At 29.6% G+C, this 72,089-nt stretch overlaps 1 protein-coding gene across 3 annotated transcripts; it reads right to left on the bottom strand.

Moving 5' to 3' along the window:
• Positions 1–23,190: 23,190 nt before the first annotated feature.
• Positions 23,191–29,942, bottom strand: LOC107854201 (uncharacterized protein At5g49945). Of its 3 annotated transcripts, none has more exons than XM_047396770.1 (3): positions 29,731–29,942; positions 29,042–29,652; positions 23,191–23,756 (listed from the first exon to the last, which is right to left on the bottom strand). In XM_047396770.1, the coding sequence occupies exons 2-3, from the start codon at positions 29,390–29,392 to the stop codon at positions 23,751–23,753; spliced, it is 357 nt and encodes a 118-aa protein (XP_047252726.1). In that variant the 5' UTR covers positions 29,393–29,652; positions 29,731–29,942; the 3' UTR covers positions 23,191–23,750. The 3 variants fall into 3 exon arrangements, with proteins under 3 accessions (XP_047252726.1, XP_016554692.1, XP_016554691.1); XM_016699206.2 differs by lacking the exon at positions 23,191–23,756 and adding an exon at positions 27,029–27,422 and having other exon boundaries at positions 29,731–29,935; XM_016699205.2 differs by lacking the exon at positions 23,191–23,756 and adding an exon at positions 27,029–27,422 and having other exon boundaries at positions 29,042–29,935.
• Positions 29,943–72,089: the final 42,147 nt, after the last annotated feature.

Genomic DNA, 72,089 nt, shown 5'->3' with positions numbered 1-72,089 from the left:
TTAAAATCTTTATTTTGTATTTCGATCCTTCGTTTAGAAAATAGTAAAAAAAAAAAAAAAGGGTTTCCTAAGGTTAAATTATTGAAAATAATTATTTTTAAAAAAATCTGACATTCTCATTGAGTTTAAAACGTCAAAATTAGTCTGGTATCATATATGATTTGTCTCTATGGGGTCCCGATTAAATTTCGAGGGTCCGTTAGGAGCTTGATAGGTTTGAATCAAAATCAGCATTTACTAATATCTAGTGCAATCGCTTAAGCGGTCAAATTTTGCTGAAGCGACAACCACGTTAGTGTCCTAAGATCACTTAAGCGGTAGCCGCTTTAGCGATCAGGCATCACTTTAGCGGTAGCCACTTAAGCAGCAAACGCTCTATATATAATCCCCCTTTCTCGATTTTCACTAGTTTTGGATATCCAAGCTCTGGAAAAGTAATTTTTGAAGATTTCTTAATTGCGTTTCATATGGGTAATCTTCAAACTCATATCCCCATTAATATTCATTAATTACATCTTTGAAAATACTTTTTAATCATGATTATGAAATAAAATTTTGAGGTTTTTACCGGTAAAGCTTAAAATGATTTTTCTTCTATTTGGACCTTGTTTTAACCCATTTTCACATATGTTTTCAACTGTAGACTCCTATAACCTTGAAAATTGTATTTCTAAAATTAAATTTCAGTTTTACTCCTTTCATTTTTGAACTCATTTTTCAAATTCTTTTTGGATCCGGCTTCAATATGGACAATATGGGTATCATTAGCTTTCTTTTAATGTATAGATATGATATTTGAATGTTATAGTTGATTCGAGGTCATCCGTAAGGGAAAAGCTCTGTATTTAAGCACTTTAGGCCAATATTTCATACGTTTGATATAGGTTATGGCTTAACTTCTTTCAGATTAAGCGAGTGGTTAATACATAAGTAAAGCATGTTATGAGTCGGCAAAAGTAACTATGAAATTTATATTTCGAGGATTTTATTACTTTTGTGTGCCTGTGTGGGGTCTTATTTCCTATTGTTGTTGACTTGAGATATTTGATATTTTGTGTTGCTCGTGTGGGGATTTTATTTGACATCATTGGTCTTATCTATGTATTTAAATGCCTTAAGTTTAGATATAATGCCCATGCAAGGGCTTGAATTGTTATTTTAGGCCTTTTTTAGCATGGATTGCCTTTATGATGATAGAAATGCCAGAGTTAGGGGTTGACATGATATTAATGGTCTCTTACTTGCATATTTATTTCTATGGTGCCTAATTAGAGTTGATAATCATGAATTGTGAACATATTGAGTTGATTTCTGAGCTCACTTATATATGTGTTAGATAGATTGGATATCTTTATACTGATTTGATTATGAGCATTACATCCTCATTCCAACATATACATTCATGATACACTGGAACCATTGAGTAACACTATTTTTGAAAGAAAATGGGATATTTTTATAAAAATCCTCTTCGTGAACACGAGTCAAAGATGTTGGTTGAGATTTTATGATATGAGTTACAGTATATGAGTTACGAACCCCTCATGGATTTTATCTTAGGAGTTGTGAGCTTGGTAGGTGTATAAAGAAAGTTATTCTATGACTTTCACTATTCCATTCCATCAGCATTGCATTGCATATGCATCTTTGTGGTTCCTTAGTTTCTTTGACGTGTGTTTACTTTCCGCATACTTTTCATATATATTTGTGTTGTTTTCTTTTAGTATTTTATTAAAATTGTTAGTGCAGATGGTGTGTGCTATTAAAACTGTTAGTAGAGATGGTGTGAGCTAGCGTTTGTGACTTCTGTATTTGTAAGTGACGTGCTCATAGTTTTTTTGTGTGCTATTAAAACTATTAGTAGAGATGGTATGAGCTAGCGTTTGTGACTTCTCTATTTGCAAGTGACGTGCTCATAGTTTTCTTTACTTATATTATTTTCTGTTTTGCTCAGTAAGTCTATGATACCTGCTGAGTACGTGGATCGTACTCCTCATACTATGCCTTTTTGGTGTAGATCCTAGCATGAGTACGACACACAGAGGTTAAGATCATGTTGTTGATTGATGATATTCAAGGTACCGATTGCTCTATGTCTTCAGAGTCGACCCAGACCTCTTCTTTATATTCGGATGTCTTTATTTTCATTTTCTGAGACAGATCATGCACTTAAAATTCAGTTTGTATTATTACATTCTCTACACTTATGACATCAAATTTTGGGATGATTTGGGTACCTTGTTCAGATTTCTGTCCTTTGCTTATATCTAAGTGTGACTTAACTTCATTCTATAATTCTCGTTTTATTTTTTCCTTATTTATTCGTATTTTTATAATTTGGAGGTGATTGACTTACTTATCAAGGTTAGGCCGTGATAAGTGTCATCATGGCCTTGTTTTAAATCATGACAATGTCTAGCTTGAACCAAATATAGCATGGCCTTCTAATTAAAAGAGACATTTGACTCTTAATTTTAAAAATGGGGACCCAAGTTTAAACTAGGTTGAGATAAGCATATAGTACGCCTCCTAACAATGGCCAAATTTGCTACGGCATACTCCAACTTTACAGGGGTTCTATTACCCCCTGAACTAAATTTTAGCTTATTTTTGTCAATTTCTTTAGCTAGTTGAGCACATGACAGTCCTTCACGCGCCTCAGGTGTTTAATATCATGCAAGGTACCATATAAGCACAAAAGAATAACAAAAATACGCTAAAATTGAGTTCAGGGGGTAATAGGGCCTCATGAAGTTAGAGTGTGTCGTAGCAACTTTGGTCATAGTTCAAGGGAGTACTGGATACTTATCTCAATAATTTATTTAGCTTCAACATCACCTGACCAACAAAAATTGACTACTGGTGATGTAATTAATCTATATCTATAATATATTAAAAAAAGTGAAGACCCTTAGAAAAGTGATTTGAATTTTTTACCCTTTATTAATATACTCTCCTTTAGACACAATCATCTTTTTACTATTTTTTAAAATTTTAATTATACATAAATACTAATAATATATATTTTTGAAAAAACAAAAAACCACTATTATTAAAAGAGTCCTAATTATAGTACCTTATATTTGGCAAATAAATACAATCATAGAAGTAAAATAAAATTGCTTTATTAGTCTAGGACTGTAAAACTTATTTGAAATAGAATTCAATATATACACTAAATAACAAATTTGTCCTATTTTTGGACAGTTGCTTTAATTTTGGGGGGGAAACGTCTAAAAATGTCTAAGAAAAATGAAAAAGAAATTCTCCTTCATTAACAAAGTGAGAAATTTTCCTTAGAAATCTTTTCGTACGTTTCTACTAACTTCTATGATATAATAATAATAATATAATAATAATAATAATAATAATAAATATAATATAATATAATATATATATATATATATATATAATAATAATAATAATAATAATAATAATAATTTATATCTATAGCTATAGCTATAATCTATAATATATTAAGACCCTTAGAAAAGTGAATTGAACTTTTTGCCCTTTATTAAATGTCCTTGCTTTAGATAAAATCATCTTTTTCACTATTTCTTCCTAATATTTAAGAGTTGAAAATTAATTAAATATATTTATGGTAAAAACTTTGCCTTATTAGAAGACATGAGAATTTCTATATCTTTTTCTAATTTAAGAGTTGAAAATTAATTAAATATATTTATGGTAAAACCTTTCCTTATTAGAAGTCATCAAAATTAATGATAAGTGATACTTTTTCAATTAGTTTAAGAATTCTAAATCAACAAAATTTGATTTTTAGAAGATTTCAAAAATCTAAAAATAAATACAAAACTATTGGAATAAGAAAAAATTAAGAAGTTCTGGATTTTTAAATGTTTTAAGTACGTAATAGAATGTAATCAATAAATTTGTAAAAATTTGACTTTAAAAATAAGGAAAGATTTTAAATATATATATACAAAATAATCATAACACAAATATAATTCAAATTGATTTGTCTCTCTTAGCTTGTAGCAACAAGGGAAAGTGGTACACAAAGCCAAAAGTGATGATCCATCAACCACTTGAAATTGAAAAACATATATGTGCGTATATGTTTATATTTACATTATTACATTAAAGTGTGAAAGATTTTTTAAAAGTGATTTGAATTTTACACTTCATTAAAAATCTCCGCAATAGATAAAATCATTTAATTTTAAATAATTAAACGTTACACATGCGAGGCACGTGCGATGAATGAGATATGATAGCTTCTTTATGATCTAACATTCTTGTCAATACATTATCTTTATTTTGCTCCGGATTGTAATCTCTAGTGAAAAATATAGCTCCTTGAGCAAAAGCTCCTGTCATGATGAATCCTGTGATATATATTGGTGGTGGGTATATAATGCAGCTTGACTAGTGAAGTCCTGTGCTATGAATGCATAAGCAGGTAAAGAGTACATGTGTTGAGCTACCAAAGAAGTAATAACCCCTAAAGAAGCTAGAGCAAGGCCTAATTGAAAATGAAGCAAATTGTTGAATATATTAAAAGTGTGAAGATCCTTATAAAAGTGATTTGAACTCTTTACCCTTCACTAAAAATCTCCGCAATAGATAAAATTATTTTTTTCACTTATTTTGAAAAGAAATTCTAAAATATAATGTAAGAGGAAAAAATATATTTTCAAAATAAAGAAGTCCTAAAATATATGTTAAAAATCATTTTATTTGTATTAATTCTTAATTTAGTCAAAAAAATTGTTTGGGTAAAATTTTCAACCTCCTTACGTGAGTTAAAAGATAAAAACTAACATAAATAATTTGTTTAGTATAAAAAACACTACCATAATTGATTTTTATTTTTGTTACACTAGGTAAAAATTATACATATATACTAATCTGTATTAAACCCTAATGTTAATATATTTTAAAAAGATTCAAAAGAAATTCTCCTTCATTAACAAAGTGGGAAATTTTCCGTAGAAATCTTTTCGTACGTTTCTACTAATTTATAAGTCCTTTTTTGGTTATAACAAATGACTTTTCTATATAATAGAAGGAGTGGTTTCAACATATCACTTATTTGATATTAAATTAAAAAATAAGGATGTTAAGGTCTTTAAAGAAAATTGTAAGCTCTTATTGAAAAAAAATTGTGCTTCTTTTTGTGGACCTTTCAAAAATTTTAAAACAAAATTCACTCTTTTCTCATTAATTACAAAAAATGCCATTCAAAATTTTACATACACGTCATCACATGTGGCTTTTAGCCTTGCATTCATTTCCACAGGTGGGCCCTCATCTATCATCTATTTTTCATAAAAATTGTATTTCTCATTGTATTTAGGATGAATTTGGGTACCTACATGCTACTTTTATTTAGGTTATATAACATAAAATTATTTCAAATATGTTATGTTTAAATGAATTTATTAATAAGATAATAATTTATTATAATACTTAATATGCTAAATATAATTAAATACATTTTATTCCTTATTTACATTTCATATCAAACATATAATTTGCTTTCTTCCTTATTTGTTGCATAAAATACAAGTTTGCCTGATTTAATTTTTTTATGTATAATTAATAAATTTAATTTAATAAAATAAATTTTTAATAAATATTTTTTTTAGATTTGTGCCAAGTCAATATATACCAACAAAAAGAAATTAAAGAAAAATACCTAACAAGATTTTACTTATATAAGGTTAAACATAATTTGTTACTAAATAATAATGATAATTAGTTATTTTTATATATGCAAATCATATTATCGTATTGGATTAAGCATACTATTCGTACGAGTTAATGATTTTTTTAATTAAAACTTTGAACATTAATTACTTGTTGGATTGTAGTTATTTCAACCACCTCAAACTCAAACCAGAAGTTTTAATATTTTATTTTTAAAAAACTTAATATACAAAACGTATTTTACTCATATCACTTATTTGATTCATTTGGTATTTTCTCGATTTATCTAAAACCTCCTGAATTATCATTTTAACTAAATAAACCCAATAATTAGTGTTCCTTTGATTTTTAAAATATCACCAACATTCCTATATCACCATTGATTAATTATTATTATAATTCATTCATATATTTAAAAATTAATAATATTTAATTAAAAATAAAATAAACAGTTATGACATGTCTGCTTTAATCGTAATTTTACTATATAACCTCTAATTAATTATTATAAATCATTTATATATTGAACAGTTAATAATATCCAATCCGTAATTTTACTATACCACCTCCAATTAATTATTATAAGTCATTTATGCATTAAAAAATTAGTACACCCTCCATTTCAAAAAGCATGACCTACTTTTCTTTTTAGTCTGTTTAAAAAAAATGACCCCCTTCTTTTTTTGACAATACTTTAATTTCAACTTTCCACGTGACATGTTTAAAACCATAAGATTAAAGCGCATTTTGGTACACATTTGATTCAACTTTAATTTAAGGCCAAATGATTCAAAAGTCTTCTTTATTTTCTTAAACTTTGTAAGGAATAATATTTAATTAAAAATATAAAATAAACATCTATGACATATCTGTTTTTGCTGCTTCAATCGTGATTTTATTATATCATCCTTAAGTAATTATTACAAGTCATTTATATATTAAAAATTAATAATATTTAATCAAAAAAGTAAAATACACATTAATGACATGTCTGCTTCAGTTTCTTCCACCATAGTTTTACTAAATATCACTCCTAATTAATTATTATAAGTCATTTAAGTATTCACAAATTAATAATATTTAATAAAAAGGTAAAACAGATATAAAAATGATAAATTAACTCTTGATGTTTTAAATTAATTTGACATCTTATATGAGATCCACTTAAATTTTTTTACAGGTATTTTTATAGTAATTTTGCTATGTCATTTCTGATTAATCGTTGTAAGTCATTTAAGACATTTATGCGTCGCTACTCAATCGTGATTTTATTATATCACCCCTGATTAATTATTATGGTCATATAAGTATTGTGCCACTTAAATTTAAATAAAAGAAATATTATAAAGCATCATAACTAAAAATTTAAATTATTTAAAAAATATAATTGGCTATCAACTACACAAAACTCTGGACAAAGAGAGTAACATATATTATTCATAAAAATTATTATAAATTACAATAGTTAACAACTTAAAATATCTAAAAATAATTTAATTGTTATATATTTTTAAAAACTATTTAAAAATACGATAAATCACAATAATCAACAACTTAAAAAATTTTAAAATATAAAATATTTGATTGACTTTCGAAATTATATTAGTCACTTAGATTGGAACAGAAGAAAGTATTATAAATCACAATAATTAAAAAATTAAATTATTTTTAAAATATAATTGACTATCGATTTCACAAAATTTTGGACAAGAAAAGTAATGTATATTATTTGAAAATTAAATAAAAAATATTATAAATTTCAATAGTTAACAACTCAAATCATCTAACTACATATTAAAAGTATGATTGATTATCTAAATTATATTTGTTTCACCTAAATTGAGACAAATATAACATATATTGAACCCGTGTTAAATCTTGGATGAATCTTAGAATGTATATGCAATCCTTTTAAAAAAAAAAATCTTTATTTAAATACATCAAGATTGAAAAGACAAGTTCTAATACAACACATCAAATAGTGTATAAGAAATAATATTAGCATAAATACTATCAGCATTACTAATACAAGCATTATTAATGCTAACATTACTAATACATTCTATTCAAAATTATTTTTATACACTCTAACAAATGACTCTTACGTTTCAATGAAAGGAAAATATAAAAAAGTAAAGTTCGATAAAACATTTATAGAAGTATGTTTATCGTGTTCTCAAAGTGAAATAACTTAAATTAATACGACAGATTGTAACTTGTAGTTTTTTTTATAATTTTCAAAACATTTAAAATTTAAATTTAAAATATTAATTTGATTTATCTTTAAAGAACAAGTTAACAAATAAAAGAAAAGGAGAAATGAAAGCAAATGATGTTTATGTCGGTTTAGTAGGGAATACATTGCAATTTTGGGTTATTAATTGTGACCACATGTGATATAATATGCAATGACTAGATAATCTTTTATCCTTTTCAACAATTATTCTCTATTTTGTACAATGGATGTCAAGTCTTATGTATCAATTTTAATCTCATATTTTATACTTAATGTATCAAATTTCAGTTATATGATTAAAGATCTGAACTTCAAAATGCATTGAATTTTGTTATTTATATGAGTAAGTCATACATAATTATCTTCTGAAATAATTTGGCTCCTTGAAAAATAACTATCAAGTAGTTAATATATTTTGTGTATTCATGTTTTATAATTCATATTAACATCAATCTAACTTATCGTACATAATCAAAATATCTTAATGTTGGGCTTGTGCTGACACGGGTCATGCAATTCTACTATTAGTTAATATAAGTCAAATAGGAGTCCAAAATTTAATCCTTCTTTAATTTTCCAAAACATATGGAAAGAAATTATTAAAACTCCTAAAATACATGAATGCCTGTATCTAGCCCCTTGAAATTACTTCCGTCCCTTTTATACTTTTTTTTTTCTATGCATAGTTTTTTAAAAAAAATTGTTGTTTTTGGTTGTTTTTTATTTTTTGGATTTAGAATTCGATCTCTTAACGTCAAAAAAAATTATTGCTGTTATTTGATTTATTTTGTATTGATTTTGTAGGTATTTTGCAGACAGGTAACAGTAATAATATATACGGAATTGATGAACAAAATTTTGAAGACAACATAGTTAATGCTACGTACCAAGTAAAAGACACAGAAGGATTTCAACTATCTCACCACAATCCATATCAATTTGCTATTTATGTGTTTGTTTTCTCTTGAAATAATTTTCTCTTCTTTTAGCCTAGAATCTATTGTCAATTTTTTTCTATTAAAGATTCACTTACTTAAAAACTTGGTGTTCAGATTAGCATTTTGTGCTTTACTATAATCCTTTATATTATTCTTAATTTGTTTTAAGTAGTTGCTAATATTACTATGTTCAAATTAATGTAGTTGTTATATTTTTTATATTTAAAATTTTAAATTAACTGAAATAAATATCTCTATTTAAATTTTAGTTTTAAATAATCAAAGGCTAAACGTGCGAGGCATTTGAGGAATATTTTGTGTAAAGGTTAGTTTTAATTGCATTGTTTTGATATCTTTATTATCATATTATTTTATTTTAATTTACAGGTAGTCGATGAATATCGGTCGACTTTGAAAGAAAAATTTAGGTAAAGGTTAGGTTTAATTGTATTGTTTTAATATTTGTATTAGTATACTATTTTTGTGGTAGTATACATGTCGTAGATTGTAGTTTACAGGTCGTAGATGAATGTCGACCAGCTTTGAAAAAAATTTGTGTGTAAAGGTTAGGTTTAATTGTATTATTTTGATATTTTTTTTTCATATTGTTTTGTTATAGTTTACAGGTGGTAGATAAATGTCGACTGACTTTGAAAAAATTTTTAGGTAAAGATTAGATTTAATTGTATTGTTTTGATATCGTTGATTTGAATTTATTTATTTTTGTGTAAAGATTAGGTTTAGATGTATTGTTTTGATATTTCTATTATCATATTATTTTGTTGTAGTTTACAGGTGGTAGATGAATGTATGTCGGCTTTGAGGAAATTTTTGTGTAAAGGTTAGACTTAGTTTTATTGTTTTCATATCTCTATTATTGTGTTGTTTTGTTGTAGTTTACAAGTGGTAGATGAATGTCGATCGTTTTGAGAATTATTTTGGTAAAGGTTAGGTTTAATTAAATAAATTCTCCTTCTTTATATATTCAAAAATGTTGAATTTAATTATTATACTCATCTTTATCAATTTAAACAAATATCCAATTTAGTGTAACATTTGAATTCATTATAGTGAGATACATCTAAACTAGTATAGAATACACGTAGTGCCACACAATAATTTCTTTTTATGAATTTTTTTATTTAAATAAATCTTATTTTATTCAAATCAATAAAAGACCTAAGTTTATAGTTAAAATTGCTAATAGAAAATCAAAATAACTAGTTATATAAACAGGTCAAGACTAAATCCAATAAATATTTTCTTTTTACGTACATGTTTAAAAGGTACGTATCCATTTCAAAAATTGAGTTGAATGGAATTTTTTTTATTAGTCTATTATTATATGCAAACAACTTTAATAAAGATAAAGTGACAGGCAAATAAAGGAAATCGACTCATCTAATGCAAACATTCTAAAAATAGATTTTTTTAGAATCATTATAGAAATAAGAATATGATTACGCTCCTTTTTGCGCTGGTGATGGACGTGTTGACGCGGAGTATTCAAGGTGAGGTGTCGTGGTGTATAACGTTGATTAAGTCTCTAAACGTATTGGAGCAGGTTAGATGAAATGGAGGCTCTACTCGGGAGTGTTGTGTGATAAGAAGGTGCCCCTTAAGCTTAAAGGCAAATTCTACAGAGTGGCAGTCCGTCCGGCCATACTATATGGAGCGGAGTGTTATCCAGTCAAGAACTCTCATATTCAAAGATTGAAGGTGGCGGAAATGAGAATGTTGCTTTGGATGTGTGGCCTTACTAGAGGGAAAAAGTTAGGAATAAGGTTATCCGAGAGAAGGTGAAAGTTGCCTCGGTGGAGGACAAAATGCGAGAAGGAAGGTTGAGATGGTTTGGGCATGTGATAAGGAGGGGCACGGATACCCCAGTTCGGAGGTGTGAGAGGCTAGCTTTGGATGGCTTCAGGAGGAGTAGAGGTAGGCAAAAGAAATATTGGAGGGAGGTGATTAGGCATAACATGGAGCTGCTTCAAATTACTAAGGACATGACCCTAGACAGGAAAGTGTGGAGGGTGCGGATTAGGGTAGACGGCTAGTGTGAGTGTGTAGGTTATGGCTAGGTGTTAGGAGAGTTTGGGTGTGGTGGGTGTATTAGGTCTGTGAGTGCAGATTACTATTACATGGGTATCTGTTTTCTGTTCCCCTATTCCGTATTGTTCGTATTCCTCTTATTTCTTATTTCTCTGATACTTAGGGTTATTATTTCTTATCTCTTATCTCTGTTATGCTATACATCCTGTTTCATGTCTCATTATGATCTTGGTATATTATTCTCTATCTTGAGCCGAGGGTCTATCGGAAACAACCTCTCTACTTCCTCGGAGGTAGTGGTATGAACTGCGTACATTTTACCCTCCCCAGACCTCACTTCGTGGGAATATACTAGGTCTGTTGTTGTTGTTGTTGATTATGCCGATTCATTTTATTAACTAAATAACTCTTGAATAAACGATTAAATTAATAAAAATTGCATCGTCTAACTTCATTAAAAAAAAAAATTTAATTTTTTATTGAACCAAGATAGAAATTATCATCGAATTTGATCATTTCTAGGCCCTATTAAATTGTATGGAATCCATTTTTTATTTAAGTGCATAATTTAGATGTTTTTTTTTTCTTTAATTCAATAATCAATTAAATTGAATCAAATAAAATAAATGAAAGGAAATATTTTCTTAGATTTTGAAATCGGAATGAGAAATGACTTAATTAAAGCTAAGAATCTAAGAGGCGTTTAGCTATGAAAAATATTTTCTTTTTTATTGGAGTTGAATTCTGAAAAATGTGTTTGGCTATAAAAACAAGTAAACTCATTGAGCTTAATTGTTGGCCTCTTAAATTATAGTTGAGTTTGTTATGACATACCTAAACTTTATAGAGGTCCTATTATCCTTCTAAACTATTTTAAAGTATAATAATACATCTTTAAGTTCTGATGAGGCACATAGAGTATGTTCACTCTCTTGAAAGCAAGTGAGAGATGAAAAATAAGATAAAAATTTGATCAATAATGGACGCATGTCCATTTTCAATTGGACATTTTACAATTAGTTAGTACACATAAAAAAAAATTAAAAAATAAAACTTATATATATTTTATTATTTTATTTTCTTTATTTTTGAAAATTATTTCCCTTCTCATTTTTAAACTTTTATTTTTTTTGTTTCTATTTCATTAATTTCTTATCTTTTAAATTTTAACTAAGTTGAAAAATTACGTTATTTTTTAATAAAAAAGAAAGTTAAAAAATTTCCTTTATTTTAATATTTTTTTATTTGATTTGCTTTAATTTTTTTGGTATCCGTAGGATGATAGCTTATTTTAAATACAAAGCATTGAAATTAAATCTGAAATCAAATTCAAAGAAAAGGAAAGGAAAGTTTAAAAAATAAATAAATAATAAAAATAATAAGAAGATAAAAAAATTTAAAAATTATGTTCTTTTTGAGAAAAATTTAAATACAAAAAAATAAGAAGGAAAGCGAAAATTAAAAAAAAAATGTGTGTGTATTTGAGAAAATTATTACAAGAAAAAAATAAGATGGCAAGAAAAAATAAAAAAATTATGTGTCTTCGTGAGAATATTAAATACTCCCTCCGTCCCATTTTACCCGTTCCAAATTGGCTAAGTTGATGTCCCATTTTACTTATCAAGATAAGACAAACTTTTCTTTTCATATTTTACCATTTGCATTAATTACCTTTTTTAAAAAATTAAAATGTAAACATCATTTAATAGAGGTACTTTGATAAACTAGCCATATTATTTATTATTTTTCTTAATTATTGTGTCATCCCAATTTAGGACAAGTAAAATGGGACGGAGAGAGTACAAGGCAAAGAGAAATAAAAGATTACATGCATTTGAGAAAGTTTTAAATACAAGGCAAAGAAAAAAAAAATACATATATTGACTTATTTTAAATATAAGACCAAGACATACGAATAAATAACTAAATAAATTTTTATACACGTGGTTGCATGTGCATAGCACCACAACTAATTGAATTGAGTTGTGGTGCCACGACAGCACTGAAGGACGTATTTATTACATTTTAAAAAATAATTTAGAAAGGTAATAGAATCCCGTAAAATTTAGATGTATCATAACAACTTCGATTATAATTTGAAAGGGAAATAATATCTTATCTCAAACTTATTTTCTTTCAATTTACTAACAAAAATTTAAAAACTACTTTAATTAATATTTATAACCACACATAACTCCATCTCCAATATAATTTTCATGCCCTAACGCCTACCATGAATGACACAAAAGTTTAGTTGTCAGAAAGCTGAAAGTTTCATCTGTACAAGATCATGAAGATTTCCACTCAAAAATTAGTTTACTTTGAAAACAAGTTATACTAGAATAAGTTGTGATGGAATTATTTTGAGATTATTTTTTATCGAGTGTTTGGTTTGTTGTATTCAAAGTAATATAGATGGTATAATTTCTAAGAATAAATTAATTGATTACCAAAATATCCTCTATCTTATTTAACTTTATATATATATATATATATATATATATATATATTTCTTTTTAAGCTTTAAATATTCATTCTTAAATTTTTTTTATCATTTTTTAGAGAAATTAAAATATATAAATAAACATAATTTATATATTTTACAAACCATTTTGAATGGTAAACTGTTCAAAATTTATTTATTTATTTATGAATATATTATACGTTAATTAAACATAATTTATGTGTGTGTGAGAATGTATTACGTTGTATATTATGTTATATATAATTAAACATAATTAACATAATTTAACATAATATATTATAATTAAATATATTAATATAATATATATAATTAAACATAATTAACGTATATATATTCATAATATTATACGTTATATATTACGTAATTACATTATATATTACGTAATATATTATATTTATAATTAGTGAATATATTATACGTTAATTAAACATAATTTATTATTTATGAATATAATATATATATATATATATATATATATATATGTGTATGTATTACAACCAAACGTATAATATTATGAATATATATACGTTAATTATGTTTAATTATATATATATTATGTTAATATATTTAATTATAATAAATTATGTTAAATTATGTTAATTATGTTTAATTATATATAATTTAATTATATATAACAATCCCAAGAGGGTATTTTTTTCCTTGTATAATTTTATGCCAAAGAAAAATAATTCTGGGATTGTTATCCCACCATTTGGGTGGATAACCTATCCCGGGATTAATTATTAGTCCCGAGATAAGTTATCCCAAATATTTACAACCAAACGACGGATAAAAAGTTTTATCCCGGGATTATTTGTAAACCAAATGGCTCCGGGGTCGTTTGGTTTGAAAACAAGTTATATCAGGATTAGTTATGCTGGGATAAGTTGTGATGAGATAAGTTATACTGGGATTAGTTATGCTAGGATTATTTTTTATTGAGTGTTTGGTTTGTTGTATTCAAAGTAATATGCATGGTATAATTTCTAGGAATAAATTGATTGATTACCAAAATACCCTCCATCTTATTTAACTTTTTTTATATATATATTTCTTTTTAAGTTTTAAATATTTATTCTTAAAAAATTTTATTATTTCTTAGAGAAATTAAAATATACAAATAAACATAATTTATATATTTATCTAGTCGTAGCAGTGGATTCCCTCAAAATAAGAAATTAAGGGGAACCTAAAATGTTCCCCCCACTAAGCTACATAAGCAACTAGTTAATATATTTTCCAATTTTAGTAAACGTTAGTGATTATTCCATGATTTTTAAATTGCTGGTGATAACATAAAAATCTAGGTTAAAGGCACACAAGATTATGCTAAAATGTATCACTAGTCATATGTTTTGCCCGATTAACCTATATTTATCACAATTCTATGTCGCTGAAACTGGTTGCTTAAAGCTTTAAATACCTGCGAAATTTACCAAAACAATTAAATATGGCTCGGCTCGGCTACAATATAATATTTTTATTTGTATAGGAATTTAATAGGTTGCATTTGGTTTTTTTTTTTTTTTTTTAACATTATCAAATAATTCCTATTCAATATGATCAATTATAAAGTCATAATGACATCTAATATGATGAAAAAGCTAACAATCAGTTCGATTAATTTTCAGGGTGAAAAATAACCTTTTTTCCAAGCTTGATAAAGGTTGATTAGTAGATTGTTTGACCAAGTTTTTGAGAGATAATATAAGGGGTTGTTTGGTTTGTGGGATAAAAATAAGTAATTTTGGGATCAAATTTTAGTGTCTCATAATTTCTGTTTCGGTGTACAACTTAGAATAACTTATCGCAGGACTATTAATTAGTACCGGGATAAGATATTCCTTCCTTTTGGTGGTATAGTAATACCAAAATTAGTTATTTTTGAATAAAGTAATTAATATGACAAAAGTACCCCACAAATATTTTTTATAATCACTTTTCATATCCATGCATATTCACAAGACTTTTAATATCATTTGTAATAGTATTCACAACCTCCACTACTCGTTAATTTATGATAAATCTTCATATATTCTATTAAAAAAATTACACTATATAAATATATTTTTTATTTATGAATATATTATACGTTGCATTTATTTGACTAATTATTATGTTTATTTATACATTTTGATTTCTCTTAAGAATAATAAAAAATGTTGACTCCATTGTTAAATTACATCTTTAAATTAAATAATTTTTAATCACTTGAAAATTGATATTGTAATCAATTAAAATGAAGATAATTTTAATATTTTATAATATATGAGTGATTTGTATTTAAATGAAGTGACAGTTGAAAGTTTTATTTCAAACTAAAGAAAATGTAAGATTTATTTCTAACACATGAGATAATCATGAAAAGACACACAAGAAAATTTTAAATTAATAAGATGAAAATTTTATTTTTTTAATATACAAGACATAATTATTGGAATACACACACAAGAAAATTAAGTTAAATAAGCTGAAAGTTTTATTTTTAAGAATGAAGAACTAAAGCTTAAAAAGAAATTATATATAAAAAGTTAAATAAGGTGGAGGGTATTTTTTAAAATCAATGAACTTATTTTTAGAAATTATACAATGCATATTATTTTGAATACAACAAACAAAACACTCAATAAAACATAATCTCAGCATAATTAATCTCAGTATAACTTATCCCATCATAACTAATTTCAGCATAACTTGTATTCAAACCAAACGAACCTAAATGTTTGTTTCTTTTGGTTTTTTGGCCAAAGCTTTTGGAAGTATAGCAAAAGCTCTAGAATTACGAAAATAATTTTATTTTTAAATTATTTTTTGAAAAATACTTTTTGAAAAAGCTACACTTCAATTTTTTTTTAATATTATTTAACCAAACACTAATTATCGTGTAGTGCTACAAAATTTATTGACCAAAAACAATTGCTTCTCAATAAACTACGGGTGATATGGCCCGGGTTAGCTACGGGTGCAATGTAAATAACATTTTTAGATTAATTATTGTTAATTTTGTGTGGTATTGATATAGTTTTGATAGTTAACTAAATTTCTTATATATTTTTTAAAAATATTTTAAACTTTTAATTACTGTGAATTATAGTATTTTTTTCTTTTGTTCCAATTAATGTGGCAGTAATAAAATTTAGAGAGTCAACTAAATTTTTTTACGTCTTTTTTATTTTATATTGCTAATTATTTGATTTATAATACTTTTACGTAATTCTCAAGTATATAACAAATTAAAAAGAAAAGTATAATAAACAAGCATAGAAGAAAATATCTAAACAGGCAACACAAGCAAACATGTCGATCCGTTATCTGCTTATCATATAATAAATCACAATGTCAATTTAAGTGACACAATGCTTAGATAGCCATAATAATTAATTAGATGTGATATAGTAAAATCACTATTGAAGCAGCGAAGCAAGCATGTCTTAAATGACTTACAACAACTAATTAGAAGTGATATAGCAAAATTACTATAAAAATATCTGTGAAAAAATTAAGTGAGCCTTATATAAGACGTCAAGTTAATTTAAAACATCAAGAGTTAATTTATTATTTTAGGTCTATATTACCTTATTTATTAAATATTATTAGTTTTTTAATATTAGATGAATTATAAAAATTGATTAGGAGAGATATTTAGTAAAAAGTGATATAGAAAAGTTAGTATGAAAAATATTTGTGAAAAAAATTTAAGTGAGATTCATATAAAATGTCAAATTAATTTAAACAATCAAGAGTTAATTTTTATTTTATGTCTATATTGGCTTTTTATTAAATATTATTAAATTTTTAATACTTAAATGACTTATAATAATTAATCAGGGAAGATATTTAGTAAAAAGTGATAAGCAAAGTTACTTATAAAAAATATTTGTGAAAAAAATTTAAGTTGGTCTTATATAAGATGTCAATTTAATTTAAAATAATAAGAAATAATTTATCATTTTATATACATTTTAAGTTTTTTTAAATAAATTTTTTAATACTTAAATGACTTATAAAAATTAATTAGGAGTAATATTTAATAAAATTTTAATTGAAGCAGCTAAAGCAGACATATCATAAATGTCTATTTTAATTTTTGTATTAAATATTATTAAATTTTTAATATATATAAATGACTTATAATAATTAATTAGGAGTGATATTGTAAAATGACAAACCAAGTAGTCTGTTGAAGCAGACATATAACCCAATGAGACATTATCAGCTTGTATAGTAGATGAATAAAATACCCTCCGTATGAATACATAAAAAATATTATTACTTGATAATATTTTTCAAGCAGCCAAATTATCTCACAAGATAATTATGAATAACTTTTTACTCATATAAATATCAAAATTCAATGAATTTTGAAGTTTAGATCTTTAATCATATGATTGAGATTTACTACATTAAGTGCAAATATGAGATTAAAATTAATACATAAGACTTGACTGACACATGTTGTATAAAATAGAGAATCTATAATATATTAAAAGTGTGAAGATCCTTAGAAAAGTGATTTAAACTTTTTGCCCTTCATTAAAACGTCCTATAATAGATAAAATCGTGTTTTCACTTCTTTTTAATTATTATATTATTAAATTAAGAACTACTAAAATATATGGAAAGAACCCTGATCAAAGAAATATATAGAAAGAAATTAGAATCCTAAATTGCATAAAATATATGAATCCTAAAATATATGGGAAGAAATTAACAGTCCTAAAATATATGTAAAAGATCACATCTTATTTTAATTAAATATATAGACTTGATATATACGTTCCAACCCCATGGATCCAAATTATTTTTTACGCCCCCCCCCCCCCCCCACTTTTTTTTCAAATTTGAGCTTTTTTTTTTTGGGGGGGGGGGGGGGGGGTTAAGCTTTTGTTTGCTGCCTTTTTTAAAAAAAAATTGCCTTCAAAATAAGTTTATATTCTTTTGTTATTGGTTTAAATTAGGCTTATTAAAATTGAAGATCATTTGACTTTTAAAATGATTTTTTTCATAATTTTAAATTATTTGTATTTATCTCCGTAAAAAAGCATTATTGATTGATTTTTAATATATTTGTTCAAATGAAGAAAGAGATATGTGAAGTATGTGAACGAGACTGCATGCCGATTACGAGTGAATTTAAGGTGTATATATATATATATATATAGTAATTGTATTTCTTATTCATGTTAGCTTTATTTCTTATTAAGGCATAAATCAAGTTAATACTCTTTTGTCAGAATCATACTTACGTAAAAGAACTAATAAGAGAAAATAAAGTAATAATTATGATTTGTCATGATAACAAACAAATCATAGTATTAAACAAGTATTAAACAAAGTCATTAGTTGGGTAGAAGATAAAACAAAATGGGGATTAGAATTTTCATGAATTAGCAACTCAAATTTATAATCGATTTCAATCTTCCGTCAGGTTCTTAGATATGGACGCTAGGAATAATTTGCATCGCTCGATTTATGTTTTAGCATCAAAACTCTGAAAAAATTTGTTATTTTAAAGTATAATATTAAATAATTAATATTTCAATATATCTTTTTTTAAAAAAAAAATGTGTTCATATATTTGTTTCACAATTTTTAATTATTAGTCTTGGATGAGAAGATGTATGGCATGGAATATAATTTTACTTGCCTTGACGTGGGCGGTATAGAAAGAGAGAAATGAGAGATCTTTTGAAGGACGAGCTTTTTCTCTATTAAGAAATTAGCCTTACATTACTTTAAATGGATCCGATTCATAATAGTATAATTTTTTAAGACGGATCAAGTACATTGTTCAATAGATAGTAATTTATTCTTTTATATACACTTATTATTATCATCATTCACACGTGCAAAACATGTACACTTGACTAGTAATTATTGAAAAAGATAAAGAGTTATCTAGTAATTGTATATTACATAACATGTGGGTTGCAATTAATAACCCAAAATTGCATTATATACCCTACTAAGCCGACATAAATATCTTTTACTTTCATTTCTCCTTCTCTTTTATTTGTCAACTTGTTCTCTAAAGTTAAATAAATTAATATTTTAAATTTAACTTTTAAGTGTTTCAAAAATTATATAAAAAGAAAACTATAAGTTATCATCTTTCGTAATAATTTAAGTTATTTGATTTTGAGAACGGGATAAAACATATTTCTGTAAATGTTTTATCGAACTTTGCTTTTGTATATGTTCCCTCCATTAAAACGTAAGAGTCGTTTGTTAGAGTGTATAGAAACAATTTTGAATAGAATGTGTTAGTAATGTTTGCATTAATGCTTGTATTAGTAATACTGGTATTATTTATGCTAACATTATTTCTTATACACATTTTGATATGTTGTATTAGAACTTGCCTTTTCAATCTTGATATATTTAAACAAAACTTTAAAAATAAAGGATTGCATATACATTCTAAGATTTATCCGGAATCTAATACAGGTTCAATATATGTTATTTTTTGTCTCAATTTATGTGACACAAATAGAATTTAGATAATCAATAATACTTTTAATATATATTTAGATAATTTAACACTACTGGAAATTACCCCTATAGTGACGGTTGTAAAACCATTGCAATAGACAACAAAATCATTGTCATAGTTCTACCGCCATCGGTTCAGTAAGCGTCTTATATGTGGGTGTTGCGATAGGTCTATGGCAATGGTTTATGCGATGGTTGGCTGAAACCGTCGTCATACGTGAAGTTATAGCAACGGTTACCTTTTGACTTATTGAGATGCCTCTTTTCATCTATTACAATGGTCACTAACCGTTGCAAAAGATTCTATCACAATGATATTAAACTGTTGCAATAACATCTATTGTGCCGGTTTTGTTATTCTGTTGCAACGATTTTTGAGTACCTATTACAACTATTTCATTAAACTATTGCAATGATTTTATTGGTCTTTCACAACGATTTTTGACTACCTATTGCAATGGTTTATTGATCTATTGCAACGATTATTGCCACATGTTATTAAATTGAAACGATTTATATAAAATAATCACTTGTATTAATGTAAATTTTTATTTACATACATAATAAATTACAACACAATATGTACACATCATAAATTAGAAAGTATACATGAATACTATCTGCATACAAAATAATGTTTGGGGACCAAACACTCCTTATGGACAACAAAGAGCACTAATCATAAGCACAATAAAGTAAACTTCCTACTTACTGCTTTAACACATTATGAATAGAAGATGTGGTCAATCTAAAACAAATGATGCTTCAGAGGAGTTTTACCAGACTTTTACATTACAAGGCTTTTGAAGATCCACGACTTAGTCATCTTTGCAATCTTTTGCAAATGCTGCTGAACCTCCATTTTGTTCACCATTGTCATTTGAAGCTCCCTTTAACTGTGGAAATACAACATCATCAGCTAAAAGGCATATTTCATTCTGGCAAAGAATTCAAAAATAAATATTAACACCTACAACTTTGTTAACTTGAACAATATGAAAAAACTTATTAGTTTCATTATTGGTGACAAGTAATAGAAATTTGTTAGGTAGCATTATGGTGCTTATATAATAAATTAATATTCAAGAAGGCATCAAGCAGTCACAGTAGCAATACCTGCTGAGGACTTTCTTTTGATTTCCAATCCAATAGCATCTCCTTCATCAGTATTGATTTCCAAAACAGGAGTCACATTTTGAAGTTTTGCTGAAGAAAGAGGGAACAACATTAGAAGTGGGAACAATACAATAGGGGGCAACATTAGAAGTGGGAACAATACATCGTCCAATTCCATGAAAGCCCAAGGAAGATACAACAGGGGATCAAATTTAAGAGATAAATGATAGAATAAAAGTTACATGGTTATTAGAAGCCCTAACATATTTTCCAGTAGTTTAGTATTATGAAACAAAAGAGAATTGGAAATAGTCCAATGTCTCATTCCGTCTCCACTAGGAAACAAAAAACGGTCAAAATACACTCCTGCAGAATATAACAATTCAGGGCGAGAAAGGTTGTACAATGTGCAAGTATAATTTGGTAAGTTAACCAATATGATTATCACCAGTCAGCTAAAGTTGTGAATTATGGAACTTTAATAAAATTAGGACAAACATCCAGTCGCATGCAAATAAATGCACAATATTAAGGAATTATCATATTACCATGTCATAAGAACCTATGGCTATCAAGTGGGCCGGGCCGGACCAACCCGGAACCGGCCCGTGCTATTTAACCGGGTTGAGGGCCGGTTTGGGTCCGGGTTGGGGTCTAAGTGGGCCGGGCCGGTCTGGGCCCAACAGTAAAAAAATCAAAAACCACCCTAACCCGACCCACTTAACCCAACCCGGTCAAACCCGATTAAAAAATCGGTCAAAAATATAAAAAAAAAACTTTTTTTCAATATACATTATATATACCCACCTATATACATTATAAATACGTTAAAAATATATATACACTATATATATAGTATATACTACATTAGAATTTAAAAAATATATACACATATACACAATTACACATATATACGCACCATCCAAATATATATGTACTACTTTAAACTTTAAAGTTTAAATAAAATATACTACAATATATATATATATATATATATATATATATATATATATAATTATATATATATATATATATATATACACATGTATACGTTAAATATACACGTTTATAGAAGATCTATTCACATATATACACTCTAATCTATGTATATGTAATACTTTAAATGAAATATACTATAATATATATACATTACAATATATATTTGTATAGTTATATACTAATTTATAAAACATATACACATGTATACGTTAAATATACACGTCTATAGAAGATCTATTCACATATATACACTCTATTCTATGTATATGTAATACTTTAAATGAGATATACTACAATATATATACATTACAATATATATTTGTATCTATACTAATTTATAAAATATATACACATATATACATTAAATATACACGTCTATAGAAGATCTATTCACATACATACACTCTATTCTATGTATATGTAATACTTTAAATGAATATACTACAATATATATACATTGCAATATATATTCGTATAGTTATATATTAATTTATAAAATATATACACATGTATACGTTAAACATACACGTCTATAGAAGATCTATTCACATATATACACTCTATTCTATGTATATGTAATACTTTAAATGAAATATATTATAATATATATACATTACAATATATATTTGTATAGTTATATATTAATTTATAAAATATATACACATGTATACGTTAAATATACACGTCTATAGATGATCTATTCACATATATACACTCTATTCTATGTATACGCACCATTCAATGCATATATACTACTACTTATAAAATATACTACATTATATATACATTACAATATATATAGATATACTTATATACTAATTTATAAAGCATATACACATGTATACGTTAAATATACACTTCTATAGAAGATATATACACGTGTATACGCACCATTCAATGTATATATACTACTACTTATAAAATATACTACATTATATATACATTACAATATATATAGATATACCTATATACTAATTTATAAAACATATACACATGTATACGTTAAATATACACTTCTATAGAAGATATATGCACAAATATACAAAATATATGCTACTTAATATAATAAATTAATAATATTTGGTAGTAAATTAATAATATATTAGAAGTAAGTTTTTAATTTAAAGTAGAAAACTAGAAATTCAATTTTAAATTTTAAATTGTTAAATGAAAAAAAAAAAAGCAAGGACTAAGGAGTGAATGAATTTGGGGAATTTTATTGATTGCAAAATGTTCCAAAATTTATAATTTACATGAATTAAAAATCTATAAATTATGCATCATTTTTTTCAACTCATTCATGTTAATATTAATGGGAACTTGCATAGGATAGTCGAAGTCAACGAGGGCAAAACCATGCATTGGACTTGATTCTGCTGAGTTCTCCCGTGAAGTCATAATTTCTTCAAGTTTCAGCTCGTCGCTCGGCTCCGATTCCATTCCTTGGTTTCTTCTTTCCGCTCTAATCCAATCTCTGAGGCAAACTAGAACATTCATTGCATTGTTTCCCAATGAGTGTCGGTTGTCTCTAAGCTGCTGTCGTCCAAGCTGCTGTCGTCCCTGACTAAAGGCGCTCTCTGATGCAACGGTTGACATTGGAACATTCAAGATATCTCTAACTAATCTTGAAAGCATAGGATATTGTGTTTCATTACTCCTCCACCAATCCAACGTGTTGATCCGTCGTCTGCGATCCTCTGGTGCCGTCCGAAGATAATATTTCAGCTCTTCCCGATAAGTTGATGTGTAACTTCTCTTATCAACACTGTTCCAACAATTTAAATCATAAAACGAATCAGAAAAACCACTATGTGTCAGCCTTTTAGAAGATGATGGCTCCTCGAGAGGATGAGGAGCGACAGTTGGAGTAATATTTGTAGGTACGGCTAAATCAAATAAATCAGCATAGTGATTATATAATTTTTCTATGTAATCCTTTGCATCAGCTGTAGCCGTCCACAAATCAGGTTGTACTTGTTCAGAATCATGGTTAGTATTTATTTCTAATTTAGTATAAATAAAAGTACTAAAGTGACACATATTATTATATTTCATGCACGGATTTAGCATAGCACCAACCAAGTAAATAGGGAAAATCGGAAAAAAATATTTTTTAAATTTCGTAAACATGGAGCCAACAACTTCTTTATAACCTTCTTTATTTTTATATTCTTTGAGCAAACCAGAAATATCGGCTATATATGCCAAAATATTACAAACAGTAGGATAATAAGCACTGGAAAATTCAGCCGTAGCTACATAAAATTTTTCTAAAAACTTAACAAGATCATTAATTACAACCCAATCAGAATTATGTAGCATGCAATCAACAGAATCAACAAATGAACCGCAATGTTGGTTAAAAGCTGGTGTAATAAGAATTCTATATTTATAACAAGTTTTTAAAAATTCATACGTAGAATTCCATCTAGTATCAATTTCCTCAGGCATCAAAATCGGTGTAAGTCCATTTTCTTGACATTTAACTTTAAATTCTCTAATTCTCGATCTACGATTATTTCCTTGAATAAAACCAACAGCAAGACGAATTTTTTCAATATGAAACTCAAGACCATCTTTTACAATTAAATTATATATATGACATGCACACTTAATATGAAAAATTTCATGCAAGGGCGGAGATAGCGTAAATTTTAATTTTTTTATAGCAGTGTTGTTGTTAGAAGCATTATCAAAAGCAATACATAAAATTTTATTTTCGATACCATAATATCCGGCAATTTTAACAATAGAATCAGCAATAAATTGTCCAGTATGTTTACGATCTTCATCATATAAAAAAGCAAGAATACGTTTTTGCATCACGAAATTACTATCCATCCAATGACAAGTAACGGTTAAATAATCATTTTTATTTACAGCACGACCAAGATCAGAAGTTAGGGACAATCTACATTGAATATTTTTTAACAATGTTGATAAATAAAAACAATATTGTGAATGAAGTCTAAAAATATCAGACCGACAAGTAGTTCTAGGAATACCGTTAAACATAGGATTATAAATTGCTTGTATATAACTAATAAAGGCATCAAGAAGAAGGAAAATTAAAAGGCAAACAACCCACAGCTACCATTTTAGCTATTTCTTTCCGGTCCCTCAATTTATTATACTTTTTCGCTACGTGACCGATTGCTGGGTCCATTCTATTTTACGTTGACCCACCAACATCCCTACCACCTTTTGCAATATTTAACTCTCTTTTGTGATCTTCAGCTACATATCTCATTAACGTACCCATACCCCCTTGCTTGCCTCCACTTCTATGTTTATATATTTGTTGACAAATATTACATTGCACCTCAATATCTGATATACGTTCAAAAAATTGCCATGCAATACTAGTTCTTTTACGAGATTTTGGGGCACTGGGAGGACGGGGAGGGAGATTAACTGATTCAGATCTAACGTTAGCATCTCTAACTGCGGGTGTCTCAGCAATATTTTCATTATCTTCGTCTAAATTAACCGCATCTACTTCATTTTCTTCTTCTATACCGTAATTTTCCTGGGCTTCTACATAATCCATATCATGAGCACGTACACCTATTTCTTCCTCAAAAGGTGTACCAAGCGGTACCGGAGGCGAAGGCACACGGGTATATCTACTACTTGAACTACCTCTACCGCTAGTAATTCGCTTTTTACTACCACTACCACTTCCGGGACAAAAAATTTAACACCTTTAGTAGCAAGGTTTCTTAATTTGTCCGTAATATAAATTAAATTAAACTAAAAATATTCAAAATACACAAATATAATAAAATTAAATATTAAACAATTAATACAATAAATAAAAATTAAACGTGAGAGATGGAACGACAATACCAAATTTTGAAAGTATCCGAAGATTGCGACTTTAGAAACTTCCGCTCGTACTTTGTAAACGAAAAATTAAAAAATTAAAGTGAACACTTTAAGAAATTAAATATATTGAATATTTGAGAATTGAGAATTGAGAATTGAGAATTGAGAGAGAATGAGATTTGAGAGAGTGAAAAATTGTGTGAAAAATGATTTGAAGTTGTAGGGTATTTATAGATTTTTTTTTGGGATTAAAAAATATTTTTTAAAATTTTTTGTTTTTTTTTTTTAATAAATGGGCCCAAACTAGCTGTTTGGACCCAAAAACGGCTATATAGCCGTTGGGCCAACGGCTAGTTTGGCCCAAAAGCCAAAATCTCTTCTTTTTTTTAAATTTATCCGGCCGGGCTGGGCCGGGCCAATTAATCGATGGGCCTGGACCGGGCTTGGCCCGGGCCAGGTTAGCCGGACCCATTTTAAAAAATAACCGGCTCAGGACCCGGAACCCTAAAGCCCTAGGGCTTACCGGGCCGGGTCAAACCGAGCCGGGTTAGTTACGAGGGCCGGGTCGGCCCGGCCTGACCCACTTGACACCCATATAAGAACCAGAACCAATTGGGTAAGAAGAACACTAAAATGGTGTTAGAATTTGATGTTTAAGACTTGTACAAAGGTGACTTTATCAGCTATAGTTAGCCAATGAGTGAACACAAATTATTTTATCAAAGACTTCATAGCACTACTTTTTGTAAGAACTAGTAGTGAGCAATATTACTGATCAATTTCACTTCAAATCGTCACAGCTAAAAAAACACTCGAACAACTCTAACCTCAATGATTAACAACTCTTCAGGATGTTTACTAAAAACGCACGTTTTCCAAGAAAGTTTAAAGATTCTAACACCTGATTTTTAACAAATAAGAGAATTATAATTCCAAGAAAGGATAGAGACCAAATAGAGTAGAGACTTTCCAGGTTCGAGATGAGTGGTCTAGCAAGAACTAACCTCTTCCAGCAAGCTTTCATTGGTCTAAAATGCATCATTTACTTTCTATTCGAATGAGGATGCCAATTTTGTGGCTTCAAAAGCTGAGACTAGGATGTTTCTAGATCATGATAGGAAACCAAATGGAAATGAGTTTTTTATGTGAAACCAAATCTATAGTTGAACGTGACACTCATTTGATCCATGGATCAGCTTTACAATGTAATTAGTTGTGACAAACAAATAATTTTTTTGGCAATTAGGTAAAGATGTCATTGAACAAACAAAAAATACACGTACGGAGCACTTACTCCTTAACCACTTGAATGGTGTTAAGAGAAGAAGCCTCAAAAACAACTACTAAATATATGTAATACATCAAATTCAATATAGTTAAATTTAAGTTTACATTCTTAAAAAAAGTGTGTACTCAAGAGAGCCCGAATCAATGAAAGAGCTAAGAGAGATTACTGCAAAACACCCTTGGAACCTTATGACTGCCTCTGCTGCTGATAAAGGGCAATTCTTGAATATACTTCTCAAACTCATCAATGCCAAGAACATTATGGAGATTGGGGTTTTTACTGGTTACTCTCTGCTTGCTATTGCCATGGATCTTCCTGATGATGGCACGGTAATTAACTTTCACTAATTGCTCGCTATTTATTTTTTTATTATTATTTTACTTTCAATAAAATTATACTAGTTTGCTAAAATTGATTCAGATTCTAGCGATGGATATCAACCGTGAAAACTATGAGATTGGTCTTCCAGTAATTGAAAAAGCCGGACTAGCTCACAAAATCGATTTCAAAGAAGGCCCTGCACTTTCTGTGCTTGACCAAATAATTAAGACATAAGTAAATAAAGTTCCATGAACATAACAAAAAATGAATAAATTGAAAGCTCGTATATGATTGTTAACGTTTGTTTTTTTAATTTCGATAACAAGAAAAATATCATGGATCATATGATTTCATATTTGTGGACGCTGACAAGGATAACTACTTGAACTACCACAAGAGATTAATCGACTTGGTCAAGCTTGGTGAACTAATTGGCTATGACAATACCCTATAGAACGGATCAGTAGTGGCACTACTTGATGAACCCCTGAGGAAATATGTTGGGTATTATAGGGATTTCTTAATGGAACTCAACAAGGCCTTGACTGCTGATCCCAAAATCGAAATATACCAGCTTCCTATTGGTGATGGTATCACCCTTTGCCGACACATCAGTTAAAATATTCATCATATAGTACTATTTGTGGGGACTAAGAATGAAGGGCATGCCACAAGGCTCATGAGTCCTAACTATGGAGGATTTATCATTTTGAAATCTCCTGTTTTACTCATTCGTTTATTTTTATCATTTTTCTTTTAGTTTTGTCTATTCTAGCAAAAGTTGTATTGTCTATGTTACCTACTGCTTATTTCTCTTCAATGATTGATTGTCCAAAATTTCACATGTCAATGGGGTTAGTGGGGAACTTGTTACTATTGATACAACAATAATGCATTTAAACCAAAAAAATAGAAAAAGGAAAAAAAGAAGCAGCAGCAGGACATCAACATCTAAACCTAAACTTATGGATCGAAATTTCTAGATGGGACTATTGTTTTATTTTTGAGCCAATACAACAAAATCAACCAAATCCACCAACCACAAGGAAGATTTTCACAAACATGATCAGGCTATTAGAGTAACTTTTCTGGGGGAAGCATACCAGCCTAGTGGCAAAACATTGAAAAGTAATGTTGCTTGGTCTTATATGTAAAACTCATAAAGCAGACATAAAATTTAAAATTTAATCACCAGCACTCATAGTATGCTATTTTTGCAAATTTTGAATTCTAAATTTGCTTAAACTGGTTGAGTTTATGTTGCTTTATCCTTGTTGCATTTGACAAAATTACGTTGGAGAAACAAAAATTACCCTATACATATGAATCCCCACTACATGCAAGCAACAACAATAGCAACATTTGTTTTACTATTTGTTATAAAACAATAGCCAATGTGACAAAATAAAGGCCACCAGAAGCATACAACATACCAGAATGACAATTGAGTAGATTATACTAACAAACGTTCCAGTAAAAGAGCACAATTTTAATATAGCACGAATGACTAACACAGATCAAACTAATATTCATGTTATTTCAAACAATAAAACATCCAAGACTACTATGAACTACAAAAGACTAAATCTAGATAAAGTCATTAAGAAACAAACCTGATCAAGCACGGTTTCACTGATCATATCCCCTACCACCTCTTTGGACTCAGCAACAACAACCAACTCATCAGTAATCCACTTCTCCCCAGTTGATGGACTCACCACTGATGCAAATCTCTGGAGATCCGTAATCTCTTTTTGCATTATCTCGGCCAATTTCTTCTTAGCCACATCAACAACCACATGATCCATTGCATCATCATTCATATACACCTTGAACGTTATCTCATCTTTACAAGGGACCACCATATTATACAACCTCAATATCAAATCTTGCCGACTTTTTAGCTCCATCGTAACCAGTAAACCCTGACAAACTCTCTTCCCACTAGTATAAAATTTGAGCATATTTTATCCTTCTTTTAACAATAATGGAGAATCTTCCGTTTCCCCAACACCCAATAAACTAAAATTCTTATCAAATATTGAATTCCTCGTTGCGAATTGACTCTCCCAAGCTAACACTATGTTCTCATTCTTATTCTTCCCAGTAAATTAATTTGTTACAAACATAATTAAGAAAGAAACACGAACTATCTCAACAGTATAATCCGATATCAATTTCGATCTTTCAGTGTCAAGCTCCAGTTCAGGTTTCAAATCGGGATCTAATTGGAAAGAAGTGAAAGCCTCTGTGTCAGATTCCATAATTAAAGAGGAATTAGAGGGCGGAGATTAAGGAATACCTTCTAACTTATCTTCATCCCATTACTCAAAGGAAATCAACGTAGGCTTTGGGTCGGATGGCGAGATGTAACTTGAGTGGTAGGATTTGACAAAAGAGAAGAAGGTGGACCATGATGAGATTCAATAAAGTCGGAGACGGAAAGAGTAGTTTCACTACAACGGTTATAGCACCAACTAGTTTCACTACAACAATTTTTTTGCAATGGTTTTGTAATAGAACTTCTATTGCAATGCTTTTGAAATCATTGTCAAAAAGGTCTGTTGCAATATGGGTAATTTCTAATAGGGTAAGTTGTTAATTATTGTAATTTATAATATTTTTTATGTAATTAAATAATATATGTTCCTTTTTTTGTCCAAACTTTTATAGCTTGATAGTCAATTGTATTTTAAAAATAATTTAAGTTTTTAATTATTGTAATTTATAATATTTTTCTTCTATTCCAATTTAAGTGACACCAATATAATTTCAAAAGTCAACTAAATATTTTATATCTTTTAAATTTATAAGTTGTTAATTATTGTGATTTATAGTATTTTTTATGTATTTTTTTTGAAATATATGAAAGATTAAATTGCTTTTAGATATTTTAAGTTGTTAACTATAGTAATTTATAATATTTTTTATGTAATTTTTGAATAATATATGCTACTCTCCTTGTACAGAGTTTTGTATCGTCGATAGCCAATTATATTCTTTAAATAATTTAACTTTTTAATTATTGTGATTTATAATATTTTTTCTAATTCAATTTAAGTGACACAATGCTTAGATGACCATAATAATTAATTAGGGGTGATATAGTAAAATCACGGTTGAAGCAGTGAAGCATAAATGTCTTAAATGACTTAAACAACTAATTAGAAGTGACATAACAAAATTACTATAAAAATATTTGTGAGAAAAATTTAAGTGGACCTCATATAAGACGTTAAGTTAATTTAAAACATCAAGAGTTAATTTATTATTTTTATATCTATTTTATTTTTTATTAAATATTATTATTTTAATACTTAAATGACTTATAATAATTAATTAGGGGTGATATTTAGTTAAACTATGGTTGAAATAGTTGAAACATACATGTCATAAATGTCTATTTACTTTTTTTAATTAAACATTGTTAATTTTGTAATACACAAATGACTTATAATAATTAATTATGGGTGTCATAGTAAAATCACGATTGAAGCAGCTGAAACAAACATGTTATAAATATTTATTTAATTTTTTTAATTAAATATTATTAATTTTTCAATACATAAATGACTTATAATAATTAATTAGGGGTGACATGGTAAAATTACGATTGTGACAGCTGAAACAGACATGTCATAAATGTCTATTTTATTTTTTAATTAAATATTATTAATTTTTTAATATATAAATAACTTATACTAATTAATTAAGGGTTGTATAGTAAAATCATGGAGAAAGCAGCCTGTTGAAGGAGGCATATCGAAACCTACCGACACTGGCTCTTCTATAATACTAGTGGAGCATGACCCGTGTCAGCACAAGCCCAACGTTAAGATATTTTACAATAAGTTGGATTGATTTAAATTTGAATTATAAAATATGAATACACAAAATGTATTAACTACTTGATAATATTTTTCAAGAAGCTAAATTATTTCACAAGATAATTATGTATAACTTACTCATATAAATAACAAAATTTGATGCATTTTGAAGTTTAGATCTTTAATCATATGACTGAGATTAGCTAGATTAAGTATAAAGTATAAGATTAAAATTGATACATAAGACTTGATACCTGTTGTATAAAACAAAAAATAATTGTTGAAAAAGATAAAGGATTATCTAGTCATTGCATATTACATCACATTTGGGTTGCAATTAATAATTCAAAATTGCATTGTGTTCCCCTACTAAACCGATATAAACATCATTTACTTTCATTTCCCCTTCTCTTTTATTTGTCAATGTGTTCTTTAAAGTTAAATTAAATTAATATTTTAAATTTAAATTTTAAGTGTTTCAAAAATTATATAAAAAAACCAAACTATAAGTTTCATTCTGTCATATTAATTTAAGTTATTTGACTTTGAGAACACAATAAAACATACTTCTGTGGATGTTTTATATAATTTTCAAATAATATACACTATTTTTTTATCCAAACTTTTATAGCATTGATAGTTAATTATATTTCTAAAATAATTTAAGTTTTTAATTATTGTGATTTATAATACTTTTCTTTTATTCCAATTTAAGTGACACCAATACAGTTTTGAGAGTCAACTAATTATTTTATATCTTTAAAAATTTTTAAGTTGTTAATTATTGCGATTTATAATATTTTTGAATTATTTTTTAAAAATATATCATAAATTAAATTATTTTTAGATATTTTAAGTTGTTAACTATTTTAATTTATTATACTTTTTATGTAATTTTTGAATAATATATATTACTCCCCTTGTACAGAGCTTTGTGTCGTCGAGAGTCAATTATATTCTTCAAATAATTAAATTTTTTAATTATTGTAATTTATAATATTTTTTATTTCAATTTAAGTGGCACAATGCTTAGATGATCACAATAATTAATTAGGGGTGATATAGTAAAATCACGGTTGAAGCGGCGAAGCATAAATGTCTTAAATGACTTACAACAACTACTTATAAGTAACATAGCAAAATTACTGTAAGAATACTTATGAAAAAAATTTAAGTGGACCTCATATAAGATGTCAAGTTAATTTAAAACATCAAGAGTTAATTTATTATTTTATATCTATTTTACCCTTTTTATTAAATATTATTATTTTTTGATACTTAAATGACTTATAATAATTAATTAGGGATGATATTTAGTATAACTATGGTTGAAATAGCTGAAACAAACATGTCATAAATGTCTATTTTACTTTTTTTAATTAAATAATATTAATTTTTAATACACAAATGACTTATAATAATTAATTAGGGGGTTCTATAGTAAAATCGCGTTGAAGCAGCTGAAGTAGATATTTCATAAATATTTATTCACCTTTTTTAATTAAATATTATCAATTTTTAATACATAAATGACTTGTAATAATTAATTAGAGATGATATAATAAAATCACAAATTGGATATTATTAATTTTTGATACATAAATAAATTACGATTGAAGCAACTGAAACAGATATATCATAAATGTCAATTTTATTTTTTAATTAAATATTATTAATTTGTTAATATATAAATAACTTATAATAATTAATTGGGGTGATATAGTAAAATCACGAATCAAGCAACCTATTGAAGCAGGCGTGGTTTGGCATGTCGAAACCACGCCGACTCTGATTCGTCTATAGTATAGAAAAGAAAAAACTATATTTTTAAAAACACTCTTTAAAATATGCTCTTTTTTTTTTAAAAAAAATAAAATAGAAATTTAGTCAAACTGACTATAAATCAATTAAACCTATATTAAAATTTCTTTTGAAATACTCACATGCCAGAATGTCGGTAGTTCTTTCCCGTGCAATCTTCCAGAAGAACAAGTGACCTGATTTACTTGATATTAACAAATTTTTCAACAAATTTGTGATTAGTTAACTTTTATTAGTCATGTATTAATCATTTGACTCATTGAACTTTAGAATAAAAAGTGAAAATAACATGAATTATTTGTCCTGCTGCTTTGCTTTACCTTGACAAATATTAAAAGTATAGTGTCGTCGCAAAAATAAATTAAATGGAAACCAAATGCCCCACCAAAGCAAATTTTGTAACTTAAACAACAAAAAAAAGTTAATGTAATTTCACAAGAAAGGGTTGTGAGAGGGAAAATTTATGCAGCCTTTCTCCTATTTTTATAGGGTAGAGAGGTTATTTTTGATTGATCATTGATAACCGTCCTCCTTTATTTGAATCTAAGACCGATAATATGAACAAGCTCACACAAATAGAGTTTAATTTGCCACTTAAAAAAATTCACTAATTTAATAAAGTTGTTATGGTAAAAGGACTCAAGTTGATGATGATTTCTTTCTATTATGTCTTCTTTTTATTGCTACTGCTTAATGTGGTTGAGAAATGTTCTGACCACATCTATAATGTTCAAACTTCAAAGCCCCCGCCACAAGTTATACCATCAACATTCTTATGACTTCTAAAACAAATTGGACTTTGATTAATTATATATTTTTATTTATATATTCATTTGTGAGTGAAATTAAATGCGTACAATACTTCCTGGACTTTGATACGATGGTAAGACCCAATTATGTTTGTGAACTAGACACATGTACGGGTCTGTTTAGAAAGTCATTGTAGTAATTGAACTTTGACATGACTGAGTGTAATTACACTATTTAGTATATTTGATTGGTCAGATAATTACTTAGTTAGCATATAATTGGGTATAATTGACAGCGGATAGTAATACTCCAATTTTTAAGGAGAAGTTGTGAATTCGTGAAAATTATATGATGTAATTATGGGATTGCTACTTTTTAATTTTTTTCCTTTTATATTTATTTAATTCTTCTCGTTTGAATTTATTTTTTAATTCTATTATTTTAAATTTTTTTATTTTTATTTATTCTAATATTTTTTAAAAATATATTTTTATTTTTATTTCATTTCCTAACTTTTACCTCTTGCAATTTCATGTAATAGTTTGCATTATTTATTTTTTGTTTATTTTTTATTTAGCATAATTGTGGTAGTATTCTAATTTTTAAATTAAAGTGGAGTTTATTACCGAATAAGGTTATAGACTTATATTTTTCTTTTCTTAGAATAATATTTATGCAAGTCAGGCTGAAATTTGACATTAGAATATTATATTAACTTTTTTTGGTTTTGAATTTTGAACTTATGTTATATTGTCGGTCCCAATTTATTTGTTTTAGTGTTATTAACTTGATATTTCACATTATTTTAGTAATTATAATTGATAGATTATCTTTTCGTCAAATATTTTAATAATTTTATAATATTATATATATAATATTAATCTTTTTATCAAACATGCATTTTATGATGTTCTTAAAAATTATGTGCTTTCAATTTTTATGATTAATATAACTAAAATATACTAATTTGAAATATATATATATAAAAATTATGTTCTATAATATTAATTAAGACAATATATATCTTAAATACCTAATATAATATCCTTTTTAAAGTCCCTTATTTATCAAATATTAGTGCTTTTACCTTTGAGGGAAAAGATGAAAAATTACATGGCTTATTCTAATGGGTTACCTTAAAAACTAAAAGATAATTACAGTACTAAAACACCTAGACCAACTAGTTTACAAAAAGGTATTATCTATCTTCATATCAAATATAATTATTTATACAGAATATTTGGGATCTTTTTTCTTTTGAACTTCAAACGTGAAAATCGTTGAAATATTGGTTAACTAACTGAGCCAATTGTATATATTTAGTAGGATTCCCAAAAATTAAAATAAACAAAGTAGGATTGGGTTATCTTATCTATTCATAGCAGTGGATGCCCTAAAATTAAGAAATTAAGGGGAACCTAAATTGTTCCCACTATAAGCTCATAAGAAACTCAACGACATTTTTCAGTTTTATTAAAGTTGGTGATTATTCTATTAACTTTTAAAATGCCGGTGACAATGATACATAAAATTCTAGTTTAAAGGCACACAAAATTATACTAAAACGTATCACTAGTCACCTAGGCCTGGGCAACGAGTTGAACCGGTTCGGTTGGCCTATATTTAGCTCGAGTCGATTCAATTAAAATTGATTGCTCAGAGCATCAAATACAAATCCACCAAAATAATTAAATATGACTCAGTTATAATATATTAAAATTTTTACACTAATTCTAAAAGTTTTATCAAACAAACTATTAAATCAGTTAAACCCGTCTTAAAATTTCTTTTGAAATACTCACATGCTAGTATTTCAGGGCAAATTTTTCCCGTGTAATCTTCCAGAAGATCTAGTGACATATAATTTAGTTTATGACATTAACAAATTTATCAACATATATGTGATGATTTGTCTTTTGTCAGTCATGTATTAACATTCGAGAGTAAATACATAATTACACTACTGATTTTGTCCGAGATTTTTAAAAAGTCAGTTAAACTTTAACATCGTCCTATTATCCCATGATTCTTCTTTATTTCGTTGCAAACGCACCATTTTTCGCTGAATATCAATCACAACAAAGTGAGTGAAAACACGTGCCAATCAGGTGTTGCCACGTGTCAACTACGTTTAATTTCATATTTTTTTCAATAAAAAATTTCTTTTTATTTAATTTAACATCGAACCGCCCCTCTCTTCCCCCCACCCCATCCAACACCTCCACCCCCCTCCCCCCGCGTCAGTAGCTCCCCTCAACCCCCACCCCCAACCCCTATTCAGCACCCCCACCCCCATCCAACAACCCCACCCCCACCCCCATCAGCATCTCCCCCCTAACCCCCCAACCCCCTCACACACTCCGTCAGCATGCATTTTCATTCTTTTTTTTTTTTTTGGTTTAAATCACTTTAAAAAATAGTTTTATGATTGAATTGAGTTTTAAAGATAGTTAAATGATATGATTTAACTGAAAAATGAAGTTTTAATGATATGATTAAAAAAAAAGTGCTTCAATAGAGGAGCTTTAATGGTGACATTGTGTTGAAAAGCTTTAATGGTGTTGAAGAAGACATTGTGTTAAAAAAGAAATGGTGGGTAGTTAAATGATATGATTTAATTGTAAAATGGAGTTTTAATGAATGATTTTTTTTTTTTAAAAGTTTCAATGGAAGCTTTAATGGTGAATTGAGTTGAAGAAGAAAGAGTGGGTGGGTTGGTGGGGGTGGGGGGGAGGGCGGAGAGGGGTAGGGATAATTTTATAAAATAAATAAATATTTTTTTTAAAAAAAGAATATAAATTATATATCAATTATTTTACACGTGGCAGCTTTCGATTGGTCAAAAATACCTCAACCCTGGAGTATATATATATATATATACTCACAAAAATACCTGAAATTTGACCGGAGTACTAATTGAGCATATTGAACTTTGTGGGGGTCCTATTACCCCTCAGACTTTTTTCCTCGTATTTCAATGTCATATATCTGCCACTTAACCCATTGCGTGCAATGCGCGTGAAACTGTTAAAAAACGTTAAAAACTCTTATTTTTTTGCCAAACAACCCTAAATTTTCTAATTTTTTAAAGCTTTATATTTTTTATTTATTTTTTCATTCTTCTCTCTTCTCTTTTATCTTCGTTCTTTATTCTCTCCAATAAATGGTTGCTCCATTGTTGAATTGAAATTGAACACAATTTCATCACACACATACACACTCAAATGAGTCATATTCAACACACCCAATTCAATTACATCAATTTGATTCAATTTCAACACACACACACACATACCAAATGAGTCATTTTCAATTTCATCAAAATGACAAAATTTAACCCACCATTTTCACCACCAACCAACCACCATTGATCAGCCACCAACTAAGGGAAAAGTCAAAAAAGAAAATCCACCAAGAGAGGGGAAAAAATTGTTCGTCAAAACTAGAAACAAATTTGAATAATTTTTGAAGAAAGTTTTAAATTTAAAACTTTGAATAATTTCAAATTCAAATTCAATTTCATACTTGAATTCAAATTCAATTTTCAGTTTCATTGCTTTCAATGTGCCACAGGTTGTGTTCAATAGTCGAAAATTGAAATTTGAATTTGAATTTTCAATTTTTTGGACTTGAAATTTGTCATTGACTTAATGAAATCATTTGGAATTTGATTTATAGAAGGAATTTGAGTTATGAAATCTTTAATATGGTTATAATGGTGAAAAATGGTTGAAAAGTGATAAAATAGAGAAGACAAAATGCGTGTACTATACTTTCGACGTCAAAACTGGGTATAACTTTGCTGGTGGTGGGGGCAATTAATTTCACTTTTAAAAAGTCCGGGGGAATTAATTCTACTTAAAAAAGTATAGGTGTGTAATAGGACCCCCACAAAGTTCAATATACTCCGCTGGTAATCCAGTCAAACTTCAGGTATTTTTGTGAGTATTCTCCCTATATATATAAATGAAACGTGATAATTAAAGAATTTGGAGGATAATTTTGTTATTTTATGACTTTATCCCAAGTTAAAATATAGTGAGATTATTTATACCTCTCCTTAGGTGAGATAACTTATCCTGATATTATTTATTAATCTCGGAATAAGTTATTCCGAATTTGGCAACCAAATATAGCATCAAAATATTTATTTCGAGATTATATATTTTAATACCTCACACCAAACGACCCCTAAAAGTATAGTATCGTCATAGAAATAAACTAAGGAAAAATACAAATTCTAAGCTAATTTGTGACTTAAACAATAACAAATTCAATGTAATTTATAAGAAAGGTCAAGGGAGCTAGTAAGATGTACGCAGTTTACCTTTGCTTTTATGGAATAGAAAAATTATTTTTGTTTGATTTTCAATAATTTTCTTCCTTTATTCAGATTTGAAATTATCGGCAACGCAAAGAGAGTCACATGACCAAAATTTTATTTGAGGCTTAAAGAAATTCTCTAATTTAATAAAGTTTGTTGTGCGTAAAAGGGCTCCAGTTTGTGATGATTTCTTTTGTACTATCTTATCTTTTTATTGATTGCTATTGATAATGTGGTTGACAAATGTTCTGACCACATCTATATTGTGAAGCCCTAGCCACAAGTTCCCCATCAACGTTCCTATGACTCCTAAGACAAAGTGAATTTTGATTAATCTATAATCTAAATCTATATCTATTTATAATCTATATCTATAATTTATAATATATTAAAAATATAAATATCTTTTATATAATATATTAAAAATGTAAACACCTTTAGAAAAGTGAATTGAACTTTTTATTCTTCATTAAAAATCTCTGCAATAAATAAAATTATCTTTTCACATAATTAATATTATTTAATTATATTGATAAGACTGACTCCTAAAATATATAAAACTAAGAATTTCTAAAATATACGATAAAAGAAAATTAATGTATCAATAAACTACTAAAATATATGGTAAGTCGTCCCCCCCCCCCCCTAAATTGGTTACATAAAGTATGAAAAAAGTACAAGTTTTCCATATTTAAAGAATTTGTATCTTAAAAGAAACAAATTTGGTCAAATATTATTTAGGAAAAATGTGTATGATTCTTTTTTAAACCAATACGAACATAACTACACAAATAAAAAGCGGCGATTGAAAATTTATCACCATCTACAGAATACCACAAGACTATATTAATACCTATATCAATACCTACATAATGATTTGTAGCTTTGATGGAAGATGGGTGTTCTTTAAATCTAAGAAATACAGAATACCACAAGACTATATTAGTACTTATATTAGTACTTACAGAATGATTTGTAGCTTTAATGGAAGATGTGTGTTTTTAAAATTTAAAAGATTAAATCTTTTAGCTTTGTTGGTTCAGAAATTTTGGTAGCAGCAACAATTTTGTAACTACTTTTTCATGTATTTTGGAGGTGCGGTATTCTTCACATATTATACTATTTTTTTTGTTATCAATCATATATCTACATTTAATTTATTACAAGTTATATTTTTATAATTTCTCTTTGCTTTCGTTATTCAAGATTTCTTTGTTTCTTGATGATGTAAAGAAAAATTAAAGAATAAATATTTTTATTATTCTTTGTCTTTGTCTATTTTTCTATCGATAATGTATGCATTTTTTTTCTAATTTATATTATAGGAATATGCAGTTTCTTAGCAGTATATATTCAAGTATTTTCAGTTTTATTTTCTATAAATTTTGTACTGTAAGGCTATCACTTTATGATTTTCTCAATGATTTCTTTGTTTCTTGATGACATGAATAAAAATTAAAGAATAAATATGTGTATTATATGCCTTTTTTTTTTTTTCTATTTGTGCTGCAAGAACAATTTATATTCAGATATTTTTAGTTATAGTTTTGATAAATTTTGTATTGTTAGATTATTACTTTATGATTTTTTCTATGATTAATAATTAAAAAATTCTAAAATATATGATAGTAGGAAAATAATAATTGTAGCCCAACAAAAGTATAATTGCTATTTTAATAATTTATTTGTGCACGAAAAAAAAGTATTACTAATGTCTTTCATTAAAAGTATTTGTTTTAGATGAAATTGTCTTTTTACTTTTTTTTTTTCTAACTATTATATCAATATCTTTATAAATAAATAGCGAGACTTCTAAATATATGGTAATTGTAATACAAGTCATAAGAAAAGAACACAGTGTTATAATACTAATGTAATGAAATCGATAGGTTGGAGTGGAAGAAGTAAAATTATACATGAAATAAAATTGGTGATTATTTTTTTGTTGAAGGTTAGATATGGTTTGTACACTTTTATACACTAACCTTTTTCAAATCCACTATGTAGGATTGTAGTTGGTATGCTGTTATTGTGGTAGAACATTATTATAATCCTTGACGTATGTGACTAACTATTTATTTAAGTGCAGCATTATTAAAAAAAAAGATTATTTCTTGAAGGATAATAGAATGAGAAAAGATGTGGTGATGAGCTATTATTTTTTTTAAGTATAATTTTATCTTAAAGTTTTACATTATTCTATAAAAAAGTTGTGTACTTAATATTATAACATACTCACAATAATTTTTTTTAATAAAAAAATATTGTTAATTAATGCGAGACACAAGTACAAAACACATAAACTTGACTAGTTACATTAAATATATGAATAATGCTAAATGACTCGAACGAATTGGACTCCAATGATAGGAATGGGGTAAAATGACTTCAATGCCCTTTAGGCTTCAAAATCACCCACTTTTCCCATCAAAATGCAAAGTCACCTTTGACTTTTTATTTTTATTTTTTATTCACAAGAAACTTCTTTTATACTCTTTAGATTACACACTTTAACCAAAGAATAAAACTTTACTTTGCTCTTTTAGATTACTCTTAACTAATTTATTCTACTTTCTCATTAATTATTCTAAGTTTTCTCATATAATTGTGGCGGAATGGATCATAATGATGAGAATAGCCAATTAAGAGTAACATTAAATGACGTTTTGGGATTGAAGGATAGTGATAGTTTGCTCCACAATGATAATGAGAATGATGAAGAATTTTATGTTGGTTATGATGATGGTCCATATCAATATTTGGACAGTCGCGATGAAGACCTTCAAAACTTAGTCGATGAGGAGATAAATAGGTCTCATGAATCGGATGAAGAGGAATATTTAAGTATTTTCAACGGAGAAGAATATGATCCTCAGGATGATGGTGTTGAAGAAGATGAAGGCACAATGAATGATGATGCCTACATCGACGCTAAATATTTCGCAGGCCTAGTTGTAGGTGTGTATTTTGATAGTGTATAATCTGCCTTCGCTTTTTACGAAGAATACAGTCGATTGAATGGTTTTGGCGTTGTTAAGAAAAGTATCAAAAAATGGGTGGTCAAATAAAGTATGTTGATCTTGGGCATATTTATATGCTCAAAGTACCAATATACACCCAGATTTGAACTTAGTTTAAGAACTTTTTTATGAATTCTTAAGTATAATTTAACTTTTATTCCGTCTTGTGCCTAATGGATATGATTAGTACTTTTAGGTGAAAAATCATGAAGAATTGTGCATAACTAAATACAACGAGGATATGAAAGTAGTGAAGGAATGCAAGGGACTGAAATTAAGATGAAAAAGGAAAGTTGAGCAGAAGAAAGCCTCATTTGAAGACACTCCACGTCGCGATGGGCAACAAAATAGCAATGGTTGAATTCCAGTGAAGGTTCGCAAAACCGACGCATCATGGAGAAAGTTAGTTTATCAGATTTTATGACCTGAAGATTTAGCACGTCGTGGAGGATGATCATTTCACAATTGTCCCAATCTAGTGGTTCACCGCGATAGTGGCGCGTCGCGGTGAGGGTGCATTTTACAATTGTTGGGGAATACTTGACCTCTGCAATTTCTCAGATTTTAATAAAAAATAGCAATCTTAGTCATGGTGCGATGCGCCGGGTGGATAAATCGAAAATATTTTAAGTATTTTTGTCCCAATTTTAAAAGGAAAAATTCAAGATAATGTGGGGGGACTTTGTCAAGCAGAGTAGCGGTGGAAAAACAGAAATTTCTCTCTTTTAGGGTTCATAAACATTTTTTTTAATTTCTTTATTTCAAGGATTCATTTAGGTATGATTTATTACTTATTTTGGATGGTTAATTCAAACATGAGTAGCTAAACACCCCCTTACTGGGGTTGAGGCTAAGAATATGAGTATTATTTAATATTCTTATTCATAGTTTCTTTTTGGATTATCATATGGGTTGTTCTTAATTTCTTGAGCTTACTATTCTAATGATTGGCCATCATTAGAATAAATTTATATTTCTATGTGAATCCAAGAGGAGAATCATAGGATAGAACAAAGAAATTAGGGAGCAAGGTTCATATTCTTTTATAAAATAAGGAATTTGAATTAGCATCTAGGATAAGGATATACCTAGAAGCCTTGCTTGGTTCACTTGCAGGAAGACAACTTCATGAATCTAGAAGATTTATTGTAACTCTGCGAGAGTTGTAGTTACAACATTCAATAGATAGAAGATCTGATGTCGGGAGACTAATATTGTGGCATAAACCTTGCGAACCATCAACCTGATAACCAATTAGACTGTGAATAGAATAGAAAATTGTATGATTGTTCAAAATACCTCAACCCTGGAATCGTCCTCATTATTGATTACAACCGTTGCTTACTTTGCTTTAGTCATCATAAATTATTTCTTGTGTAGTAATTTAAATTTTATTTACAAAAGCATATTAATCTTGATACAATCAAACACTTAATACTCAATTGTCTTGAACTAAAGATTGAATAAATTTCTAGTTTATTGTTCCTCGAGGGAACGATATCTGACTGTCTAATTCATTATATTACTTGCACGATCATATACATTTGCGTATGCGTAGAAACGCAACATATGTGACATTTGAGTGTGATAAGTGCCAAAAACCAAAAGCTAGAAATCAAAGCAAAATGGTGGATTGCAAAACTAGAGTTAAATGTTATGTGATGATTGATGATTAGTGCGTTGTGACAATGATTATTTTAGAGCATAATCATGAACTGGATCCTGCACTGTCACCTTTTTTGCCCTGCTACAGGGAATTGAGCAGGACTTTGAAGAGAATTCTTGTAGCGTACAACATTGCAGGTCTAAGGCCTTCAAAGAGTATAAGCATCTTGGAAGTCAAATCTGGAGGCTTAAAAAGAATGAGGTGTACTCTCAAGGACTGTCGAAACTATATTCTTCAGCAACGGAGGCTCCGAACACTTTCCAGCGATGTTGCCGCATTATACAAATTCTTTTTGGAAATGCATGACAAGGATGGAATTTTTTTTATACTATAGACTCCGACAATATTGGGAGACTTATAAATACTGTATGGGTGCACACACATTGTAAGGATGCCTACCACGACTTCAGCGATATCATATGTTTCGATACAACCTACCTCGTGAATCAATGACGCATTCCATTTACTTCATTCATTAGTATTAATCATCACAACCAATCCATACTTTTGGGATGTACTTTGCTTATAAGTGAGGACATCGATACATATGTGTTTGTATTCAAAACTTGGCTTGCGGCCATGGGTGAAACATCTCCAATGGCTATCCTTACAGACCAATGTAAGGAGTATGAAAGCAGTCATTCATGAGGTGCTGCCAAATACTGTCCACAGGTATTGCATTTGGCATATCTTGACTAAGCTACCTACAAATATAAACGGGGTAACGAATTATAAGCGAGCCAAGGTTCATTTCAAAGCGGGCATCTTTGACAGCATTACCATTGCCAAATTTGAGGACAAATGACATTCTTTTATTAAAGAATATGATGTAGGTGGAAGAATTTGGTTCTAAAATATTTATTTAGAGCGGTTTAAATAGGTTTTGTATTTCTCAAGCACTACTTTTGGGCTGACATGATGTCCACGTAAAGGTGTGAGTCAATGCATGCCTTCTTTGATGGCTACATCACAAGCCGAAGCTCTCTAAAGCAATTTGTTGAGCAGTATGAGGTAGCCCTCAGGTATAAATATGAGAAAGAAATGGAGAGCCAAGCTAACAAAAGAAAGTAACTTACACGACGTACTTCCGGGTTCGATTGGGATATGCAGATTCAAACCCACTACCCCCGTGCTATTTATATTTCTTGAGGGTGCATGTTGCAAGGCTATGTCACTGTGAAATAAAAAGGCATGTCGATTTCGATGCAGTGGAGGGAGTTGAGATATACAATAAGATAGATTTTTTGATAAAAAGTAATTATCACGGAGAAAGTTTTATCTACACTGTGGAGTATCGTTCAACCAATCAATATATTGAATGCAATTATAAGACCTTCGAAAGTAATGGGATTGTGTGCTGTCATATTTTGAGGAAGATGACTTTTAAAAACATTTGTCTGTTTCACGATAGATATATACTGCATCATTGAAGAAGAAAAATAGTCGGCCCACACTTGAGTAAATTTTCCAGGAGGGTAACCAATAATGAAGAAGGAGTACCAAAAGTATAATGAGCTGAAGAAATGGTTCGATAGAAACTACGACATCGCTTTGGACTGTGATGTTAAATGTAGGAACTTGAAGAATGTTTTGAAAGCTCGTTTCAAAGTGTACTTGGGCTAGGATGATGACATGGTTGTTCCTAACGATCCTAATTCTGACTCCGATAATGATGCAATATTCATAAGAAATTCGAGGGATGTTTGTTCACGTGAAATGCCCCAAATCAACAGAAATAGATCTTTTTGCCAAAATGCCTTTTGTAGAGATGGTTATAGATGGGGTTCTGGCTACTATGATGTATATAATGAGGGACAAAGCAGTCAAAATAGGAGTTGCGGTAGGAGAAAGAGTGGTAAAGAAAGTAGAGGAGCTGGTGTTTGTGGTAGTAGAGGAGGTAGAGGTGATGCTACAAATATAAGTAATCATCCTACAGTTCATCAGATTTTGTAGTAGGATGTTCCATTTCCTTAATCTTTATCGTATTTGATTCTACGATGATGTATAATCTTTTTGAACCTACTCTATTTATGTAGTATTTTTAACCTTTGGGGAATAGGTGCTGAAGTTGATTATTATGACTATCTTATTTTAGATAGGAGTATCACATTTAACAAAATCATAGGCCATTTTATTATACAGAGATGAGATTTTCAGCCTCATTATGCATCATAGAGAAAAGGAATATATTGTTGATCTTGTAAAATTTAAAAAAAAAAATCACCTGAAAAGATGGAAAAAGTATGCTTAATTTGGTTGCTTATATAAGTTAACCCCCACCATTGCAATCGTATATAACTATTTTATAACAATTAGAATGTCAAGGGGATTCTTGTCATTCCCCATCAAATTCCAAAGAGTTAGAAGATCACAAATCAACAGAAACAATAATATGCAACTAGATAGTTAGATCATTAAATAATTAATTTAATCAACTTTCAAATAAGTAAGAACCAATATGTTGGAATAAAAAAGACAAAAACTAGACAAACAAAGTTGGTAAAATTATTTGTAGTGACATATATGGAATATTCTTGAGCATTACAGTAGCATAATTTGTATCATTCTTATGTCTCTAATTTATAGACATCACATCGCGTTTCTTCAGCCCATTGATCCTTGGCCACTTCTCTTAACAAACAACTTGTCTTTCATCAGTCACCACATGGACTCCTCCATGCTGAAACCTCACTTGAACTACTTCTTCTTCTAAAACTACCTCTGTTTATGTTGTTCGACCATCACAAAGCTCGTCCTACTCACAATTATTGTTACACTATAGAAGTAACACAATTGTCTTTCATAATTTTTATAGTGTAAGAATAATTTTAAGTAGGACGAGGTTTTTATCGGGAGAACAACGTAAATAGAGGTGAATTTGGAAGAGGAAGTAGTTCAGGTGAGGGTTCAGTTTAGAGGACTTCACGTGGTGACTGATGAAAGACAAGTTATTTGTTAAGAGAAGTGACCAAGGATCAATGGGCTGAAGAAACACGATGTGATGCCTATAAGTGGAGACATAAGAACGATACTAGTTCTACTACTGTAATATTCAAGAATATTTCATATATGTCACAACAAATATTTTTTGCAAACTTGTTTTGTATTTTTTATTGCAACATATTGATTCTTTATTATTTTGAAGTTGATTCAATCGATTATTTAATGATCTAACTGTCTAGTTGCATATCATTAGTTTTGTTGATTTGTGATCTTTAACTCATTGAAATTTGATGGTGAATAACAATAATTCCCTTGTCATTCAAATTGTTACAAAATAGTTACACACGATAGCTGCCTGCACACAGAAGTAAAGAAGCATTAAAGGTCATCAATCAAAAAATTTAAAATTTTAGATTAAAGAACTGAAAAGGGTAGAACTACGAATAATATAGAAGATAATTAGACTTTATTTTACCTAATTATAATTTTTTAATTACAAAACCAAAGAACTAAGGAGGCACAACAACAACACCCCTCTAAGCATGATATTAAGATAATTTGATTAGTTAACTTGTTGGCAATTTCTTGCCCATTTTTTTCATTACTAAAAATCGAAAAAATTAATGTCCAACCGAGTCAATGCATATATTTGTGACCTGAATTTAAAATTCTAACAAAATAATTGCTCTTTGCCTAATTTTCATGCACTCCTAATTAATTACTTCATTCCTTCCCCATGCACGCCTAATTAATTGAGGAATCTTTTCAAATTTCTTCTTCATTTTTAATCTCTTTATAAATAGACGCGTCTTTTTAATTTCCTTCTTTGTTCGTTAATATCCTTTCAAAGAGATTAAAAACTTTCTCTATTTAATAACCTCATCCTCCCTTTCCTTTTTTCTATTTAATAACCTCTTCTCCTTTGTTTAAAAACTTAAGCAAGACTAATCATATCTAAGAGCAAGAAAATTGCAAACTTATTGCAAGTGTGTATGGATGGCAACGATCCATGTTGTGACCTAGCGATGAGGTGCGACCACGACTATGTGTTGCCGATAAAGACTTGTTGGGATGCTTGAAATCTCAGAAGACAATATTGGGCTTGTCCACAATATGGCGTAAGTTGTTTGTTCAAAGTTTAATTTAAATTTATTGGGCTTGTCCATTATATGGTGTAAGTTGTTTGTTCAAAGTTCAATTTAAATTTGTTTTTTATGTCTAGTTTTTATCATTCTTACTTCATATTTTAATGAATTTAATTACTATTGTAGGGCCCCCAAACTTGCAAATTATGGATATTTTTCTTCGATCGCGTTTTGCCATCTCCAAAATTGTTGCTTGAATTAATTAGTTACAACTGCAGCTAGAATCTTGTAATAATGAGGATGATCCTATAGATGGCGAGAAGGATGCAACCGTTAAGATCGGATATGTTCAACCAAACAAATGGTATAATGTAAATATAAACGTCCAGTAGGATGAGGAAAATGAAGGAGGGAGCATAGAAGTAGAGGTTCTAGAGGAAGTAGAGGTTGAAGATAAAGAGGGCAATAGAAGTCCAACTTAGAAGGATATATTTCATGTTACTGTTTTTTTAAAGTCGTGAACTTGTATAACTTCATCGATCCTTTTATAAAATATTAGTTCATCTATGTTTTGTTTCATTTTTGATATGCATAATTTTTGTTCGCTATTACTTTCAATCTTGAAATTTATTCAGATTAGAAAAAGCCACTGATCCTCATACATGATTTGAAGTCTAATAAAAGGCACAATAACTCAACATATATCTTGATCAGTATTATGTTATGATGTTCCACACACGTTAACTAAAACTTATGTGTTATTGCTAATTTTCTCTGATCATACTTTAATAGAATGACTCTTCAATTTTATTCTTCGTAGTAATCAATGTAGACATTTATTGATATAATAAAATATTTTTTTTGTATTTCAATGCACTCAACCTAATGGGATTAATTGGTTAAGCCTGATAGGCAATAAACCCTAAAGTAAGAAGGATAGCCATAAAAATTGAAATGCTGTATAACCAAATTACAAAAGTCCAATGGTCAACTTGATATTATTTCAAATAAATTGAAAATAGAGTCTCTAAGCATCAAATTACTTGGTTCAATACTTTTCAATACTTGAAATCCAAATTGTGTGAAGGAGAATTAATTCTTGCTTATTTTAAACGAAGTACTTAGAATCTCTAAAGTTCACCTGTTAAGAAGTATAAGACTAGCTAACGAATGAGAAGCTAAAACATTAAAGCACTCTATTTTAAGCATCGCTATTTTATTTTACTTTTATGTATAGTATTTAGGGAAGCCTAGTCATTTGAAAGATTTATTTTCTAATCTCGTGTGGACAGTAGTAAAAATTCTTTGATTTTTAAAGTATTAGCATCAGTAAGAAGATTGCAATTAGCACTTAATTTTCATTAAAAAATTAATTAATAATATTACGTAAAATTGTGTATCGTAATATATATAATTTACCATATGTAGGACTAAACTCTTTGGAGGCTACCTAGAGAAAAAATTTGGAGGCTAAGATTGATTTATTTGAGGTCAATTATTAATATCTATTCCATCCGATTGAAATGGTCAAGTCTAGTGGTTGTTTTTGTTTTTGATATTATTATTGTTTTGCATGTCTATGTTATTGGAGTCCTTGTTTTGAAGTTTATGAAATGAAATAGTTAGATTGCAGAATTTTGAGATTTTTGATTTACTGATAAAACATAAGCATATTGCATTATTTGTTGGCCAGGATAACGATGAAAGAAAAGGATACCTTTAAAGACTATTATTCTAACATGAAAAACATATGAACAAAGAAAGTTGATAATTATCTGTTTGATGGGATTTCTGAGAAGAATATTGGTGGAGGCGGCTTCATCATTTTATCCATCATTGTTTTCATGTAACTTATAAGCAGGTCCTGCTTGCGGCCAAAGCTGTCCATACTTGTACTCAACGTATCAACTTGTATTCTGACTTCGGTTATCTGAAAATACAGTGATAGGAGTGGATTAGGGGGAGCATAAAAGTATTGGGATGTGGAAGAGTTTCCAGATTTGGAAGTTGCAGTGTTATTTTTTTGGTTTCTCATTTTCACTCGTAATTCTTTACTGTTATTCTATGGATGATCTCCTATTGATTGATTTAAATAGAAGAGCATAAAGGATTTAGAAAACAAGTAAAAGCTAAGGTAATAAATTGTGTAGTTGTTCCAAAGGTCAAAGCATTTAAGAAATTATTATATTTTCAAGCCTTTTATTTCATTTAAGATCATTAATACTTAGTTTGGAAGACTGATTTTTTTCTCAAAAATGTACTTTGAACAATTTCCAACCTTTAAAAAGCAAAATTGAAAACTCAAACGTTTTCTTTAATAAATCTTTAAGTTATTTTATGTAGTTATTTTAAATGATTATCAATAGTAAAAAGCTTTTTGAAAAAAATACATAAAAAAATTTAAGTAATTTGTTGAAAATTCAAATATTTGATCTCAATGATTTGGACATATTTTTGAGGGTTCTCATCAGATATTTGTAATTGAATGACTCTTCATTTTCTTCTTCTTCTTAGTAATCAATATAGAAAACTACTAGTATAACAAAGCTTTTTTCCACAATGTGATTGATTATGTGTGCTTGGGCTAACCAAAAGCATTAATTCCTATAGTTTATTATTATGTATTGAGTTTTAAATCCATGTCTTAATGTAATATTTGATTCTCATTGTGTGAAATTTCTGTTATTTGTAAAATTTATCTTTGAAGTTACATTCAGTTCTTCGATGGAAGGGATAAATGACTTAGTATCTACTTATACGAATCAGACAATAAAAATGAAACACAACGATAAATTTCGTTAAGGCGATAAAATTAAAATAACATTAAAAATTTCTATATGAAATTTTTATTTTCTCTTTAGAGGGCGGGATGGGACAGAGAAACTTGGAGGTGTAAGGGAGGATCTTGAAGGAGACATCAAAATTCTGTCCGTCATATTTTTCATGGACTTGATCATGACATCATGCGTATGATCAAAACTCTCCATGCATCAAGTTAAGGCATCAAACTCTATTTTGATGTCATAAAGCTGCAGGTTGAGGATTAGAAGAGACTTGGATGCTGGAAGAGGAAGATGGGTTTGAAGAACCTTGTAGATTCAAAGTGGCATGGTTGTTTGGCGGGCCATGGGTCACCTCTAGAGATCTTTGAATGTTGAAAATTGAAGGAATATGTACCATGTTGCTCAATTTTTACTTTGTAATCAAAGGTTGCTTGTATGGTCGTATATATTTATACAAATAATTTGTTTATATGATGTAAATTAATATTTATATTTTAATTTTGAACAATGAAATGAAATTGTTTCCCTCTATTTTAAGGCTAACATTTGAGTTGTTTTAAGATAATTAATACAATTTAGCATGGAAGATTAAAATTTTGTTAAAAAATAAACTTTAAACAATTTTCAACCTTTAATAAAGGGTTATTAAGAACTCAAATGTTTTCTTTACTAAATGTTTAAGTTAATTTTTGCAGTTACTTCTTGTATTTATTTTAAAAGGTCATCAACAGTAAAAAGATTTAAAAAAATACGTGAGAAAATTTAAGTTGAATTTTGTAGTTATTTTGTTGATAATTCAATCATTTGATCCAATAATTTGGATTGATAATGCACACATATTTTGATAGAGTAATTATTAATCATATTTTCAATGCACTCAACCTAATGGAATTGATTAGGTATGATAGGCTTTAAACCCTAAAGTAAGGAGGATAACAAAATTTTTTATAGTACAACCAAATAACCAAAGTTCATGTGCAACGTGATATTTTAACAAACACATTTAAAATAGAGTCTCTATGCATCAACTTACTCAGTCAATGCTTTTCAACACATAGATATCCTAAATTGTGTGATGGAGGATTAATTCTTGCTTATTTTTAAGTAAAATACTATGAAACTCAAAAGTTCACCAGGGAAGAAGTCTAAGAGTAACTAACAGGCTAGAAGTTAAAACATTAAACTGTTTTAAGCACTTTGTTTTAAAAAATCTTATTTGATAATTAACCATTTAAATTTCAGTGAAAGATAATTTATTGTAAAGTATAATTTGACTTCCAAAGACACTCTACCATTGGTTAGGCGTGCTTGAGCTAACCAAAAGCATTAATTCCTACATTGATAGTTCATGTCTTTATTTAAATCTTGACCACATAGGGAATCATGTAGTTAACCTTATTAATACAACAAAATATATTTCAGTTCCAGTTGGTAAAGATATGAAGGAATGAATTGAAACTATCATCCATTCTTTTAATCCTAATATGTTTTGTATTTATGTTTAGCCCTACCAATTTTGTTTTGTATTTATGTCCAGCCTACTGAAAAAATTTCTGATGGTATGCAATATGATACTGCACACTACTCCAAAAAATTGCTGGCCTAGGAGAATAACTGAGGATATCGGAGGTTCGTCTAGAATCCATGAGGAATCAGGTTAATAGTTGAGAAAAGAGGTTGGGTTTCTTGTTAGGCGAACGTGTGATCACTTTCTCATGGATCAAGATAACTTTCTTCGTCGTTCAAGTTAAATAGAACCGATTCTGTGTAGTTAGAACCATCTTCTTACTCGTTTCTTTGAAAGAGGTATCAAAGAATTTATTTTTTTTCTTACTATTACGTGTTGGTTTCTGAATCCATGCCTTAATGAATTATTTGGTTATCAATTTTTTTTGATAGAGTAATCATTTTTTGTATTTTCAATACACTCAACCTAATGAGTTTGGTTAGGTTTGATAGGCTTTAAACCCTAAAGTAAGGAGTCAAAAAATTTGAATTACAGTATAACCAAATTAAAAAAATTCAATGCTCAACTTGATATTATAACAAACAAATTTAAAAATAGAGTCTCTATGCATCAACTCACTTGATATTGTGTTTAGAAGGAATAATTATTTATTAATTTAAAATAAAAAACTCTGAAACTAAAAAGTTTTCTGGGGGACTAGGTGTAACAATAGCAAATGAATGAGATAATACATTAAAGCACTTTGTTTTAATTATGTCTGTCTTATTTTATTTTTAGTAGGAGAACAACTGAGGATGTCGGAGGTTTGTCTAGAATCCATGAGGAATCAGGTTAATAGTTGGAAAGAGAGGTTGGGTTTCTTGTTAGGCAAATGTGTGATCACTTTCTCATAGATCAAGATAACTTCCTTCGTCGTTCAAGTTAAGTAGAATCGATTCTGTGTAGTTGGAACCTCCTTCTTGATTGTTTCTTTGAAAGAAGTATCAAGGAATTTATTTTTTTCCTTACTATTATGTGTTGGTTTTTGAATTCATGCCTTAATGAATTATTTGGTTATCAAAATTTTTTGATAGAGTAATCATTTTTTGTATTTTCAATACACTCAACCTAATGGATTTGGTTAGGTTTGATAGGCTTTAAACCCTAAAATAAGGAGTAAGAAAAATTAAATTACAATACAACCAAATTAGAAAAATTCAATGCTCAACATGATATTATAACAAAAAAAATTTAAAAATAGTCTCTATGCATCAACTCACTTGATATTGTGTTTGGAAGGAATAATTATTTATTAATTTAAAATTAAAAATTCTGAAGCTGAAAAGTTTGCGGGGAGGGGGGGGGGGGGACTAGGTGTAACAGTAGCAAATGAATGAGATAAAATATTAAAGCACTTTGTTTTAAGTATGTCTGTCTTATTTTATTTTCATGTATAGTATTTAGGAAAGCCAAGTCATTTGGAAGATTTATTTTGTAATCTCTTGTGGGCAGTTGTAAAAATTCTTTGATTTTTGAATTATTAGCATCATTAAGAAGATTGCAAATTGCATTTACTTTTCATTAAAAACCCTAAGATTAATAATACAACATAAATTACAACATGGGGATCTATACTCTTTGTAGGCTACCTAGAGTCCTAGAACACACCTTCTTTCTTGGTCTGCTCTATGAAGCAGCATCACTTGTGTCGCCTTGGTTGGCCCCTTGGACTACTGTGGTTCAGCTGCATCGGTGTCTCTCCCAAGGGAGCGAGAAAGGTGAAATCCATGAAGTATCTTTTGATAGTCGTCAAAATATTTAGTCAAGGGGTCTGCTTCATTCAGGAAGAGATTTTCAACATAGATGCTTCCTTTTCATGTGTACAAACGGTTAATGAGCTTAGTGAGCTCATCCTCAAGTAACTTGCACCTTTGTTTGTGTTCTTCATATAGTTTCTCTAGGACATAAAGAGAATTGCAGCTCCCTGCAAAATTTGTTCCTCTTAAGGGTGTTCTCTCCAATTTGCAAATTTATTTTTTTTGTTATGATTTGATGAATAGAAATACGTTCTGTGGAATGGGTGTTCAAAACATATTTATAGACATATTAAGAATGTATTAATAACCATTTAAAATACTGTAGATTAATGTTAGTTAAAAACTATGATTTTTCTCGGGGTTTATTTGTATCATTTGATAGCAAAATTATGAATCACACCGTATTAGCAAGAATATTTTAGTCTAGTGAGATATATGATAGATAATGTGTTGAAATTGTAGTCGTTGAACGTAATAACTCATTTAGTCGAGAATAATGATAAGTAACTTTAACAATTCAAAGCGCAAGTAGTTGAGTGAGTACTTGAAACAATAAATCTCTTAGGTCAAGTGACTGAACACAAGTCAAATCTCACACAAATGATTCAAATTTCGCCTCATAATGTTGTCAATTATATACGGATTGACTCTTGCTAAATTAATCCATGGTAAAAAAAGATGATACAATAATACGGGTCACCTTGTTATGTATTTTCAATTGGAACCGAATGGTATCGGCATAATGAAAATTAACTTTAAAAAATATAGTGACTTGAAATCACAAGTTGTTGAGTGAGTAGTTGGAAGCATAGATCACCCTATGCTATGGTGCCTACTATCATAATCTTTCACTATGCAATTGCATTAAAATGAAATGACCTAACACAAGTTAATCTTCCAACTTGCTCTTCTTATGCTTGAGCAGTCATGTTGCAAAAACTCAAATCTCGCACAAATGACTCAAAATCCACCTCATAATGTGGGTAATTTTACACGAAATGACTCTTGCTAAATGAATCCATAGTAAAAAAAGATGTTATAAAAATACATGCTACTTTGCTATGTATTTTCAATTGGAACCGAACGATATTGGCACAATGAAAATTAACTTTAAAAAATATAGTGACTTGAAATCGCAAGATGTTGAGTGAGTAGTTGGAAGCATTGAGGACCCTATGTCATGACGCCTACCCCTCCAAAATCACAATTAGTTGATGTCATAATCTTTCCCTTTGCAATTGCATTAAAATGAAATGACCTAACACAAGTCAATCTTCCAACCCGCTCTTCTTATGCTTGAGCAGTCATGTTACAAAACTCAATCTCGCATGAATGACTCAAAATCCACCTCATAATGTGGGTAAATTTATACGAAATGACTCTTGCTAAATGAATTCGTAGTAAAAAAAGATGATATAAAAATACGGGTCACTTTATTATGTATTTTTAATTGAAACCGAACGATAAAGGCACAATAAAAATTAACTTTAAAAAATGTAGCGACTTAAAATTGCAAGTTGTTGAGTGAGTAGTTGGAAGCATTGAGGACCCTATGTAATGATGCCTACCCCCTCCAAAATTACAATGAGTTGATGTCATAATAATTCACTATGTAATTGCATTAAAATGACATGACCTAACACAAGTCAATCTTCCAACTTGCTCTTCTTATGCTTTAGCAGTCATGTTGCAAAACTCAATCTCACACGAATGACTCAACATTCACCTCATAATATTGATAATTTTATACGGAATGGCTCTTGCTAAATGAATTCGTAGTAAAAAAAGATGATATAAATTTTAAAAACGATATCGGCACAATAAAAATTAATTTTAAAAAATATAGTGACTTGAAATTGCAAGTTGTTTAGGGAGTAGTTGGAAGTATTGAGGACCCTATGTCATGATGCTACCCCCTCCTAAATCACAATGAGTTGATATCATAATCTTTCACTATGCAAAATGAAGTGACCTTACAAAAGTCAATCTTCCAACTTGTGCTTCTTATAAGTAATGGCTCTTGCTAAATGAGTCCCTAGTAAAAAATAATCATATAAATATACTAGATCATTACGTATTTTGAATTTGAACCGAACAAAATCACCATAACGAAAAGCTCTTGCTAAATGAATCCGTAGTTAAAATGATTATATAAATATACTACTCCGTGACGTATTTTCTATTAAAGCGAAATGAAATCAGCATAATAAAAAAGTAACTTTATAAAATACAATGACGTTAAAACTTTAATAGTTGAGTGAGTAGTTGAAACAATAAATCTCTTAGGTATGATCATCCTATATCATGCTTGTCATAATATTGTCACTACGTAAGTTCATTAAGAAGGAAGTGACCTATCAGCCCTCCAACTTTCTCTTCTCATGTTTAAGCAATGAGCTTGCAAATCTCAATTTTGCACGAGTGACACAAAATTCATCCGACAAGCTTAAATTTTTTTAATTTCGGAATAGATCTTTCTAAATGAATGCGTAGTAAAAAATGATCATGTAATATGTCACACTGTTATGTATTTTTTATTTGGACTGAGCGAAATCTGTATAATGAAAAATATCTTTAAAAACGTTAAAGTGCAAGTTGTTGAGTTAGTGTTTGGAACCATTGAGGACCCTATTTCATGACTCCCCCTATTAAAATCAGAATGTTTGATGTCCTAATCTTTCACTATACAAAATGCATTAAAATAAAATGATCGAAATATTTCTACCCTCCAACTTGCTCTTCTTATGTTTGAGCGTTGAGATAGCAAAACTCAATTTGGTAGGAATGCCACAACTTTTCCTCCTCATAAGCTTGAAAAAAACTTGGCAGTAAGGCCACAAATTTTCCACCTCATAAGTTACATCGTTACATGTTTTCTATTGGAATGGAACAAAATTAGCATAACGAAAAGTAACTTTAAAAAATACAGTGACGTCAAACGCAATTTGTTCAGTGAGTAGTTGGAATAAAAAATATCTAAGTTAAATTGAGCACCCTATTTCATGCTTGCCATAATCTTTCACCATGCAAGTCTATTAAGTAGGATGTGACCTATCAACCCTCCAACTTCCTCTTCTTATATTTGAGCAATGACCTTGCAACTCAATTTTGCACGAATGACATAAAATCCACCTCAAAAGTTTGAAATTTTTTTGTTACTGAATATCTCTTGCTTAAATGAATTCGTAGTTTAAAATTATCATATAATATAATACATCGTTATGTATTTTCTATTGAAAACAGACGAAATCAGCGTAATGAGAAGTAATTTTAAAATTTTAAACGTCAAAGCGGTAGTAGTTTTGTGAGTACTTGGATTACTAGATTTAACGCCCCAATGTTCTGAACCGAAATGCTAAACAGTGCTCATGACCCCGAAGGACCACAGGCTAACCCATGACTGATATCTGTACCTGTAAACTGCATAATATCTCATAAAATATGCAGAAACGTGAACTATAAGGCCATAAGGTTCAATAATGATACATATCTGAAAAATATGGTATAACAATACCAAAAAGAAACATAAATACTGAAGTCTGAACATCTGATCTGACATCTAGTCCAAAAGCCTCTAACTGAACTGAATAAGAAGTTGAAGGAACATGTATCCAACTAACTCCATGAACTGAAAAACTAATCTGAAATACTGTAATAAAGTAATAATAATATTGTCCTCAAATGAATAGGAGCACTGATTGCTAAAATTTTGTAATGCTACCGCTGCTCTGAAATTTGTGCCTCTGTACCTTTGGCATTAAATAAAACACCATAGCGCGAATACATCAGTACGACTGAATCTACTGAGTATACGAGTGAGGTAGGCTAAATGCAAAGGGTTTTATATACATGAACAATGCTGTCTGATATGAATGTGAGAATACATACATACATACATAACTGCAACTAAACTCATGGTGATACTGACTACTGAGTCTGAATACTGACAACATGAGTTTACTGATATTGATATGTAATTCACTAATAAGTGAGGAACTAATACTGTATTACTGAATACTGGGAGACTGATACTATATTACTGATAAAAGGAATGATTGTTTTTGATAGTTCTGATTATGAAGAACTAATTTAATTGACCATAGATAACAGTCCTAAAACTGAGCTCGTGATAACATGACTACTAAGTATGAATACTGATGATATGTATTTACTGATAACATATCATGAATGATAATTGAATTCTGATAATTGATATATCTGATAACATGAGTTCTGATAACTGATAGCATGAATGACTGTATCTGACAGTCCTAAATCTGATGGAACTAGCTGAGTTCCATGCTGTATCTGAGTTAACTATATCTGATAGTCCTGATATCCTGAAAAACTATCTGAGTTCTTTTACTAAGACTGATACTGAAACTGTGGGAAGTAGTTATCTAACCGACATGCCCCAAATACGCTGTAATAGCTAAGCTAGGGTCTAATCTCTGCCCTGATTGGAAGGGTGTCAATACCGCTCCACTGGTAAGGACAAGCTGTGAGTGACCCTCATCTGGCAGGTACTCTAATGAGAAAAGTGGGAACACTCATCTGAAAGGTTAACCCACCTCATCTACCCTCAATTGACAGGTATTGATATCTCAACCTATGCTGGCTACATAGTTCTAGAACACAAGGACTACTTCTAAGAATCACACCTTCTACTGGCAGGTGAGTTCCCATCCTTGGGTTCGCTCGGTGCTGAATCCTACTCCCAACTGAATGACATTAAACTGATTATACTAAACTGATTTTCTAGTTCATACTAGAATTAACTGAACTGTTACTGATTGTTCTATTTAACTGAACTGAACATGGACTGAGTTTATTAAGTTTCGATGACTAGCGGAACACTACTGAATTTTGTTAACTGACTAAATGCTACTGAGTTCTGTTAGCTGACTGAAGTCTACTGAAAATGGCTTGACTGAGAGTATTGTGAAAACATGACATGACTCTAGGCACACATCTATATTTTTCGGGTACGAATACCCCCAGGACTCGATGGAAGGAAACTGACATGACTTGACATACAAGAGTACTTGACCAACATTAACAATCAATAATATAGCATCTACGGGGAATTCATAAATCATGCAGTTTTCATAACCTTTAAATATAGCTAACATCATGGTCAATTCTAATATCATGACAAGCCAACAACATATTCATAGCACATTAATAGCATAGAAATCATCTTGATCAAGTAGACATGGCATAACTTAAGAGACATGGCAAAATCTTGGAGCATGAAGACTAGGTACTTGATCATCATTTATTCATTGAGGCACATTATCAAACACATTGTAGGCATAGATTTAGCATGGGAGTCAACTTAAGCACAGGGATATGACATGGAATCATCATTTAGATCACAAATAGGTCAAAGTGCTCAATTCTTCTTCACTTAGGCATTTTAACAAACACCTTGCATGTACTATTTAGGGCATAGGCCTAATGACCAATTTTATACACCATAACACCATAATTCAACTCAATTCCACCAATTGAATCCATAAAATATCATGGTATCATAAACAACATGTAAAGATTCGAACTTTATTCACACAACATGGAATTCACGTGAAATCATAAAACATGGAGTAAGGACTTGTTAATTGAGCACTCTTAAATCATGAAAACATGATTATGCCTATTCTAGGCATTTCGTCGAACACCTTGCATGCACACTTTATGGCATAGATGTTCTTAATAATTTAGTCATCTTAAACCACCCAATTTCATGGGTTTTAACTACAAGCACACATACTTCATGAGAATCACCCTAAATTAACATCTTGAAGCATAAACAACAACCATCAACATGTACATGATCATATCTCAACAAGACAATCACAATATAGTATTTAAATCATGGTTCTTGGACTCCTACGGATGAAAGGAATCCGTGGATGAACACTAAGCATACCTTAGGTGGAAGATTCTTGAAGAAATTATTAGACATGTTCTTGATTCCTTGAATAGGGTTCTTGTTCCTCAGAGAGAAAATAAATTGTCTCTTGAGTTTGAAAAACTTGAATATCATATATTTTTGAAGAAGGATTTGATTCTTGTTATAGGTTATGATCTTGAGAGAAACCCTTCTTTTGATGTTGAAGATAAATGAGGAGTTATGTTCTTCAATTGATAGGATTTGGGTCTTCAAATTGAAACCCTAGCTTAAGTTCTTGAGAGAATTTTGAGAAGAGGAGTATATTTTGCTGCAAATAAGCCTTAATCCCGTGTTTAGGGTATATATAGGGGTGGAAGATGACCAAAATACCCCTAAGGAACAATTAAGGTCAAATCTGTTCCTAATTGACTGTATGATAGGCTGAAGTAAATTGATCATAACTTTTTATTTAGATGTCCAAATGGGATGAAACTAATTTCATTGGAAAGAAAACTCAAAGATCTTTCCATTTATATATAGAAGATCTCACAGTTCATTATATATTGGGAGTTATGATCATTTGAAGTTGATCCTGAAATGCTAAAAAAACTGGGCAAGCACTGGAGTTAGCAGGCTGCGCGGGCTAATCGCCCGGGGCTTCTATTTTGGGCACTCAAACATGAATTTATGCTAATCCAAAAATTCCAAAACTTACCCGGTATATACTAAGATATTTCCCGATCGTAACTCAACTTGAAAATTGAAAAACAAACGTGGGGAAGGTCGCCAAATAAATCCCCAAAGTTTGGAGGTCTAAAATAAGACTAAGTGTTGAATCTTGAATACTTAGCAAAATTTTCTAAGTCTTGAGATCTTTCATGGAGATTTACGAGCTGAATTTGACACGCAATTTTTTGGGGTTTTACACTAGATCTCTTAGGTCTATTGAGAAACCTATGTCATGCCAACCTCCTTTAAAATCACACAAAATGTTTGTTTATGAAGGTCGATTTAAAGGATGTGACCTGTTTTGAACCCTTATTGACAGTGAGAAATGATATTTCGATGGTTTTAGGGTAGACAAATAAGACATCATTTCACTAGTTTTGGGGAGGCCAACTATTACAACCCTTATCATTGCACAACAAAATTTTGAAGCAAAGTTTAAGAATCATGAGTTGAGCAATACTATTTTGGATTGGTAAATTCAATGACGAATAAATTGTTTAAATTTCACTGATTTTTTTACATCATTATGGTTGATTAAATCATGTAAATAATTTTTAAATCTCAATTTTTGAATTTGATTACGTTGTAAATAATTCCCCTCAATTTATATATAGTTGTTATGTTGAGTAATTGTGACTTTGTTTGTTCAAAGAGTATTCACACATATGTAATGAAAACCTATTTATTAAAACGTTTCATGTTGTTGTTTGTTAAGTACATAAACATCTAATAGATTAGGTTTTAACTTGTTGAGTAGGTTAGTTAATAGTTATAAATGAATCACGACCAAATTTTCTTTGCATAACTTAACCCAAGGTTTGCCCCATTATAAACCAAAGAGTGAAAATAAAGGAACCTTCATAAACAGGAGTAGGAATTAAATGAAATAACTTTTAAAAACTAAAAGATAAAAGACATTTCATAGTTACAGAGGTAAACGACCCATTAATTGTTCAACCATAAGGAAGAAAAGTAACAAGTAATAACCCCAACCAGAAACCTAACCACCTCCCCCCTCCATACGCGGTTGTCCCTTAAGACCTTCTGGTAGATGTTAAAGTATTTTATCAGGGGACTTGGATCAAAAAGAAGGATGAATTCAATTCAGTCTTCTTCCTCCTGGTTGACGGGAATTTTGATGATTTAGATTATCTTATCCTCAAGGACATAACATTGTTCTTTTTTTTTTCTGAATATATCTTATCCAGTACTTGTGGAGACGTGGAAAGGTTTAAAATCTATATTGTTGAACTTGTTGGGGTTCTATCCATTGTAGTTGAGGATATAAATGGGAGTAAGGAAAATGGTCAAGAATGTTTAGACAAACAAAGAAATGCAGTTCCACAAATGGCTTAGGATGATGAGTTATAGATGTTGTAGCCAACCTTTATATAGGGCCCAATATAACGAGGGGCTATCAATGTACGCACTATTTTATTATCTCTATTTCATTACAGATATATATTTTATTGTGATGTGAAGTCATTGCCTGAAACATTGTTGCTTTTACAATTAGTTAAGTCATATGTCAATTAGATTTGAATCATGGTACTTTATTTTGTTAAGGAATACATTCAAAAATTGGGTAGAAATGAACATCAGCTAAGTATGATAGATATACATAAAAAATAATAGACTACACAAAGGATTTCATTCATTTAAACAACAATTACAAATAAAAAACAACTAATACATCACTGAGGTAGAGAACTTCGGGGGAAGGGGGGGGGGAGAGGGTGGAGATGGTGATGAAGGAGGTGTTGAAGGAACCGATGAAAGAGGTGAAAAAGGAACACCAGGATCGATGCCTAATCGTACAAGTATAGACATTATCTTGGTATGTAAAGTAACAACTTGGATATCCAAAACCTCATGGTAATTTTTCAGTCCGTTCAAAATTTTCTTGCATCATATCGATGCGTGCAGACACTTCTTGTTGAAAACCCTCCAACTTGCAGTTCAGATCTACCAACTTCGCATAAATATTTTCGATTTTGTCCTAGTAAAAAAGCAAATGAATAGGTTAGTGCTGCAAGTTCTTAGTAAATATTCAATGAATAACGAAAGTATTGAATATTATCATTACCATTGATTTTTCGAAAGCAGTAAGCGACATAGAATTATTCTTTAACCCAAGTGCACCTATAAATAGAATTTTCTCTCTTGAAATGGATATTCAATTCTTATGAAGCCTTTCCAACAACCTAGCTTTAATTACAACTTTTTTCATTCTAATGTAAATTCTTTGAATGTGCTCCATATTTTCATTACCATCTAAATTTCAATGTGTCTTTGCATTTTCCACTATGATAATTGTTTTTGAGTTATGTAAATAAATTAAAAAATAATTAATTTAGAAAAAATGATATTTGCAATGTTAATGAAATAGAGGATTATTCTTTTGTGATAGTAAAATATCTATTTATTTTTTATAAAACACTCAGTTGTTGAACTTAGATCAATTATAGACTGTGGTGGTAAACATATTTATTATTTGTTAATGTTTTTAGAAAATCAAGATTTTTTTGTAATTTAAAAACATAATTGACATATTGACAAATAATATTCTATATCACTACAACTAATATTACCAAACTTTGATTGTATATCTTTTTCCTTTTCTCTTCCAACATGTTGATTTTTTTCTTATTTGAGAGTTGATTAAATCAATTATTTAATGATCTAACTGTTGAGTTACATATCCTTATTTATGTTGTCTAGTGACCTGCGAACTCTTTGAAATTTGATGACGATTTACAAGAATCTCCATGTCATTCAACTTGTTACAAATCAGTTACACATGATAGCTACCTGAACACAAAAAATAAACAAGCATTCAGATCATCAATCGAAAATTCTGAACTTTTACATTAAAGAAATGAAAAGGGTAGATCTACCAAGAATCATTGACAAGCATACATTTATATAATATATAATATAATAATCAAAGTTCAAAAATAACAAATAATATAGAATAAAGCATAACAGATAGCAAGTAATTAGACTTTAGTTTACCTAGTTCAAAATTTCTAATTACAAAACCAAAGAACTAAGGAGGTACAACAGCAGCACCACTCTAAGTAGGATATTAAGATAATTTGATTATTCGACTTGTTAGCAATGTCCTGCACACCTTTTTCATTACCAAAAATTAAAAAAATTAATGTACAACCAAGTTAATGCATATTATTTGTGACCTGAATTTGAACTTCTAACAACATATTCAAGATCTTGTCAGTCATTAGTTTGTCATTACTAAAACCTATTACATTGATATGGGAAGATAACAATCTCTTTCTTTTTATAATGACAAATATTAAACAACAGTTGACTTCCCTGTAATAGTAGTCAACTAGGTCCCCTTGGTTTACTGAATCAATCCTACGACAGTTGACTTGCCCTGATTTAGTTTTGCCTTCTTGAGTTACAGCCTTGTTGACTTGCTCCCCCTTAGTTACAGCCTCACCTGATATCTCTCTCCCTATTTTGACATGATGACAAAGACAAAACGGAGTAGTAAACAAAAACCACATACACGATATATGCAAAAAAATAAATTGGGCACACACTAGATAACCATGTAAAGCTAAAATAAAGAAGAAATAAAAAAGTATCAGGACAAGGTAAGAATATCGTCATTCAACCCAAAACACAAAAAAGGACAGACCCCCTTTTAATAAGCAATAACTCTAGAGTTTTATCGCTTGGCTAGGAAGTAGGTTAAGGTATTGTGCATGTTGGCACATAATCGATCACAAGATCTTTCAACACTTTTGGTAAAGTTAGAGTAAGAGTTTTGGCTGGAGACGGCGAGCTCACTGGAGGAGGAGGACGACTCAGTTTTGATGGACTCAACATTTTCAAACATTCATTTGAACAACTTTACTCCTTCCTATTTGAAATCATCAAGGGTGTGGAGCACCTTGCCCATGTCAGTACTTTTATCTTTGCTTAGCTGTAGCAGCTTGGCAGTAGACTCCTGGAAACTCATTATCCCTTCCTCAATGACGGTAAGCCTGCCTTTAAGATCTTCAATCTACTTAGCTATAGAAAGAACAAGGTTAGTCATGGGTTTGCTTACCTTGAGTCTATCTGGATGGTTTTTTATGCGTTCCTTTTTGCACCATTATTTATCAGGCAGAACATATCCTATGCTTGCAAATGTCTTGGAATCATATATAGCCGAAACTTCTACCACTGTATAAGCAGAGAGATCAATTCTATAGTAAATTAGGATTCTAGTGATAAGAAATACATAAGGCAAGCTGGCTGAGGTGTGAGAGTCAGCTTCACTTTCTAGTATGTATTCGTAAATCCAGATACCCCAATTGATTTTGTACCTTTTAATCAAGCAGTATAGGATGAACACATCCCTATAAGTTAGATTTGTGAGAGAACCTTTTCGAGGGATTAAACTGGTGTCAATAATGTGAGCCAAAATTATGTATTTAAAACTAAGGGATAAAAAACCAAAAGACAAAGGAAGAACTATTCACATCAGGATCCGAGATAACCTTCTTGCTTCTTCAAAACTAACTTCAAAGTTTACCAGCCAAGAGCCATTTATGAATATAATAGAGAGATCTTGGGCTTTAAAAAATGCACTTACATTGCAATGTGACTTTATTAACTGAGAGAGATTGACAATCCGTTTGGGCACAATAGGGCAGCTTCTGAAATTGAGGAACTTCTCTCTTTTAGTACAAGTCCAGAAATTGTGCTTGTCCTCTGGGGGAAGAGAGTCCAGAGGAGAGGGCCAACATTTTTTAGTGGAGGAGTTAGGGCTAGAAACAAATCTTTTTTTGGAGATAGCTAACTAAAGGGAGTGGAAAGAGGCTTCATCGGAGGATTCAGAGATAAAAATTGAGTTGAGGTTCTCGGAGAGATAATCCAGAGTATGTTTAGAGATGTTGTCCATTGATCGAGTTCTAGTCTTGGATGGAAGAGCTAGAGGTAGAGGATTGAGTTTGGACAATTGAATTTTTTTTAAAAAAATAAACTTTTAACAATTTTCAACCTTTAATAAGGGGTTATTAAAAAATTAACCATTTTCTTTAGTAATCTATTGTAGCACTCTTTGATAGAAATTCAAACACTTGATATTTATTTTGTCTTCTTTAATTTTTTTTAGGGTTCTCATCAAACATTAAAACACTTTATTTAATGTATGTCTGTCTTATTTTATTTTTATGCATTGTATGTAGGAAACCCTAATCATTTGAAAGAGTTATCTCTTGCGGGCTGTAGTAAAAATTGTTTGCTTTACAAATTGTAAGCATTAGTAAGAACAATGCAAATTATATTTACTTTTTATTAAAAAATATAGTGACTTGAAAGCGCAAGTTGTTGAGAGAGTGGTTAGAAGCTTTGAAGACCCTGTGTCATGATGCCTACCCACTCTAATCACAATGCGTTGATGTCATAAAATCTTTCACAATGCAAATACATTAAAATAAAGCGACCTAACACAACTCAGTGAGAAATTATACTTCTGTGATTTTGTGAAAGCCAACTAATACAACATTTCATGGGTTTTGGGGAGGCTAAAAGTTGAGGATCATGACTTGAGCAACACTATTTTGGAGTGGTAATTTCAATTCAATGACTATAAAACTGTTTAAATTTCACTGTATAAATTTTTGGCTGTTTAAGTCACATAAATAAGTGAATTTGCTGTGAGATTATTTATGTGATATAGACGATGTAATTGATTTATTCCGCTCCTGCACGCTACCCCCCACCCCTTTGCCAAAAAAAGACTCAAAATATTAATAAATAGATTAATTGAAAAAAATAAGTTAGACTAAACTCAAGAGGGTCAAATATAGAGTTTTCCATTAATAATAAAAAGACTACATCTGACCAAAATTAATTACATACTACCAGATATGATCGAAACTAAGAAAAATACGTACGATTATAAAAAAAACCATAACCCTTATTATTATTATTATTATTATTGTTATTCTCATAATCATCCTAAAATCCATTTGGCAGCAGATCTATCCAGATCCATCATTCTACGTATCTCCTGAATCAACCTCGCTCTAGTGGTGTCCAACTCCCATCTTAGTTCATGCACAATCCTTTGAAGATCCTTGAATGTGTTCCCAAAATAGTCATCCCCACTCTGGGTCTGTCATCGCTACAACATGGATGAACATAAAATTTAGCACTTACTAAAAGAAAATTTTTCAAAAGTAAAATCTAAATCAGACATGCAACATGAATAACCTAAGTTCTAAAGATATTTATTTAATTTTAAAATAAAAAAAATGAACGGTAAAATTTACAACAAAATGAATTCAATTTAACACTTGTCATGTTAGAGCAAGAAAAAATAAATTACATCAACTCACGTAGAAGATTTTTTGCCTAGAAAGAAAAGGGGGATTTTCTTTGCAATGGAGTTTTCTGAAATTGAAGTTGAGTAGATGAGTAGTTTAGTGCAATGGTAATCCCTATTTATATAGTGGATAAGTGAGAGTTAAGTTTAGGCGATTTTTGTAGGTGTTTGTCAATGAAAATGAAACTTTAGTGAACATGAAGTTGGAGTTGCAATTGTGTTTGTCCATGAATATAAATTACAGTTGTTTTTAATTTGTTCTGATAGATGTGGGAGCGAAAAAAGTTCACACACATAGTTGTCTTTCTAATTCTAATCATCATGTCCAACCACTAACTTGGACTTGTATTTGAAATAAAGTGAAATAAATTTTTGAAAAATAAAATCTTATTTTACATAATTTTAAGTGTAAATGTAATTGATGTTCTATAGTATGTAATGTTGTCCCGTTCAGATTGCTTTGGGAATGCATGCTAATTAATGAAAAGAAAGTTCATCGGCCACAAGTAGATGAAATGTTTGTGGCTATTGAAAGTAGATTGAATATTATCAAAACACAAGAACAAGAAATTAAAACCAAATCCATTTGTGTTTCTAAGAGATTTTACACTTGATGATTTCTCTACATAAACAAAAAATCATGACTTTCAATTAATGTTAAGCCGCCCTAAAACCATGTTTTGCTTGGAGAATTTGCAAATAATTATTACGTCTACTTAATGGCTGGTGATAGAAATGACTGATTAAATGAATTAAGCAATATAAAATCAGATTTGGAAGAAAAGTTAAGGGTTAGAAGGGAAAATTGGTGCCTAACTAAACCTAGACTATCAAAAATTATGTTTTCCCCTTTGCAATTTGTAATGGAAAATGCGGTGACGAAAATTAAACAACACACTCTAAATATGATAAACACAACAACTTCATTAACTTCAAATAACAACAATCATTCATTCATAACAATTCAAGGTAAATGAAGATAATTTAAACTTATAATAATAAGTACAACACATATTCTTTATTCAAGAGGGGGTGAAGGTGGAGTCTGAAGGCACACATCAACATCAACGCCCAATCGAATAAATAAACCCTGTAGAAAACTGTTCAATGCGTGAATTCGCTCTGATAAATTCAATAATTTTTCTTCTAATTCTTCACAACCAAGTAGAGCTTCAATTCTTTCCTCTAATTCTTCTAGGAACACGCATATCTGATCAACAGTGTCCATTTTAAGATAACAAGACAGTAAAATTGACGACGAGTCATTGTGATTGTAAGACAACAAAGATTAAAAAGTTAGAATTTATTAATGTCTCTACATACCTTATGTGCAGCACCTTGAAAAAATGATAAATACTGAATGAATTTGTTTTGATAAAAGAAAGCAATATCGCCTTTAAATAGCATCAGTAAATTAAATTTGACTTCAAATTTTGATGACTACTTTCCTCCATTTTGAAAAATTTAGCTTTCACCAAAAAACTTTGAAAATATCAACATTTTCCTCCTTTGACTAAATTTTATTTTTCAATTGAGCATTTCTCTCTGTTTATGTTATTGAATTCCGTATATTGTTAGTACATAAAAATATACAAGTACACAAGCCTTAACCCTAAATTGTAGATTGTTAAACTTATTATTTATCTCACAAAAAAATATGTAAATACATTGAATCCAACCAAATTACCGATAAACAAGTATTTACAAGTGCTAGTGACATCTTTTTTAAGTTCATTATCATTCATCCTCTTATAGGTAATGAAATTTAGAACACTGCCTCCTTTTGAATCCTCTCTTGGCAATGAAATGATTAGTATTTCATGTTCATTCTTTACTTTCGTTATTGATTTACTTAAACATTAACGTGCATAAAATGTAAAGTTAAGCGACAATCAGAACATATTTGCCAATAAAAAAGAAAAAGCTATAACATAGTAACTACAAAACAACCACTTTAGTACTCATTACGTTTTCAAAGAAAACCATATTTTTTTTAAGAGGGGGGTGATGGTGCAGGATTTCCTTGTCATCAAGGCTAGAAGCACGGGAATTTCCCTCACCAACAACTCCAGACCATCCATTTTCATGGAGTTGACCTTGATGGTCTAAAATCACGTCCATCTTTGAGATAAGGTCAATGCAAATAAAGTGTAGATCGACGAGACGGTCCTTTGTCGACTTCTCAATGAGTGCATTGGTGTACTTGTCACAGATTTTTTTTCCATTTCTGTATAAACCAAAAAAATAAAGTCAGATGAATGAACAAGAGATGATAAACATTTCAAAAGAAATATAGAAAAATTGAATAATGGCTTGCCTTTTGAATTGAAGTCACGTCGTTATAACTCTTTTCTAATAAAGTTTAATAAAAAAATTGTGATTTCTCATATCTGTAAAGACAAGTATTTATACAAGTTTTAATGTCATTTAAATAGATCTTCGTCAAAGTTAATGTCATTTATGAAACCTTCCAACCATATGAAGTAGTGCAACTTTATGAAATGGTGCAGCCATATGAAGCAGTGTAACTTTAAAAAATGTTGCAACAAAACAAAACATGGATTCTTTTAATATATTTAATAACTTTTGAAAAATTTGTATTTTTTAGTGCCATCAAATTCAAAAATATTTCTTTATTTAGTCTTAGTAGGTATTTGGCCCTAAATTTTTTTTCACTTTTTTTTTAGAAATTTATTTCACTTTAGTGAAAAATAGTGGTGTTTGGCCAAAAAACTTCACTTTAGGGAAAATTATTTCTGAAAAAGAAAAAACAAAATTTTTGACTTTTTTCTTTCCTATTTCTTTCACAAAATTTCAATAAAAACTTCAATCTATATTCACAGTCAAACACAATAACTCCAATTTCAACTCCAACTCTGAATAGTTTTTCATGATCAAACGAGATCTTTAAATTAGATTTAACATGGAGAAAGCACTGTTTCTATGCATGTAATGGAGAACCTTACACAAATGGACAAAGGAAAACAGATGATTCATGGTCATCATTATACTTTTGCTTTGAATAGGCAACCAAAGTGCCATTTCCCAACACTCTTGGAAGCTATAAGACCCCATAGGATAGAGTGAAACTATCCTTTAAACTTACTATTCAAAATCTTTCCAACAACAATCTTTGATTTTATAGTGTTCCTAAAATCTCATAGAATATGGTAATCTCAAGTTTGAAATTTAAAAAGGTTTGGTGTTTAATATGTTTCTCGTAACATAAAATATAGATTAGCTAAAAATCTAACATCCGTGATGTTTAATCTCTATACCTCTTTGTGCATTTATATAATAATTTCCATAATTATACTGGATTTTAAACAAAAGATTTAAGAAAATGTGAGATAAAATAAATATATAAATGATCGTTAAAAATATAAGATACATGTAGATCCTTTTAACGATATACGACCCATTAAAAATTTAACTCTTTTCAATAGTTTTCTCCCTGTTGAAAATATATGTGTGATTTAGTGACAATATTGTCAAAAGTATTTGATTTAAAATTCAAGTATTTCTCATTACTTTTCACCATATATTTAGTTCAGAGACAATATTATCCTAAAAATATTGAAAATTTTTTAACTGAGATGTTTCTACATGTTGACGGACAATATTGTTAGAAGAATTCAAAAGTTATTTTGTTATGATACTTCTATAAGTTGAGTGTTAGTTTGAGGAATTAGCACAACACAGGCATAATCTTATCAGCTTCGTGCAGTTGAATATAAGGTTAGACAGACCATGTGTGCATTCATTTTTATACTTCCATTCTCATTCTCTATTTTTTAGTATTGTTATGTAATTACAGGTGAAAATGAGTAGCCCACACAACACCCCACAGGAATCTCACTCATCGCATGCCCCCCTCAGTACAAGTATGTTGCTATTAATCCACTTCAATCGTTGTACACTCAGGTATGCGAGTGGAGGTGTCTACGTTAACATGCTGTGTGGAGAACATTGGCGATAAGCAAGAGGTGATGTTAAAACGTATTGAAGCTGTTGCTTATAGAATTCAGAGAATGCTGCAACAAAAGCAGCTTGGTAGTTGTTCCCACCCACCCCCCGTACCCCAAAAAATTAAGTAATATTGTCTGTCTAGTTGCTTCATTTATTTTACTTTTTCGATATGAATCAACGAAAAAATGCACTAGTTACGTATTTTGAAACTATATCAACAAGACACGTTCAAACAAAATACAAACCAATCAACATTATCATACGTTCAAAACTAATAATGGATCCTACAAAATTATTCTAGAAAATATGCTAAAAATACATGGATTTTAAGTGAAGACCTTGTTAAGACGAACAAACACGACCATTAAATGGTAATTATGAAGCCCAAAATTTTAAAACTTGATAATTGTGAATCGTTAAAAATTGACTCACCAAAATGAAGATGACACGACCCGCCTTGAGGCCTTGTCGTAATGGGTGTCCTAAGTCCGACCAGGACCGGAGACCACCCCTGTTACCCAACCTAACCTCCAGCCACCTGCCATGAGTTGGTTGAATTTCGAGCATATAACAAGATAATGTAATAGCTCATATATGGACTCTGGGAATAGATCACAATCGTGACCAACCCAACCGAGTCTGCCCATCCCATACTAATAGTCCAACCATACCAAATAAAGGCCATAAACCAGGCCATAACCAAGGATGTTCCAAAACATAATATAATTAATCCCACCATGTAATAGGATGAAGCAACCAATAATACCGTCCAATGATGTCAGACCTCCGAATTATTCCAATGCCAAGGCTGGCACCCATACCAATCCATAAATGTACCACAAAGCTCTATCCAAAAGAGTAATGAAAGTCGATTGGAACATACCCCCAACCATAGCCAAAACTAATATCTAAAATAAAATGAAAATGTCTAGAAATATCCATAACATGAAATGATGCCTTCCAAAAGAATAAAATTTCACCACTTCAGTCCAAATGCTGTCCCCGAGTCAATCACTATGTAGGAGGAGTAGAATGGCCGATTTTTGCATAGCGTAGGTATACAACCTCTAGTAGACGGGGTTAGTGAGTGACCGTGTCACGACCTGACACTACTCCCTAGTCGTAATACGGTGCTTGAAACCACAAGTGATCCAAGCTAACCCATGGACTAACATACTGTTAAGCAACTAATTTAATATGTATAAACTAGCTGAGTTTGCTATGCAAAAACATAATCATGGCATAATCTAGATAAATACAATACTGATAAATGTTATAATCTAATAATACTAAAGAGAGAACTAAACTTACATGACTGGCACTGACTGACATCTTTGAAGCCTCTACTATACTGACTATAGATAGCTAGGACATGCCTCCAACTACCACTAATCAATATATATGAAAAATAAATAAACTGTACATGAACTTAAACTATCTAAAGTTCCCGAAACAAGAGAACTCATCACCTGCTGGCTGGAAGCTGCAACTGTTTGATCTTGATGTGCGGGCTACAAATGGTACTTGCATTATGAAATAATATAGCCACACAGACATATATGTGGATAAGTTCTTCTAGAATGTACTGAGTAAGAAGGGGTGAATGCAGTAAGTAAAACTGGTTTCATATTCAATCTTAAAATATGCATGACTAGATACAAGTAGACTCACCAAGAGACTGAAATAGACTGAAAGCTGGAATATCTTAAAACATGAGTAACAAACATAATATGATAAGATGGTAAATTACTACACTTAGTTTCTTAAAAATTTCCTTTTATAATATAAGTAGAAGTGAATTTGGGATACGGTAAAACATGATACGCGAACGTTTGAAAATAGCATATATGTACTAAACTAATATGATTAACTGAATAGCTGATGCCTGGGTGACGGAATGAGTGAAATCTAAGAAAAAAGGATAACTAATGAATAAATATTGAGTATCTGATATTTGAATACGAACTACTGAACAACATAAGATAGCTGAGCATAAATACATGAAAACTATAAAATCTGAGAATGTATGACCAAGCATAAGCATATTTCTGATATAGTCTGCATACTGAGATACTGAAATACTGATAACTGAATAACTGATAACTGTATTCTATGGTCAAGCAAACCTGAAACTAAACTCTGAATTGAATACTGAACTGAGACTGTGGGAGCTATCATCTAACCGACATGCCCTAAAAAGTTAATGGGGTCCAACCTGTGACCCCAGTTGGAAGGGTA

The sequence above is a fragment of the Capsicum annuum genome, chromosome 9 (assembly GCF_002878395.1).
Source record: "Capsicum annuum cultivar UCD-10X-F1 chromosome 9, UCD10Xv1.1, whole genome shotgun sequence".
Lineage (NCBI taxonomy): Eukaryota > Viridiplantae > Streptophyta > Magnoliopsida > Solanales > Solanaceae > Capsicum > Capsicum annuum.
This window is presented reverse-complemented; position numbering and strand designations above follow the sequence as displayed.

Coding starts and splice junctions, on each gene's coding strand:
- LOC107854201 (XM_016699205.2), bottom strand. CDS start 29,392: ATGCTCAAATTTTATACTAGTGGGAAGAGAGTTTGTCAGGGTTTACTG.